General features: G+C 32.8%; 4 protein-coding genes and 4 long non-coding RNA genes across 8 annotated transcripts; 5 read left to right on the plus strand and 3 right to left on the minus strand.

The window, feature by feature from the left end:
* The first annotated feature begins 11,238 nt into the window (after window positions 1-11,238).
* Window positions 11,239-12,342, plus strand: LOC140184231 (protein MAIN-LIKE 1-like). Its single transcript, XM_072234540.1, has 4 exons — window positions 11,239-11,366; window positions 11,457-11,513; window positions 11,627-11,714; window positions 11,809-12,342. The coding sequence occupies exons 1-4, from the start codon at window positions 11,239-11,241 to the stop codon at window positions 12,340-12,342; spliced, it is 807 nt and encodes a 268-aa protein (XP_072090641.1).
* A 1,085-nt stretch (window positions 12,343-13,427) lies between these two features.
* LOC112795243 (uncharacterized) lies at window positions 13,428-14,749 on the minus strand. Its single transcript, XM_025837183.1, has 2 exons — window positions 14,645-14,749; window positions 13,428-14,546 (listed from the first exon to the last, which is right to left on the minus strand). The coding sequence occupies exons 1-2, from the start codon at window positions 14,747-14,749 to the stop codon at window positions 13,428-13,430; spliced, it is 1,224 nt and encodes a 407-aa protein (XP_025692968.1).
* A 6,143-nt stretch (window positions 14,750-20,892) lies between these two features.
* LOC112795244 (uncharacterized) lies at window positions 20,893-24,078 on the plus strand. The gene is made up of 2 exons (XM_025837184.1): window positions 20,893-23,216; window positions 23,310-24,078. Exons 1-2 carry the CDS (start codon window positions 20,893-20,895, stop codon window positions 24,076-24,078), a joined length of 3,093 nt encoding a protein of 1,030 aa, XP_025692969.1.
* Window positions 24,079-26,248: 2,170 nt separating this feature from the next.
* Window positions 26,249-27,848, plus strand: LOC112794414 (uncharacterized). Its single transcript, XM_025836450.2, has 4 exons — window positions 26,249-26,323; window positions 26,415-26,522; window positions 27,135-27,524; window positions 27,622-27,848. Exons 1-3 carry the CDS (start codon window positions 26,276-26,278, stop codon window positions 27,354-27,356), a joined length of 378 nt encoding a protein of 125 aa, XP_025692235.2. The 5' UTR covers window positions 26,249-26,275; the 3' UTR covers window positions 27,357-27,524; window positions 27,622-27,848.
* Window positions 27,849-35,331: 7,483 nt separating this feature from the next.
* On the minus strand, window positions 35,332-36,276 carry LOC112794416 (uncharacterized). Its single transcript, XR_003198855.3, has 2 exons — window positions 36,143-36,276; window positions 35,332-35,650 (listed from the first exon to the last, which is right to left on the minus strand). It is a non-coding gene; the product is annotated as an uncharacterized lncRNA (long non-coding RNA).
* Window positions 36,277-38,053: 1,777 nt separating this feature from the next.
* Window positions 38,054-43,860, plus strand: LOC112797417 (uncharacterized). The gene is made up of 5 exons (XR_003818296.2): window positions 38,054-38,983; window positions 39,095-39,208; window positions 42,741-43,068; window positions 43,172-43,301; window positions 43,442-43,860. It is a non-coding gene; the product is annotated as an uncharacterized lncRNA (long non-coding RNA).
* Window positions 43,861-45,805: 1,945 nt separating this feature from the next.
* LOC112794417 (uncharacterized) lies at window positions 45,806-47,424 on the minus strand. Its single transcript, XR_003198856.3, has 2 exons — window positions 46,839-47,424; window positions 45,806-46,167 (listed from the first exon to the last, which is right to left on the minus strand). It is a non-coding gene; the product is annotated as an uncharacterized lncRNA (long non-coding RNA).
* A 20,322-nt stretch (window positions 47,425-67,746) lies between these two features.
* LOC112794418 (uncharacterized) lies at window positions 67,747-69,188 on the plus strand. Its single transcript, XR_003198857.3, has 2 exons — window positions 67,747-67,868; window positions 68,904-69,188. It is a non-coding gene; the product is annotated as an uncharacterized lncRNA (long non-coding RNA).
* The last annotated feature ends 2,901 nt before the right edge of the window (window positions 69,189-72,089 follow it).

Raw genomic sequence — 72,089 nt, forward strand, 5'->3', positions numbered from 1 at the left:
TGATCCGCAGATGTGTACCCAGAGAAGAAGCACAAAGGATCCTATGGCACTGCCATGGATCACAGTATGGAGGACATTTTGGAAGTGAGCGAACAGCCACTAAAGTCCTCCAGTGTGGCTTCTACTGGCCTACTCTCTACAAAGATTCCCGAGAGTTTGTGCGTAACTGTGACAGTTGCCAAAGAGCTGGTAACTTGCCTCACGGATATGCCATGCCTCAACAAGGGATATTAGAGATAGAATTGTTTGATGTATGGGGAATTGACTTCATGGGGCCATTTCCACCATCATACTCAAACACTTACATTCTGGTGGCAGTGGACTATGTATCTAAGTGGGTAGAAGCAATTGCTACACCCACTAATGATACCAAGACTGTACTGAAATTCCTCCAGAAATATATCTTCAGCAGATTTGGTGTCCCCAGAGTATTAATCAGTGACGGAGGCACTCATTTCTGCAATAGACAGCTACACTCTGCTATGGTTAGATATGGAATTAGCCACAAAGTGGCAACTCCGTATCATCCACAGACAAATGGGCAAGCTGAAGTCTCTAACAGAGAACTAAAGAGAATCCTGGAACGGACTGTGATAGCCCGAAGAAAGGATTGGGCAAAGAGCTTGGATGATGCTCTGTGGGCATACAGAACAGCATTCAAGACTCCTATAGGAACCTCTCCATACCAACTGGTGTATGGGAAGGCCTGTCATCTGCCCGTGGAACTGGAACATAAAGCCTACTGGGCAACCAGATTCCTAAACATGGATGCACAGTTAGCTGGTGAAAAAAGACTGCTCCAGCTAAATGAGTTAGAGGAGTTCAGACTCAATGCCTTTGAAAATGCAAAAATTTATAAGGAAAAGGCAAAGAAATGGCATGACAAGAAGTTGTCAACCAGAGTCTTTGAGCCAGGACAAAAAGTTCTACTCTTCAACTCTAGGCTCAGACTGTTCCCAGGAAAACTCAAATCCCGGTGGAGGGGTCCGTATGTGATTACAGGAGTTTCACCATATGGATATGTTGAGCTTCAGGATATTGATTCTGACAAAAAGTTCATTGTTAATGGACAGAGAATCAAGCATTATCTTGAAGGCAATTTTGAGCAGGAATGCTCAAAACTGAGACTTGAGTGATTCTCAGTGAAGGTCCAGCTAAAGACAGTAAAGAAGCGCTTGCTGGGAGGCAACCCAGTCATTAGGAGGGTATATGATTTGTTCTTACAGAGGCAAGTATCAAAAATGAAGGAAATCACAGAGTTACAGAAGGATTCAGCTCAAAAAGCAGAGAAAATGAGCTTACTGGCGAAAAAACGCCAGTAAAGGGCATTTTGGGCGTTAAACGCCCAAAAGGGGCATCAAATGGGCGTTAAACGCCAGAATGGGTGCCATTCTGGGCGTTTAACGCCAGAAAGGTGGGGGGACCACAATTTTGTTTTCAAATCAAATTTTTTCAAACTTTCCTTTTCTTACCCATATTTTTCTACAAAAACACATTTCAATCTCTCATCATTCACCTTCAAATTTTCAAAAATCTAAAATCATTCTTCAAATCTCTCAAATCATTCCCAAATTTTGTTCAAAAAACTCACCCTTTTTTCAATTTCTTTCCATATCTTCTCAAATCTCCTGTCAAATTTTTTTTTTTTGAAATCTTCCCTCCCCACCTTATAAATACAAGTTTGTCCCCCCTCATTCCACCACACCATTCGAATTTCCTCTTCCTCTCTCTCTCTTCTCTCCTTTCTTTTGCTTGAGGACAAGCAAACCTCTAAGTTTGGTGTGCTTTTCCGTGATCACTAAGCCAAGATTCATCAAGATCATGGCTCCTAAGGGAAAACAAACCAATTTAAGAGGAAAGAAAGAGAATAATCCAAAGAATCTTTGGAATCAAGAGAAGTTCTTAACTAAAGAACATGAAGACCATTATCATAAAATAATGGGTCTGAGGTCAGTGATCCCGGAAGTTAAATTTGATCTGAAAGAAGATGAATATCCAGGGATCCAAGAGCAAATTCGAAACAGAGGATGGGAAGTTCTAACCAATCCTGAAATAAAGGTTGGAAGGAACATGGTTCAGGAATTCTACTCAAATCTGTGGCTAACAGATAAGCAGAGAATGACTGGAACTACTTACCATACCTACAGAACCATGGTCAGAGGGAAAGTTATGTACTTCCATCTGGACAAAATAAGAGAAATCTTCAAATTACCTCAACTGCAAGATGATCCTGAATCCTTTAATAGGAGGATGGTGAGAGCAGATAAAGGGTTGGATCAAGTTCTAGAGGACATATGCTTCCCTGGAACTAAGTGGATAACCAATTCAAAGGGTGTCCCAAACCAACTCAAGAGAGGAGATCTCAAACCAATTGCAAGAGGTTGGCTAGACTTTATTGGGCGTTCCATACTACCCACTAGCAACCGTTCTGAGGTCACCATCAAGAGAGCAGTGATGATTCATTGCATTATTCTTGGAAAAGAAGTGGAAGTTCATCATGTGATTGCTTGTGAGATCTACACAATTGCAAATAAGAATTCCACTGAAGCCAAATTGGCTTACCCAAGTCTAATCTCCTTGCTCTGTAAAGAGGCTGGGGTGAAGATGGGAGTAGATGAGTTCATACCCATTGAGCATCCAATCACCAAGAAGTCAATGGAAGGACAAATGCAAGACAACTCTATCAAGAAGAGGGCGCAGGAATTCCTCCCTGAATTCCCAAGAATTGACTACTGGACCAGCCTAGAAGCATCTATCACCAAGTTGCAAGAAACTATGGAGCAACTGAAGGAAGAACAGCAGAATCAGAACTGCATGCTCTGCAAATTGCTGAAGGAACAAGAGAAGCAGGGGCGTGAACTCCAAGAGATGAAACGCCAAAAGCTCTCCTCTCAAGCTGAGGGAGCATCCACTTCTCAAAATCAAGGTTGTTGAGTCCTAACTCTGTGAAAACCTCTATCATTAGGAGCCTATTTTTGCATTTTTCTTGTTTTCTATTCTTGTTTTTATTTTTTTTTTAGTCTCATCTTATCTCTATCTTTGAGTCTTGTTCTTAATTCATAATTAATATAATTTAAAATTCATGTCTTAAAGCTATGAATGTCCTATGAATCCATCACCACTCTTAAATGAAAAATGCTTTAATCACAAAAGAACAAGAAGTACAGGATTTCGAAATTCATCATTGAAACTAGTTGAATTAGTTTGATGTGGTGACAATACTTTTTGCTTTCTGAATGAATGATTGAACAGTGCATATGTCTCTCGAATTTGTTGTTTTGAGAATGTTAAAAAAATTGTTGGCTCTTGAAAGAATTAGGAAAAAGAGAACTGTTATTGAGGATCTAAAAAATCATCAGATTGATTCTTGAAGCAAGAAAAAGCAGTGGATACAAAAAAAAATTTCGAAAAAAAAAGGAAAAAGAAAGAAATAAAGTTGTGATCCAAAGCAATAAGAGTGTGCTTAAGAACCCTGGACACCTCTAATTGGGGACTTTAGCAAAGCTGAGTCACAATCTGAAAAGGTTCGCCCAATTATGTGTCTGTGGCATGTATGTATCCGGTGGTAATACTGGAAGACAGAGTGCTTTGAGCCACAGCCAAGACTCATACACTAGCTATGTTCAAGAATCATTATACTCAACTAAGAGAATCAATAACACTATCTGAGTTCTGAGTTCTTATAGATGCCAATCATTCTGAACTTCAAGGGATAGAGTGAGATGCCAAAACTGTTCGGAGGCAAAAAGCTACTAGTCCCGCTCATCTAATTGGGGCTATGTTTCCTTGATATTTTGGAGTCTATAGTATATTCTCTTCTTTTTATCCTATTTTGATTTTCAGTTGCTTGGGGACAAGCAACAATTTAAGTTTGGTGTTGTGATGAGCGGATAATTTGTACGCTTTTTGGCATTGTTTTTAGTATGTTTTTAGTATGATCTAGTTAGTTTTTAGTATATTTTTATTAGTTTTTAGCTAAAATTCACTTTTCTGGACTTTACTATGAGTTTGTGTGTTTTTCTGTGATTTCAGGTATTTTCTGGCTGAAATTGAGGGTCCTGAGCAAAAATCTGATTCAGAGACTGAAAAGGACTGCAGATGCTGTTGGATTCTGACCTCCCTGCACTCGAAGTGGATTTTCTGGAGCTACAGAAGCCCAATTGGCGCGCTCTCAACGGCATTGGAAAGTAGACATCCTGGGCTTTCCAGCAATATATGATAGTCCATACTTTGCCCAAGATTTGATGGCCCAAACCGGCGTGGCAAATCAGCCTCAGAAATTCCAGCGTTTAACGCTGGAACTGGCATAAAACTTGGAGTTAAACGCCCAAACTGGCATAAAAGCTGGCGTTTAACTCCAGAAAAGGTCTCTACACGAAAATGCTTCATTTCTCAGCCCAAACACACACCAAGTGGACCCAGAAGTGGATTTTTACGTCATTTACTCATTTCTGTATACCCTAGGCTACTAGTTTACTATTAATAGGATCTTTTGACATTGTATCAGTACCTCATGACACTTTACACGTTTCTTTGTGTATCTTCCACGGCATGAGTCTCTAAACCCCATGGTTGGGGGTGAGGAGCTCTGCTGTGTCTTGATGGATTAATGCAATTACTACTGTTTTTCATTCAATCATGCTTGCTTCTATTCTAAGATACTACTTGTTCTTAACCCGGATGAATGTGATGATCCGTGACAATCATCATCATTCTCAACTATGAATGCGTGCCTGACAACCACCTCCGTTCTACCTTAGATTAAGTAGATATCTCTTGGATTCTTTAATCGGAATCTTCGTGGTATAAGCTAGAACTGATGGCGGCATTCAAGAGAATCCGGAAGGTCTAAACCTTGTCTGTGGTATTCTGAGTAGGATTCAATGATTGAATGACTGTGATGAGCTTCAAACTCCTGAAGGCGGGGCGTTAGTGACAGACGCAAAAGAATCACTGGATTCTATTCCGGCCTGATCGAGAACCGACAGATGATTAGCCATGCTGTGACAGAGCATAGGAACATTTTCACTGAGAGGATGGGAGGTAGCCATTGACAACGGTGAAACCCTACATACAGCTTGCCATGGAAGGAGTCTTGCGTGCTTGAAGAAGAAGACAGTAGGAAAGCAGAGATTCAGAAGACGGAGCATCTCCAAAACCTCAACCTATTCCCCATTACTGCAAAACAAGTAACCATTTCATGTTCTTTTGCTTTCTACAATCAATCCTGATAATTTCTGATATCCTGACTAAGATTTACAAGATAACCATAGCTTGCTTCAAGCCAACAATCTCTGTGGGATCGACCCTTGCTCACGCAAGGTATTACTTGGACGACCCAGTGCACTTGCTGGTTAGTTGTGCGGAGTTGCAAAAGTGTGATTGCAATTTTGTGCACCAGTCGGCTTTAAGAGAAACGGTGGCAGCAGACACCCGCAAAAGCACTCCGACACTCAAGTTAGTAAGAGTAAGAGTGAATATAATGTTACTCAGAGTGAGTAGCGTATCTTTTATATTGTTATAATTTTGTAGAGTATTTGGTAACCACCTTAGTTTGTTTTTGAGTGAGTTGTTATCAGCGAGATTCTCTCTAACTGAAGATAAGCTACATTTGCTGTTGTATTTGAATTCTGATTTATAAATATAGTTGGACTGAGTTATAACCATCAGATCACAAATTATTTTATTAATACTAGATAAATTTCTTTTTAAAATAATAAAAATAATTTAATATTGATTGGTATAACTATATAAGTAATAGAATAAGTATTTTTATTAGAAACTATATTATTTGGTTGACATTAGTAACATGTGAGTAGGGCTGGAAATAAATGAGGTCTAGTCGAGCCATTACTAGAAAACTAGTTATTACAGACAGATATTTCTGACGGATTTTATCCCACGGAAATACAGACGAAATTTCAGAGGAATTTTTTGTCGAAAAACAAAAAAATGAATTAGCATAAATTATAGACGGAAAAGAGAATCCGTAGATAATTCTGTCGGAAAAATCAATTTTTTTCGTGGGAAATGGTTACAGACAGAAAATCTATCTGTAATTAAATGGACAAAAACGTTGCGTTTTATAAATTATTACAGACGAAAAATTCGTCTGTAATTTAAAATTTTCTGTCGAAAATATTGAATTAAACCTAAATGAAGCACGGGCTTCTTCCAAATGAAACATGAGCTTCTTCTTCTCTCCATAGCACAAGCTACTTTTCTCTCCGTGGCTGCTACTTCTGCTTCTTCTGCCGCTGTCGCTGCCACTTTTGCGTCGCCCAATCTCTCTCTGTCATCCTTTGCGTCGCACGAGATCTCTCCACCACCGCTCTCGTCGCATCTACTCCCATCGTTGCAGAGCTCTCTCTGCCACCGATCTCATCGCATCAGCTCCCTCTGCCGCCTCTTCTCTCTAATCTCAACTCGCTCTCTCAGTTCTTCTCGTAACCATCTCAAATTTCAGGTATATATATCCTGATTTTGTGATTCTATTCTTCAAGATAAATCTTAGGGCTCAATTTTTCTGTGCCAATTTTAGGTTTATCATACTTTGGTTTTGTGCTTCGTTTGAATCTGTGGGTTTACTCTAATTTTGATGAATTATTTTCTGCAGTCAAAGCGTTTTTGACCTAAAATTCATGGTAGGCCATTACTTTCTATAGTTTTTAACTTTCATAGTTTGATATGGATTTTGATGAATTTTGCAAGTTTTCTCTGAAGAAAGGTGGAAGGGATGGAGATGATGGTACTGAAGAATTGACTATTTTAACGTTGGTAGAGCAGTCCACGCTGTCCACGCTTCAAAGGACTTCGTTGGTAGAGAAGTCCAGGCAAAAGCCACCGGAGAGGATGATGGTTTTATCTGATGTATATTGTTATTCTAAATTTTAAATGATGTGGTTACACTGCTTATGCCTTGGTTAAGGAAGCTTATTAAATATTGTTTTGTTAAGCAAGTGTAACCAAGGCATAACAAAACAATATTTAGTGCTTAACAAAACAACATTTAATAAGCTTCCTTAACCAAGGCATAAGCAGTGTAACCACATCACTTAAAATTTAGAATAACAACGTACATCAGATAAAACCCTCATCCTCTCTGATGGCTTCTGCCTGGACTTCTCTACCAATGAAGCCCTTTGAAGAGTGGACAGCGTGGACTTCTCTACCAACGTTAAAACAATCACTTCTTCAGTACCATCATCTCCATCCCTTCCACCTTTCTTCAGAGAAAACCTGCAAAATTCATCAAAATCAATATCAAACTATGAAAGTTAAAAACTATAGAAAGCAATGGCCTACCATGAATTTTAGGTCAAAAAAGCTTTGATTGCAGAAAATAATTCATCAAAATCAGAATAAACCTGCAGATTCAAACGAAACACAAAAGCAGAGTATGAAAAACGTAAAATTGGCACAGAAAAATTGAGCCAAAGATTTATCACGAAAAACAGAATCACAAAATCAGGATATACATACCTGAAATTTGAGATGGTTACGAGAAGAACTGAGAGAGCGAGTTGAGATTAGATGGAAGAGGCGCCAGAGGGAGCAGATGCGATGAGATCGGCGGCTGAGAAAGCTCTGCAACGATGGGAGTAAATGCGACGAGAGCGGCGGCAGAGAGATCTCGTGCGACGCAAGGGATGACAAAGAGAGATTGGGCGACGCAAAGGCGGCAGCGGTAGCGGCAGAAGAAGCAGAAGTAGCAGCCACGTAGAGAAAAGTAGCTCGTGCTACGGAGAGAAGAAGAAGCTCGTGTTTCATTTAGGTTTAATTCAATATTTTCGACGGAAAAAATTTTAAATTACAGACGAATTTTTTATCTGTAATAATTTAATAAAACGCAACGTTTTTGTCCATTTAATTATAGACAGATTTTCCGTCTGTAACCATTTCTCACGAAAAAAATTGATTTTTCTGACAGAATTATCGACAGATTCTCTTTTTCGTTTGTAATTTATGCTAATTCATTTTTTTGTTTTTCAACAAAAAAAAACCCTCTAAAATTCCGTCTGTATTTATGTGGGATAAAATCCGTCGAAAATATCTGTCTGTAATAACTAGTTTTCTAATAGTGTGTTATATATTTATTCTAGTAAATAACTAATGAATGCATATAAAAGTTAAAAAATAATCTGTCTATTTTTTTATTTTTAATCATTTTTGTTAAATTAAATTATGAAAAAAGAATATATAGGTCCTTTACTTTTTGTTTTGTGGACAATTAAGTTCTCAACAATTTGAAAATATATTTAAGTCTATGACTTTTTTAAAATTTAGACATATATATGGATCCTTCATGTTTACTTGGGTCTATCAGATCTAACGAAAAAATCAAACATGACTCCCATTGTACTAACCTCGTTGATCTAGATGCACATATGCAAAAATGTTTAAAATAGGATAAATTAGACTTAAAAATCGATATGTCCAAATTTTAAAGAGATCAATAACTTAAATGTATTTTAAATTTTGAGAGACTTAAATATTCACAGACTAAAAAATCAAAAATCAATTTATTTTTCTTTTAAATGATTGAAGTATGAACCGAAATTCTTATGAGTCTTAAGGTTGATTTATTTCAACTTACTTCTACTCAGCTTTCTAAGTGACAAAATTACCTGAGATCAGGGACGGATATAAAGGGGGTAAGTGGAGGCCTCGGCCTCCAACTTGTTTTAAAAAAATTAATAGTAATAAGTTATTATGTTTAATTTAATTTAAAAAAATTATTTTATATTTAGTCTAGTATAAATAAAAGTTCACTCCAATTTAAATATTAATGATTTCTAATATCTAAAAAGTAAGTAATAATATTAAAAAAATTTAAAAAAGATATTATTATAAATATTTTTTAATTAAATAAAATTTTTCAAATTTCATAAAGTAAATTTTTTTTTCTTCTTGTGTCCGTCTTTTTTTATTTATTTGGTATTAATTCTCTCTGTTTCAATTGTTACAACTAAGAGATTTTTTCAACTATGAATATTGTGAAAAATAACTCAAAAACAAAATGAAATATGAATTTATTGCTAATTGTCTTTTAATTATATTGAAAAGAAAATTGTTGAAAATTTTGACACAAATTCTATTATCGATGACTTTTATGATAGGAAGAATAACCACTTCGTTAGTAAAAAGTATAAACATATTTTTTTTACATTAAAATATATTCTTTATCGATATATTTTTGTAATATATTTTATATTATATAATTTTTTACATAATTTTTAATATTATATATGTTATTGGCCCCATGACAACATTTCTAGATCCGTCTCTGCCTGAGATTATAGATTAGATGAATTTCACAGAAAAAAATTATTGATTTTAAAAAAATTTAAAAATAAAAATAATTTTATGTTTAAATATTTGATATAAAAATATTTTTTATTTATTATGTTAAAAATATTTTTTAAATAAAAAATTTAAAAAAATATAAATTCTAACTTCTAAAAATTATTTTTGAATTTTTTTAATATTTTTACTTTTATTACTAAAATATTGTCAAACATATTAAATGAAAAAATTTTATTTTAATAACTTAATGACAACTAAACAAATTCTATAAATCATACAAGAAATTAAGAGAAAGGGTAAAAAACCCAAATGACCCAAGGGGAGCTGAGTTTAATGCAAATCAGCCAAATCAAAGTTCGTTACCTCAATCCACCAGAACTAATTTTTATATAATTCGAATCAATAAGTTTCGAATTAAATTTAAACGTAATTCGAATTGACTCAATTCGAACTAGTTAGAAAAACTTCTCATGGTAATTCGAATCAATTGGAAACGAATTATGCATGCAATGTACCTAGTAATTCAAAACGAATAAATTTGAATTACACAAGGGTAGTTCGAAACGTATAAATTCGAATTAGTAGGAGAAGGGCAGAAGAGGGGGTTCGATTCAAATTGATTCGAATTAGGCTCATTTGGATTTACGAAGTAAATCGTATCAACTTGATTTAAATTACAAGGGATTCGGCTATATAAGGAGTTTGAACCAAGTTCATTTGAATCACTGTGTCATTCTCCAACCCCACCAAATCCCAGAGAAAACGATCAACATTCGGGTCGAGTAAGACCATAGCGGCTTTTTTAGGCAATGGGCGAGGATCCGGGGCGGCATTATCGTTTGGATGGAGTTGCTCATATCGCCGGGGTGATCAACGACGAGGTTAGTGGTTTATGATGTTGCGCTTTTGATGGTGGTTTTTGTTAGTGGTTAATGGTAGTGGTTTAGGATAGTGGTTTTTGTTAATGGTATTTGTTAATGGTTTTTGATAATGGTATTTGTTAATGGTTTTTGATAATGGTTTATGTTACTGTTAGTGGTTTAGGATAGTGGTTTAGGCTAGTGGTTTTTGTTAATGGTTTTCTATAGCGGTTTATGTTAGTGTTAGCGGTTTAAGCAAGTGGTTTAGGCCAGTGATTTTTGTTAGTGGTTTTTGTAATTTACTTTTGTAAGCAGTTTTTGTTAATGGTTTTATATAGTGGTTTTAGTGATGGTTAGCGGTTTAGGGTAGTGGTTTATGATAGAGGTATATGCTAGCGGTTTTTGTTAACGGTTTTACTTGTTAGTGATTGTTGTATTTGTTAATGGTTTTTGGACGTGGTTTGAGTTAGCGGTTTGTGTATACAATGTTGGTCGCTTGTTTCATATATGTAGCATGATTTATTTTTTGGTTCCTTATTAAATATATTGTACATGTTAGTGGTTTGTGCATCTGTTCTAATTATGCGGTTTATGTGCTGGCCAGCCTCGTCGTTGCATATCCAGCGTTAGGCGGCAGCAGGGGATGCGTCTTAATGAGAGGTACGTTCCGTACTTGCAGATGGCCGGATTGTACCATCTCACGAGACTGAACGACAGATGGTTCCGACTAGACAAGCCCCTAGTCAGCGCATTCGTCGAGAGGTGGCGGCCTGAGACGCACACCTTTCACATGTCGTTCGGAGAGTGCACCATCACGCTTCAGGACGTCGCATACCATCTGGGGTTGCCAGTGGACGGAGATTACGTCAGTGGTTGCCTGACAGACTTCCACCTTTACATTGAGGGTGGGAGGCCAGCTTGGCAGTGGTTCCGTGAGTTGCTTGGTGTTTTACCTCCCGAGAACCAGGTGCAGAAATTCGCAGTCAACTGCACGTGGTTCCAGGAGACATTTGGAGAGTGTCCAGACGGGGCTGATTAGGAGACAGTTAGGCGCTTTGCCCGTGCCTATATCATGATGTTATTGGGCACGCAGCTATTTGCCGACAAGTCTGGCAACCGTATACACATCAGATGGTTACCCTATGTTGCTCGGCTTGAGGAGATGGGTCGCTACAGTTGGGGATCGGCGGCACTAGCATGGTTGTACCGGTGCATGTGCCGGGTCGCCAACAGACATGTCGTGAAGTTAGCTGGCCCTTTACAGTTACTGCAGTCTTGGATCTTCTGAAGGTTTCCTTCTTTTAGGCCGACTGGGTATGATGAGCTTAGCTGGCCCCTTGCGTCGAGGTACCGTTATTGTTTTGTATTATGTATTCTTATTGTATTTATTTTCGATTATGAAAGCAATTTCATTGTAGAGTGAGTCATGAACACATTAGAATGTTTCACCTCTTACGCAGATGGTCTGGTTACAATCCTGGGATTAGCAACAAGAGACCTCAGGTACAGATGGCTCGCCTGAAGATCGACTTGTTACAGGCTCGGGATGTAAGTACGCTGGGCACGTATCTATATGCAGACGTTCTTTCAGTTTATATTGTCTAACAGAACTCACAATATGGTTTTATCTGGTTTTTTTCAGTTCGTTTGGATGCCCTATAGCGCACTCGACGTCATCCAGGTTGTCCATTCGGAGGTATTGGAGCATCGGCATACGATGTTATGGCGGTGTAGGACGTCCCTGATTTATTTTGCGGTGGTCGAGTGGCATCAGGTTGATAGAGTTTTACCGCAGTTTGGGGGAGTCCAGCCACTACCGCGTCCCGCCCTGAACATCGACTTTTTGATGTCGAAAGACGGGAGAGGAGGTGACCGTTGGTTCCCGGCGCACTTAGCTGAGTGGCATCTTCACTGGCAGGAGCGTGCGGAGCACATTTTACAGTTCGACATCGTGCCCGACCCCGGTCCCTCGCATGATTTCTTGACATGGTGGTATCAGCACGGAAAGAGATTCCTGTCGCCGGAGATGTTATTGGGGGATCCTAGAGGTATTCCTATTCCGGATGAGGCGATGCAGAGGGGTGCAGGTCGAGTACCAGATATGGACCGAGTCGACGTTGTTCCTGACAGACGTCGTATTGAGAGGAGAGCACGAGTCGGGACACGTCGTAGCTAGCGTGAGTGGAATTGGGTAGATCATGCTATGGATGACGTCCAGGACGCAGTTAGGGGTGGCGTGAGACGGCGTGGTCGTGGAGACAGGAGGAGGGTGCCTGCTGCTAGAGAGGGTGCCCATCAGGCTGGGGGGGTGCAGCTGGAGGAGGTGATGTTGCGGGGGTTGATAGGGCCCATCAGGGCGGGCATGATGGTGAGTGGCATGGATCTGGTATGGGAGATCCCACGACTGACACTGACGCTGGGCTTGGGGGTGGACCTCTTGGAGATTATTTCGTAGGTGTTCCCGGTGACGATCAGACCCTTCAGGAGAGTACTCCATGGGTGAGTCCGGGCTCGATGTTTCCAGACTTCATGACTAGTGAGGGCATTGTGGCCGAGTTCGGTGGACCGCATTTCCTTGAGGATATCCGGACCATCATGCAGGAGGATGAGGCTGCACCAGGACGGGTTCACATGACAGGGACACAGGCACCGCTAGATGTAGATCTGAACGAGCCTGCCACGGTGCCTCCTACGCATACTTTTGCCATGGGTGGGACGCCAGCATCGGCCCATACTTTGGGGTCACATTCAGTTGCTGGCCCGTCATCATCCAGACCGGTGCATGTTCCGCCCAGGACCCCTACACACCCAGTTCCGGAGGACAGCGACGACTCGATTGAGGATCAGGAGCCACTTATATGTAGGGATTACAGGACACGGGTGCCACGCCGTTGTGGCACGGGGTCGCACCTATTTAGATGATTTATGGATTGTGGTGTATGTCGTGTTGTTATGTTTCTATTATGTACCTTCATTGTTGGTTATCAGTGTTATCTATGGTTTCCTTAATATTTTTGTTCATCAAGCAGTTACTTTGATGTTATGTTATGTATTATCAGTCATCCCATCAGATAGTGTAGTTTGTTTTGGTAACTAAATTCCATAATTATAAAGACATTCAACATACATATGTGGTACGAATTACAAGTTTCATCACTTATAGAATACAACTTAGTTTCACATATAACAATAGTTGCTAACTGAAATAAAATACATGTGCTGATGGTAAAAGAAATAAAAACAAACAAACCAACTCTCCCATTAATTCCCAGCAGTCACGCTGGGTCCTCCGGCGTGTGGACAACTACGACGAGTGTGCCCTGGCTGCCTGCAGATGCCACACCTCTTTGGCCGGTTCGGATCTACATCATCCATGTTGGTGCGAATGCGTGTGGATCTTGGACGACCCTCCCTCGCACGCCTCATGTTCGGATCCGGTATAACGGTTGGCCCGGCATAAGGTGGCCAGAAACCCTCCGGAATGGGTGGTGTAAATCCCATCTGATAGACACCGAAAATGGAACTAAGGCGATAGACCTGGTGGACGTAAGGCTGCCATGTAAGACGTGAATAAGCACAGCAGGCCAGTGCGTGAGGACACGGGAAATGAAGTGCTTGGAAGTATCCACAATCACAAGTCTTAGACCCTAGTGAAACCCTGTACGTACCAAGTGAGAATGAACCTGTCGGAGTCGTCTCAGCCACGGTGTACTCCGAGTTATCCCTGTCATAAACAGTCACCGTGAAGCACCTGGCTGTCTTCAGGTTGGCCTCGATACACTTTACTAAGTATTGACTGAATTGTTGTCCAGTACCCATCTGAGCCTCGGCCTCCCTACCTTTACGGACAAATAGCTCAGCCAGCCTTCCGTATGTGGCCTTCACCAGTGAGCAAACAGGGAGGTTTCTTACCCCCTTCAGGATTGAATTGACACACTCCGAGATATTCGTCGTCATGTGGCCGAATCTCCGACCCTCGTCACAGTACTGTGTCCACAACAAATACTCAATTCGGTTCGCCCAGTCACACATTGCCGGATTCTCAGAGCGCAGAATGTCAAACCAGTAGTCGAACTCCACTTCAGTCTTTGCATACGCGGCGTTAACGAGAAGCCTCCGGGCGTCTTTTCCCTTGAAGGTCAGGGCAAAATTCGCTGCCACGTGTCGAATGCAGAAAGCCCTGTATGCAGCCAGAGGTAGCCATCCCCCATCGGGAGCCTCGAGGGCTGCCTTGATGCCGTTATGCCTATCTGAAATAACTAACAAACCCGGTTGAGGTGTCACGTGCTCACGGAGGTGAGAAAGAAAGAAAGACCATGACTCAGCATTCTCACCTTCAACTAGTGCAAATGCCACGGGGAGTATATTGGAGTTTCCGTCCTGTGAAATTGCGACTGGCAACGTTCCCCCATACTTGCCATATAGATGGGTGCCGTCAATACTCACCAACGGCTTGCAATGACGGAATGCCTCGATACAAGGGGGAAAGTCCAGAACAGCCTATGAAAATAAGCCTGAGACTCGTCATGCTGTCCCCCAACTCGAACAGGGCAAGTCCGTAGGACGGCTACAGTGCCAGGCATCGTCAGCTGAACTCCTAACACCCACCGAGGGAGCTCGTTGTACGACTCATCCTAGTCCCCATATATCACGGCAACGGCCTTCTGCTTCGCCATCCATACCCTCCTGTACATTGGCCTGAACCCAAAGTGTGCGGCCGTGGCATTTTGAAGCACCTTGATGTTGACGGCGGCATCAGCCCGAACCATCGGCATAATGAAGGTCACTATCACATGGTAGTCCAGACTCCTATGGTCGCTGGAGATGGAGGTGGCGAGACAGGTATGCGGTCCGTTGTACCGCTTCACTTCCCAGATACCCTTCCGCTGTCGGAGGCTCAACCGAATCAACCATGTGCACCCATTCCCAAACTCAGAACACTTTCCCACATACCTGCGGTAGTCAGACTCAACGACCTTGTACTGGACCCCTCGACGGATTCTATAAGTCTTCACACTCAATAGCGCCTCATCTTTATCCTGAAATTGTTGGCCAACCTGGAACTCCGTCATACCGGCAGACCCTTCCGTATCTCTGGCGCCAAATCCAGAGGCCTGCAAAGGATTTTCGACCTGCCTCATGGCATCCATGTCCAACGATGAAAAATGGGGTGGGTACTGCTGTGTGCCAGAACTAGATCCACCTGTAGCCCTTCCCGGATCAGTAGTTCCAAGATCATCGCCGCTGTCATCAGCGATCATATCCGGCTCGACGTCATCGTCATCTGCGTCATCAAACAAACCCTCACCAACACCAGCCGGTGTAGGACAATGCACTTCGGTGGGAACATGTTCCACATATCGAGCCTCGTCTCCAACAGTGCCGCTCAAATCAACGGCAAACAAAGGGGAGGCAACAGGCTGCATCGGTGGCTCAGACACAGGAACGAAGGATGAAGCAACCGCAGGTCTCGAGCTCGAGCCCGCAACCGCGGCTATAGTATTGGCATTCTGGTTCGAACCACCCGAGCTAGATACCACATCAACCAACTTTGCCAACAACTCTGGTGTCCTTACCTCGGGAAACTGCCTACGACAGAGAAACATAACCTGCAAGTCCTCATCACTCCCGATCGTGAAACAATCATACTTCACAGTATCATGAAGCACCGCCGTTGGAATGCGATAGAAAAACTTCTTAACCCTTTTAACTCCTTTGAGACCGAGCTTCTCCAGCACAGAGCTAACAAGAGCATCGTAGGTGGTTGTCGGCGTCACGATAATACATAGGGGATCATTATCAGTGAACTTCATACCGGACCGAGTTTTCCTCTTAATCGACCCTCTGTGATGTACCAGCACTAGGAAACTATCCTCACTACCCATCTCACCTCTTTGTTGAGAGCAACGTGAGTTCACAGCATATATATACAGCTCCGGTTCATTGTAATTCGAATCAACTAATTTCGCACTATATATATATAATTCGAATCAATTGGATTCGAATTACAATACCTACATAATTCGAAGCAATATGTTTCGAATTACTTCCTTGTTCGGCCTAACCTAGTAATTCGAATTAAGTTAATTCGAATTACTCTACTATAATTTGAAACAATATACACTACAACATTTTTGGCCTAAGGTAACCCTTATTCGAAGTAACATTTAACAAAAGTTGCCTTAAATAGGCAAAGACAACATTTTTGACGTGTTACCTTTGAATAAGGCTAAGATAACTAAATTTTTGGCCACCCACAAAAATTGTTGTCTTTGATATCTAAAACAACACTCAATAAATGTTACAATATAAAATATTTAAGACAACATTTTTAAATAAAAATACAACATTTTATAAAAGTTATAAAAAAAATTAAATAAATAACATTTATAAAAAGTTGCCTAAAATTATTTACAGTTACAAATTTTAGAGGGAAACTTTTCATATTCCCACCAATTATTTTCCAATCAAATAACTTAAAAAAAAGGAAAGAAAAGACACAATGCTCTTCATCAGTTCATCACTTCATTCGTTCATCACTTAGCTTCCTCATTTCATCAGAGATACTCTAACCCTAACATTATAACGCAGACGGCCACACCACCGATCGCCGCTCTCCTCCTCATCGACCGCAACTCTCAATCGCTTTCACTCCAAACGGCGACGGCGCGGTTCTCCCTTTCACGGTCATCGGAACGTTGCTCTCATCCACGGGCTCCTGCGCGGTGCTCTCCTCCACGGGTGTCGGCGCGGTGCTCTCCTCCACGGGCATCAGCGCGGTGCTGTCCTCCACGCACGCTGCTCCACGGCTCCCCCTCTTTCTATCTCGGCTCCAAGTACAGGGTCATGTTCGAGAAACCCCTCTCCTTCTCCCGTTTCCACTTCTTCCCCTGTCTCGCCTTCTCCTCTTTGCAAGGGCTGTAACCCCCCTCCTCCTCCTCTGTTTATTGGTAAGAAAGCTTCTTAATTTTACTATGGAATGAATATTATGAATGTATTGATTGTGAATGAAGAATTGGGACTGTTCTGAAATTTAGTATGTAAATTGAATTTTTGAATGCATGTCTTTTTGGGGCTTCTCAATAATTCTGAATTTAGGGGTTTGCTTTCAATTTTTCTGAAGTTTTCATGTGGATCAACATCTTCCTGGTGCTTTTTCAGTTCCATCTTTTGCTTCTTACTTAGATTTTTTTCAACATCAGGTTGGTAAGAAAGCTTCTTAATTTTACTATGGAATGAATATTCTGAATGCATTGATTGTGAATGAAGAATTGGGACTGTTCTGAATTTTAGTATGTAAATTGAATTTCTGAATGCATGTCTTTTTGGGGCTTCTCAATAATTCTGAATTTAGGGGTTTGCTTTCAATTTTTCTGAAGTTTTCATGTGGATCAACATCTTCCTGGTGCTTTTTCAGTTCCATCTTTTTGACCCTGGTTAAACAAATTCCCACTATTATATTTTTATTGCAGCTTCTATTCTTAAAGCTGTGTTAAGGTACGAAAAGAAGCAGTTTGCGGTTGATGAGACCAGGCGTGATATTTAGAATTGTCCAGTGCCTTCATGCAATGAACCACCAGTATTGACCACTTGGTATGAACTTTTCTTATTGCTTTTTCTCTTTTTCTTATCTTCGTGAACTTAGATAAAACAAAATTGGAAGCATATATCAAGTATATAGTCATCTTTTGCTTCTTACTTAGATTTTTTTCAACATCAGGTTGGTAAGAAAGCTTCTTAATTTTACTATGGAATGAATATTCTGAATGCATTGATTGAGAATGAAGAATTGGGACTGTTCTGAATTTTAGTATGTAAATCGAATTTTTGAATGCATGTCTTTTTGGGGCTTCTCAATAATTCTGAATTTAGGGGTTTGCTTTCAATTTTTTTGAAGTTTTCATGTGGATCAACATCTTCCTGGTGCTTTTTCAATTCCATCTTTTTGACCCTGGTTAAACAAATTTCCACTATTATATTTTTATTGCAGCTTCTATTCTTAAAGCTGTGTTAAGGTACGGAAAGAAGCAATTTGCGGTTGATGAGACCAGGCGTGATACTTAGAATTGTCCAGTGCCTTCATGCAATGAACCACCAGTATTGAGTACTCGGTATGAACTTTTCCTATTGCTTTTTCTCTTTTTCTTATCTTCGTGAACTTAGATAAAACAATATTGGAAGCATATATCAAGTATAGAGTCATCTTTTGCTTCTTACTTAGATTTTTTTCAACTTCAGGTTGGTAAGAAAGCTTCTTAATTTTACTATGGAATGAATATTCTGAATGCATTGATTGTGAATGAAGAATTGGGACTGTTCTGAATTTTAGTATGTAAATTGAATTTCTGAATGCATGTCTTTTTGGGGCTTCTCAATAATTCTGAATTTAGGGGTTTGCTTTCAATTTTTCTGAAGTTTTCATGTGGATCAACATCTTCCTGGTGCTTTTTCAGTTCCATCTTTTTGACCCTGGTTAAACAAATTCCCACTATTATATTTTTATTGCAGCTTCTAGTCTAAAAGCTGTGTTAAGGTACGGAAAGAAGCAGTTTGCGGTTGATGAGACCAGGCGTGATACTAGAGAATTGTCCAGTGCCTTCATGCAATGAACCACCAGTATTGACTACTTGGTATGAACTTTTCTTATTGCTTTTTCTCTTTTTCTTATCTTCGTGAACTAGATAAAACAAAATTGGAAGCATATATCAAGTATAGAGTCCTCTTTTGCTTCTTACTTAGATTTTTTTCAACATCAGGTTGGTAAGAAACATTCTAAATTTTACTATGGAATGAAATTTCTGAATGCATTGATTGTGAATGATGATTGGAAATGTTCTGAATTTTATTTTGATTATGAATTCTGAATGCATTGAATCTTAATTTTTGGGGATTCTTTATAATTCTGATTTTAGGAGTTTTATTTCAATTGTTCTGAAATTTTCATGGCTCTGATTGTTGCTGCTTAGGGTTTTCTGAATTTTTGTGCATCTTAATTCTGATTTCTGAAGCTGTTTTCTGGGGAAAAATACGACGATATGAAAAAACTGTTAAGGTACATCCTCTATATGATTTCACAATTTCTTTTCATTTTGTCAAAATTCTCTAAATTGATGCGGTGAATGCTATGGCTGTAGTTTCATACTTTTGGGTTATTGTAGCCAGCTAATATCATCAATCATCATCCTGATTTAGAATATATCACAATTCAGACCTTATTTATTCTTCTGAATCATATTGCTGTGCCCGTACTTATGTTCTTGATTGTATATATGGTTTTGAATACAAGTATGTGCAATTCCTATTCTCTTTTTTACATAAATTCTTAGATATCACCAAGCATCTAACCTACATCAAGCAGTTAGAAAAATTAAAATCTTAACCCATATAATTCAATGTTACTCTTTATATATATATATATATATATATATATATATATATATATATATATATATATATATATATATATATATATATATATATATAATTTAATCAAAGTTCAATTAGCACAACACAAATTGGGCATGCAAATCATACATTTAATTTATATCAATCAATAGAAATATATAAATCAATATAGAGAGATAAAGGGATAATTAAAAAAATAACCATATAAATTAAATTAAAATACTTGGATCTCAAGACAAACCCTACCTTGAACCTTTTAAATCTTTCAGTTACTCTTAAAGTCTAGTATTATGTTCCATGAATTACAAGACTTTATGTAGTAAAAGTTGTAACTAAAGAGTTATGGAAGCTTGGGTTTTCACTGTATTTTTTTTCAGCCGCTCAAAAACAGAATTAAGTTCATGACATTCCTCTTGGGTTTTATTCATAAATTCTAGGAAACATTTTTTGTGCAGAGAAAGGAACAAGGAATATCTATTTTTGAACTAGAGGATGATATTTGATAATGACATTAATCTATTTTTGTGTTTATCCTCAATCATGCGACATTATATTTTGTGTGTTTGTGCTTAGAAGGCAAGCAGCATGTTTTATTTGATTATTTAAATTGCATAAGCTTTTGTGCTTGTGTTTGTGTTTGTGTGTACTTGGTGCAGGACAGTGACTTGGACTTTTGTTCGATTATTATTTTTTGTTTGATTTTTCTATTTTTCACATGGAGTAATGTAAATTTGATACTTTCTTCTGTTATACAGAAAGATTACTTCAGAGGAGTTTGAAGAACATTAGTGGACATTCTAGGACTTGAAGATTGCAATTTGTTTAGCCATGACTCGGTAAGTTTTTTTTTATCTTACTTATACCTGTATGTTTTCATATGTATATTATGACCTTTGTGCAGTTTTTTTTTTCATGTTGAATGTCTTTATGTGTCTTTTTCATTGTTTCCTAATTTTAATAATAATATTTTTATGTGCCTTTTTTATGAATTTATATACTTACTGTGCATAAACATTATTATTTACATGGTTATTAGTTAAATAGTAGTAATAATATATGAATAATTAGGTTTTCCCAAGACCTAGAGAAAGATTGGATGAGTTTACCGAGAGATAAAGCCGAGTTTAGTAACGGTGTCAATGACTTCTTAGACTTTGCTTACTCCATCGGATACCCACAAGGAGAGGAAATCTTATGCCCTTGTGCAAAGTGTTGTAATTTCTTGTGGCACAAAAGACAAACAATTTATATTCATTTGATTGCCTTTGGATTCATTAATGGTTATACGAGATGGATTCATCATGGGGAAAGCGTAGTCGGCATGGATGTTGATAGCGATAGCGATAATGAGATTGACAGTGAGAGTGAGACTAACTCGTACGACGACATGGACGCCTTGTTGAACGATAGATTTCGGGATGTGGCACAAGCGGAAGGGATAAAAGAAGGTATGAATGAAGATGCAAAGAAATTCTATAACTTGGTTGAAAAGGCTAGCAAAGAACTGTATCCCGGTTGCGACGGGTTTTCTACGTTGTCTTTCACCATCCGATTATACTTGTTAAAGTGTCAACATGGGTGGAGTAATGCCTCTTTTACTTCTCTCTTGGAGTTGCTAAAAGAGGCTATTCCTAACTTAAATATTCCTACTTCTTTCAATAAAGCCAAGACTATGGTGAGAGATTTAGGTCTTGACTATAAAAAGATTGACGCATGCCCGAACGATTGCATGCTATATTGGAAAGAGTACGAGAAGGACACATCTTGTCATGAATGTGGCGCTTCGCGTTGGATTGTGCATCCTATAGTTGAAGCTGATGTTTTGCCTTCAAAAAAATATCACAATATTCCTGTGAAGACGTTGCGACACTTTCCCCTAATTCCCAGGCTTCAAAGACTATTCATGTGCTCAGCAACAGCTAAAAGCATGAGATGGCATGACGAAGAACGCAGAAAAGATGAGAAGTTAAGGCATCCCGCTGATGGACAGTCATGGAAGGACTTTGACAATCGTCATACAAATTTTGCTCTCGATCCCCGTAATGTGAGATTTGGCTTGTCAAGTGACGGATTCAATCCATATCGAACTATGAGCATATCTCATAGCACATGGCCTGTTGTTTTAATGGCTTATAATTTGCCGCCATGGATGTCTATGAAACAGGAATACTTTATGTTGTCGTTGCTAATCCCTGGACCAAAGTCACCAGGAAATGATATAGACATTTACTTGCAACCTTTGATCGAGGAGTTGAAGGAGTTGTGGGAGGTTGGGGTGGAAACATATGATGCATCAAAAAATGAAACCTTCCAAATGTATGCAGCTCTTATGTGGACAATTAGTGATTTTTCGGCTTACGCAATGCTATCTGGTTGGAGTACAAAAGGGAAGCTAGCTTGCCCTTGTTGTAACCATGAGACTTGTTCTAACTATCTTAAATATAGTCGCAAGACATGCTATATGGGTCATCGTGCCTTTCTGCCTGAGGATCATCCATGGAGAGCTAATAAGAGATCTTTCAATGGAAAAGTAGAATATAGGCAAGCTCCACCATTATTGTCGGGTACTGAAGCTTTAAGTCAGTTGGAGTATGTGGATAATTCATTTGGGAAGCTAAAACCAAAGAAAGATGGTCCATGGAAGAAGAGGTCAATATTCTTTGATTTACCTTATTGGCAGTATAACACATCACGACACAATTTAGATGTGATGCACATAGAAAAGAACATAGTTGATAGTATTCTTGGAACTCTCTTGGATATTTCTGGCAAGACAAAAGATCACACAAATGCTCGATATGACTTGCAAGAAATGGGCATTCGAAAGAACCTTCACCCCAAGAAAACAAATGGTAGGAAAAAGGTGAAGCTGGCAAAGGCATGCTACTCAATGACCAATGCTGAAAAGTCAATTTTTTGTGACGTCTTGAAGACAGCAAAGTTGCCAGATGGCTCTGCTTCAAATATTTCTCGGTGTGTGAACCTTTTGGAGAGAAGAATATCTGGTTACAAGACTCATGATGCTCATTTCATGCTTCACTATTTGTTACAAATTCCTATCAAAGGAATACTTCCAGATCAAGTTGCAATTCCTTTGATTCGACTTAGCTCATTTTTTCGTCAATTGTGTCAAAAGTCTATCACATTACAAGAGATAGATCAATTACAAGAGGATATTGTCACAACATTATGCCAATTAGAGAGGATCTTTCCTCCTTCTTTCTTCGACATAATGATTCATTTGCCTATTCATTTGGCTAATGAAGTGAGATTGGGAGGTCCAGTTCAATTTCGGTGGATGTATCCTCCCGAAAGATACATGTGTACTTTGAAGTCCTATGTTCGAAACAGAAGTCGTCCTGAAGGATCTATTGCAGAGGCATATTTGGTTGAAGAATGTTTGACATTTTGCTCGCGTTACTTACATTCTGGTGTCCAAACAAAATTGAATAGACAACCCAGAAATAATGATGAACCTAATAATTCTATGATGGAAACTACAGATGCATTTTCGAATCTATTTCCAAAAAGAGGTGTTTCTTTGGGTGCAAAGAAAGGTGAACCTTTTCTCCTTGACGACAAGTCTCGAGAGCAAGTTCATAGCTACATATTATTGAATTGTCACAAAATAGACGACTATGTTAGGTAAATCATACTAATTCTACTATATTTTGGTATTTTAATTAGAAATTGATAGGTCTGTTTTATACTTACAAATATTATACTTTTGAGTTTTAGTGAGCATGAGACTTATCAACAAGGAACACGATGGATGAGAGCTAAAAACCATAGCAAAAACTTTCCTACATGGTTTAAAACACGTGCTTTGCGGCATGATGTTCCAAATTGGATAAAAGAGCTCTCTAGAGGACCAAGCCAATGTGCAAAAAAATATTCTGGTTATTTTATCAACGGATATAGATTTCACACTAGGCAACGTGAGGTAAGACGCAAGACACAAAATAGTGGTGTTACTTTAGTAGCATTAACGACAAGCTTTGCAAGCACAAAAGATGCAAATCCAATTCATGAAAACGTTTCTTATTATGGTAGAGTGAATGATATCATTGAGTTGGACTACTATGGAAATTTTAAGGTTACATTGTTCAAATGTGATTGGTATGAGGCTAGGGAGGATGCTTATGGCTCGACATATGTGCATTTTAACAAAAAGTGCTATCATGAAGAGCCTTTTGTATTGGCATGTCAAGTGCACCAATGCTTCTATGTGCAAGATGCATTTGATAAAAATAAACATTATGTAATGAAGACTGTTCCAAGGGACATATTTAGCATAAGTGATGAAGTTGCCATTGATGCTGAAGATACTTATGAAAATGAGCCATTTGATAATTCGACGGTTCCTTCTATACCTAATGATGATGGTGAAGTAGACTTGGTAAGGAATGATTTGAATGAAGTTCTAGTCGATGTCGCAAAAGAAGTCTATTTTTCCCAAGAGTATAACACAGGATCGGATGAAGAATATGATTCTGAAGACTTTTGAGTGACTTGTTTCCCTCTTTTATGGTATATAAGTCAAATTTATCGCTTTATGTTAGCAGTATTCAACTTGTTTTTCCTCTTTTATGTTCTGATTGTTGCTTCTTAGAATTTTCTGAATTTTTTTGCATCTTGATTATGAGTTTGTGGGACATATTTTTCTGCATTTTGAATTTTTTTGCATTTTTCTGCCTTTTGAGTGAAGAATATGATTCTAAAGACTTTTTGAGTGACTTATTTCCTTCTTTTATGGTATATAAGTCAGATTTATCGCTTTATGTTAGCAGTTTTCAACTTGTTTTCCCTCTTTTATGTTCTGATTGTTGCTTATTAGAATTTTCTGAATTTTTCTGCATCTTGATTATGAGTATGTGTGGGACATATTTTTCTGCATTTTGAATTTTTCTGCATTTTGAATTTTTCTGCATTTTTCTGCCTTTTGAGTGAAGAATATGATTCTGAAGACTTTTTGAGTGACTTGTTTCCCTCTTTTATGGTATATAAGTCAGATTTAATGCTTTATGTTAGCAGTTTTGAACATGATTTGTTGAATATTGTGATATAGAATTTGGTAATTGTTTGTTACGGTTTACCTCTTCCCCTTATTAGATGCATATGCAATTGTATTTACATGGCTGTTTTAATATTTTTATACAGCAACCTAATGGAAAACGGAGCAACTTCAAAGAGGAAAAGACTGGTAAAAAAGTATCAAGCTCATGCAAAAGTTAAGGAATTTGAAATGAAGGAAGTATCTTCTGCTGCGAAACTAGTTCGGAATTTTATAACCAAAGATGATAAAGGAAGTAATCAAGCCAAAATAGCACAACAGCCTAGGAGAAAAATTTCAGAAATTGGAGACAAATATAGTAGGGAGAATTCAATGGAAGGGAGAAATAAAACACTTGTAGACAATGTTATGAACCGGTCTTTGAGGTCTTCCCAAAACCAAGTGAGGAGTAATGTTCAACTAGAAGAACAACCAACTCCTAAGAAGATGAAGAGTAAGGCAAAGTGTCCAGCAATGGCTCTTGATGTCTTTTTGCATACAGAAGGAGTAGAAGTGGAGAGAGAAAAGGAAGATGACTTTGAGTCAATTGGTGAGGATGCTGGAGCTACTGAAAAAGAACCAGCTAACTTGATAAACTTAAAAAATAACTTAAAGCGTCCAGCAATGACTCTTGATGCTTTTTTGGGTGATCAAGGAATTCATGTGGAAAGAGAAGAGGAACAAAATGAAGTTCTAACTACTGAGGATGCTAGATCTAGGCCATCTCCGAATAATGGAGAAAATGTTCATATCCCCTCTGAGGAAGATTATATTGGTGAACATGAAAGTGACAATTTTGATGTAGAAAGAGATCAAGTTATGGAAGAGGCTCATGTAGAAGGTGATGTAATTTAGTTTGTTGCTATTTGTTTTACATTTTCTTTTTATCTATGAGCATGGGGCTGCCCTTTCCATACCTTTCACGGCTGTCTTTGGTTTTAATTTGTACTATTTCTCAACTTTTAATTTAGATACTTCAAAGGTTAAAAAGACTCGTGGAAAAACAAGATGCCTAAAGATTTATGCAAGAACTTGGGAAGAAAGGGAGGAAGTGACTTTTGATCAGGGAGCAGCCGTGGGGCCAACAGCTCAGAGAGCGAAGGATTTAACTAATTTTATTGGAACAATGGGAAGGAATAGTGATTTTATTACCTTGATGTACACTAATTGGAAAGCTGTGCCTAAGCAAATCAAAAAGCGCATTTGGAAGTATATTAATGTAAGCTCCATTTATTTTTATGTTTATGCCATCTGTTAATAATTATTTTATGCATATGATATGATGAAATTGATGTGTTTGTAGTCAAAGTTCATTCTTCCAAAATCTTCAAAGTTATGGGTGATGACTGGTGTTCAAGGAGCATGGAAGCGTTACAAAACAAGAATAAAAAAGAAGCATTTTGAACCATATTCTGGAAATATTGAGGATATGTTGGTGAATCGTCCTTTGGAAATTCCAGAAATACAATTTCGGAAGCTAATTGCATATTGGAGTATTCCAACTGTCAAAGTGAGCTAGAGGATTTCAATTATTATTATTTGATATGATCAAGTATAATTCTTTCAATTTTTATATTTTTTTCATCATTGTTTATTTTAAACACAGGCCATGTGTGTTATAAATTCTGAAAATCGCAAGAAACAACAATGGATGCATAAAATGGGCCCAATCAATTTTGCAAGAGTGCGTGTTGATTTGGTAAGGTCACATTTGAGTTAAAATTCTCTACTTGTTACTTCTCCCTAATTTTAGTATGTTATAACTTTGTAATTGTTATCTTGATCTGTAGCGTGAGAAAAAAGAGAACAAAGAGGAACCAAATCAAGCTGAAATGTTTGTTGCAACTCGGAATGGACTAAAAGGGAAAACACTTGATGTAGAAACACAAGCTGTTATTGTAAGTTCCTCTATAATTTTCTTGTTTTAGTAGTTGTTTTATGACTGTCATGGATGCTATTTTTTTTGCTGTTTTATGGCTATCGTGATTATTGTTATGATATCTATTTTGCGGCTGTTTCATGGTTGTTTCATGGGCGGTTTCATGGCTGATTTAGTTGCTGTTTTATGGCTATCATGGTTGTTGTTTTAGTATCTACTTTATGACTATTTTGTGGTTGTCATGGTTGCTGACTTGCTGCTTTCTATGTTTTGTGGTATCTATTTTGTGTCTGTTTCATGGCTGTTTCATGGCTGATTTAGTTGCTGTTCTATGACTATTTTATGTCTGTCTCATGGCTGATTTAGTTGCTATTCTATGGCTATTTTATCCATGTTTTATGGCTATCATGGACTGCTATTTTATGGTTATTTCATGGCTGTTTTATGGTTGATTTAATTGCTATTCTATGACAATGTACAACCATGTTATATGGCTATCATGGACTGCTGTTTTATGGCTCTTTTATAGCTATTTTGGATTGCTGTCCCTATTAGTTATCAATAGGTTTTTGGATTCTTTCATTGAATTTTTATCACTAAAAATAGACATATCATATATTTATGTGTATAGGATAAACTTGATGATCTCCAAGAAGCTGGAGAAACTCCTACTAATGCATTTCAAAAAGTTTTTGGTAAAGAGAATCCAGGAAGAGTTCGATGTTATGGAAGAACTGTTACAAAAACTTCTCTTAAGAAAAATAAAGAAATAGATGAAATCAAAAAACAAAGTGAAGAGAAGGTAACAGCTTTAAAAACTGAATTAGACGACCATAAGCAACGACTGCAATGATTGGAAGATATTGTCAAACTTATGTTGCAACAAACTTCTCCTGGTATGAATGTTGATGAAGCACTTTCTCTCTTGCGATCTAAGCAATCGTCTGCAAATAGTGCACAAGATCCAAATTTAGTTCCTCGGCATTCTCCTCCATCGACTCATATACCAAATCATGAATAGGTATATGTATGCTAATTGTTGTACCACTTGAGTATACATATTATTGTATAGCTGATGTTTTGACTATAATTTTTTGTTCATTTAAATTTGACTACAGCTTTCTTATTGTTGGAGGAAGTTTTTTGAAGACATAAAGACAATTCTTGCCACAATGGTGAAGCACAAAGTCTTCTTGGTTTTTAGTGGACAACTTAGTTTCTTTTTTGTTTAAGTTCATTAGCAGAAAAACATGTATTTTGCTTACTTAGGTTTATTATTTATTTGACTTGGTAACTTATTAGCAAGTATATATGTTAATTGGTACTTGGAAGACCTTTCTATATATATATTCAATATATATTATTATCTTATTCAAATGCGGGTGTTATATATTCTTCAAATATCATATAAATATAACAAAGATAAAAAAAATATTATTTTAGATATTAAAAAAGAGAATCTAAGAAAAATTCAATAAGGTGTTGCTTTAGGTATTAAAAAAAGACAACTATAAATAAACCTACATAAGTGTTGCATTAGGTCTATAAAAAAGGCAACTTAAAAAAATTTGGACAAGTGTTGCTTTAGGTATATGAAAATGCAACTTAAAAAAACCTGAACAAGTGTTGCTTTAGGTGGAGGAAAAGGCAACTTAAAAAAATTTGTACAAGTGTTGCTTTAGGTATATGAAAAAGCAACTTAAAAAACTCTAGACAAGTGTTGCTTTATATATTACAAAATACAACTCGTAAAAAGTGTTGCCATAGCGTTTCATATAAAGCGTTGTGTTTGGGTGCTCTAAGGCAACCCTTTCACGGAGTTGCTTTATTTTCAGAAAAGGCAACGTTTTTTGAAAGTTGCCAAAAAAAGGGTTCCCTTTAATATACAAAAGCGTTGCCTTAGACCAAAGGTAACGGCCGTATAGCCAACCCCCCAAAAAGCGTTGCCTTTTGTCGGATCAAAGGCAACACTTTCTCTTATTATAAGCAACGTTTTTAAAGGGTTGCCTCAGCCTGAATTTGTTGTAGTATGTTTCGAATTACATTATTCTGTTGCATGCATGTAATTCGAGTTGATTCATTTCAAACTACATGAGAGTTTAATTCGAAACGATTAGATTCGAATTATATAGTAATTTGGTTCTGGTTGATTGCTGTCTAGCAATTCTGTTTGGCTGATTTCCGTTAATATTTCACTCCCATGGCTTAAACACGTTTTTTGCCCTAAGAGAAATGTATGAACAGAATTTAAATTTGATTTGAACTCATATAGAAAATAATATATAATTAATAATTTTTTATAATTTAAAATTTATATCAATTATACTGTGTTTTGAGTCCGTTCATGAGTTTGAGCGAATCATATTTTAAGTTTTGATGAGTTAAACTAGCTATGTTAATAAATTAAATTGTTATTAATTGAGGTGAAAACCAAAATTTTTGCGAGTCTTAAGCTTGATTTGTTTCAACTTAATTCTATCCTCTTTGTAGATGTCAAAATTACGTGAGATACAAGTCATACGAGAAAATAATACGTGTGCTCTATATATCCTTTTTGACTTTTGAGAGCAATATCCTCCTTCTATTATGTTCAAATGGAATCAATTTCAGTCAGTTACATTAAAATATGCCATCAAATAGGCTTATGACTCATTATATATAAACTTGACTGATGAGACTCGTCCCTGTACGAAGGAGTGAATTAATTATACTCTATAATATATTTTAATATTATTTAAAAATTGATTAAATAATATATAAATAAATATTAAATTTAAAATATTTTTTATTAAAAATATTACATGTAATTTAACTAAAATATAATACAAGTTGAATTATATTTATTATTTTTAAAATTTAAATTTATTTTTTATAGAAAAAGATATAAAATTTTTTATATTAAAATTTTACAAATTTACATTTTTATTTATTGTTTTTATTATTTACAAATAATTAAAGAAAAAAATTAGAAAAAAATAAATTAAAATAAAAACAACAAAAATATAATATAAAATTATGAATTAACTTTATAATTATGATATATTTAAATGTATTTAATAAAAAGATGTTTTGCTAAATTTAAATTATTTTAGAGGAGTTTTAAGCAATTAGTTTGGAGATTAAGAAATAAATAATAACAATAAGAGTTGTATTCAATATGTTTTATAAATAGATCAAATAGAATAATAATAAATTTATTATGTATGTCAAATAGTGTAAAATTTAAATATTTGTAACAAAATTTTTTTATAATTATGATTATAATAACACTTTTAATATATATATTTATTACATTATTTAGTTAGTAATTTATGTTTCAATTGAATACTAATAATAGGTAAGAGCTTTTACTTTTAAATTTTCTTATTTTTTTAAAAAGATGATTGGTTAATTTCATATGTTGTTATGTATTTAAAAGTGCTGATGTGGTATTATTAGAAAAAATAAGATGATTAAATTTGATTGTATAGATGATTGGTATCAATTTTTATAGATTATAAATAGATAGATAGACATGGCTAAATATAATTAATTTTACTCGATAATATTAAAGGGTTATACTATGTGTACAATAAAATTAGTCACCAAAGTTAGTTACCAGTATAAAATATATGTTGAAATATAAATATATTATGAAAATAAATTAAACTACACATGTATTTATATACAAATATATTGATGGCTGATTTTAGTGACTAATTTCGGCATACAAATAGTATTTTTCAATATTAAATGAGTAATGTTAATAAGATAATAATAATAATAAATTATTTTAAATAACTTTTTTATTTTTTTAAGGATAATTGGTTGATTCTCATATGTTATGTGTTTAAAAGTGCTGATGAGGCATCATTAAAAAGTAAGATGACTAAAATTCATTGTATAGATAATTGATATCAATTTTTATAGATTATAAATAGATAAATAAATAGATAGATATGGCCAAATGTAATTAATTTTATTCGGTAATATTAAATGAATAATACTAAGAAGACAATAATATAAATTATTTTATTTAATTTAATATTTATAATTTTTTATATATAATATTTATAATTATATATTTATTACATCTAAAATTATTTATTTATTTTAATAATAATTAAAGAATACAAAATAAGAAATGAATTATATTAAAAAAATAAATAAATTATGATTTTTTTTGGTGTTTATGGTATTTCTCAATCTGACAGGTAATGACTAATCCGTCGTAGATTTGAGTTTCAGTTAAGAATCTATCGCTGGTTAATGGGTTACTATATGTATAAGGGCGAATTCAAACCCTTCATCACTTGATTAAGCAAACGAGTGAACTAATCACTCAATCCACCTAAGTTGGTTAAATTATATATGACTCTCTTTAATTTTCAAATTATGACTCTCAAAAATTTAATTAGTATTAAATATGCCATTAAAGCCATATGAGTATATCAGTTATTATCAAATGAATGAAAATGGCCAATTTCACTAAACTGAATATTATTGATGTTTTAAATAAAATGTGATAAATATGTAATTAACAAGAAAAGTATTTTCTGCATGCAAAAGAACTCAACTAAACACATTAACAATCAAGTGAATCAAAATGACTAATTCTACTGAACTGAATGTAAATAAGAACACATTTCTATTCTTATGCCCTAGTTACGCCAAAAAAAAAAAATAGAATAGATCGATCTACTAAACGAAACAACTCAATCCAGTAAACCTAAAATGCAACTAAGAGAAACGCGAGATTGTGAGATTTTAAATGAATAGTAATTTTTTTCATATCTTTCGCAGTCTCTGTTATTGTTTTTGTTTGTTTTTCTTCTTCCTTTTGATAAATCTTCTCGCGATTCCTTAGTAAAAGCAGTTTCCTTTCGAAGTTTTCCAATAATGGTTTCAAGGTTGAAGAAGGAACGGTTTTTTTATAATGAAGCGCGAATGAATGTTAACATTTCGGGAGTTTAGGGAGCGTGTAATACACGCTCATTTAATAGTATTGAATTTTTCTGGTATTGGACCAATTTGAATGGACTTGGATACAAAATTATATGGATGTGTAGTATGACTATTTTACATATATAACATTTATAATTACATATTTATTACATCTAAAATTATTTATTTATTTCAATAATAATTAAAGAATATAAAATAAGAAATGAATTATATTAAAAAATAAATAAATTATGACTTTTTTGTTGTTTAAGGTATTTTCTAATCTGACAGACAATGACTAATCCGTTGTGGATCTGAACTCCAGTTAAGCGTCTATTGCTAGTCAATAGATTACTGCATACACAAAACAAAATTTAAACACTCCATTATTTATTTAAGCGAACAAATGAATTAATCATTCAATCAATCTAAATCAGTTAAATTATATATGACTCTCTTTAATTTTCAAATGATGACTCTCAAACATTTAATTAGTGTTAAATATGCCATTAAAGGCATATGAGTATGACTTACTTTATATATATATATATATATATATATAAAAGATGTTTCATGTACCTAATTGATTGAATACCGATAAGATGAAGGCTTTTACTTTTGTTCTTATCATTCTTTTTATTTTCTCCATTGGTATCGGTATATTTTAGTTATTCATTAACAAGATTTCATTATTTGTATCTTCTTATTTCTTATGTGCATGTTTGTTTTCTTTTTTGAAAACAATGTTATTTTACGTTTAATTAATTTTTCTATATTTATTAAAATTGCTAAAAATGAATTTATGTAAAAGATTCTATTTTATATAAATTTTTTTAACAGAAAAATTAATAATGATTATCTTTTATCTATAAATTTATATGCACATGCAAAAAGTTTTTCTTTTCAAAAAAAATAACAAATAGATACTACTCAAGGTCGGTTTGATTTGGTTTATATTTATATTTTCAATTTCTAGCATTTCACAGAAAAAAAGGTAAGAAATAAAATTTTAACTTCTTATTTTATCTTAAATAAAATCATAATAAACTAAAAATTATTATAAATAAAAAAGAAAATTATTTCTCAAACCAAATAAACTCTAAAGATATTTTTGATTTGTATTTTTGTTTTTTGTTCTGAAGATTTTATGAAAGAAAAAAAATAAAAACAACAAAATCTTAATTTTTATTTTTATATTTTGTTTTCTTTTTTTTTTCTATAGAATTTTGAAACAGAAAATATTAAAAATAAAAACGCAAATTATATACATTCTTCAAGCATAGTTGAAATTTTACATCACAAGTACTAATGGTTTTATATGTTTGATGTGTAAATGTATAGGCAATGAAAGATTATTAAAAGTATCAGAGGCAAGATTGTGTTATGCCGAGACTGAAGGACAGTGTAATCCAACAACACATGACGAATGCAACAGGGACTGTAAGAGAATATATGGAGAGCATGCAACTGGTCATTGCGATATTACAAGAGATTGTGTTTGCCGCTTCCCATGTTAAATTTGTAGTCCTAAATTTACAGCATTGTCCCTTTTGAATAAATAATTAAATAATGAGACTACAACATATTTATATACAATCTTATTCCGTCCATAATAGAGATAAAACTGTGAGGGTGTTAGTAGGGTCAAATTCATCATGTCAATCTATTTATCTGGCTTAAATAAGCGAATTTTTAATTTGTCATATATTAGACCACAAAACCTTTTTTTAAAAATACTAAAATATAAAGGAACATTATTAAAATTCTCCAATAAAAAAGATAAAAAAATAATAAGAATAAAGATAATAAAAATTTATTTAATATTCAAGTGCATTATTTTTAAATTCTTTTAAAATATTAATTTTTATTTAATTTTTTAATTCATTTCTTTATCTTAGTTCAAAGTATTATTTATTATAATAAACATATAAGTTTGTCTATTTTTTAACTAAGAAGGGTTATACCTTTTTAAAAGTCTTTTGTTAAAATGTTTGAGTCCAACAAAAATCAAAGATAATATTCAACTAAAAAAATTAATATATTAGATTAAATAAAATAATTATCGGATAATTATAACTTTTTTTTTAATTCTACAGTTATCTACAACGATGATAAGTTTATTGGTCAAAAGTAATAATTTACAATATTTTTTTATTTTATGATAGATAATAAAAATTTTACTAAGAAAAAATATGATATATTTTATACTTATTCTTTTATGTATAAGTTTCATTAAATATATTTACTCATGATCCCTCCAAAAAGGAAGGTATAAAGTATTTTTTATTTTAATATTTTGATCATGTTGCATAATATATAATATATTTATGAAAAATGTTAAAGGATTAGCAAAATATATTATTTTTTAATTTGGTCATTAATTTTAATTATTAACTTAATTTTTTTAGTCTAATAATCTTATAATATATTTTTAGTTCACACTTTTAAACATTAATAATTAACTATTGACAAAAAAATAAATTATGTTAGTCCTCTAGTATTTTTCTATGTTTATTATTAATACTAATATTTTGTCGAACACTTTGTATTTCTCAAATAATATTTTTATTGATTATTTTTATATAATACAAAAAAATTATAACTCAATAATCAAAGAATCTATAAGGAGTAAGTTATAATTGGGATGGACTAACTTTGATTCTTCATTATAATTGTGTAAGAAATACAAAAAATATAAAAAAGATAAAAATTCAAATGAGACGATGGTAATTAAATTCATAATTCCCTTTATTTATAGGCGTATATTTTATCTTTTTATCTATTAAATAATTATTCAATAATTTTTTAGTATTTTTAACTGTAAGGTTAATTAACACTCTATAATATTTATGGTAGAATTTTTTCGACAAAGACAATAATTATATATAAGGTCACAATTAAATTAAATAAAACAGTAAAATAAAGATAAATAAATGACATATATATATATATATATGATTTCATTTAATTTTTGAAAAAAAATTATTAAATACTAATAGTCTCATTTATATTTAAAAAACTAAGCTTAATTTTGGATAAATAACTAATTAGATTATTATTATTATTATTATTATTATTATTATTATTATTATTATTATTATTATTATTATTATTATTATTATTATTATTATTGTTGTTGTTGTTATTGTTATACATTGTTGTTATTATTATTGTTATTAACTACCAATTTGGTACTAAAATAATTAATCGCTGTCAAAAAAGTTCTTGAAAAATATTATCGACAAAACAATCCATAATTTAAAAATGCGAAAAAAAAAACAACTAATAATGATTATATTTTTGTAAGTGACAAAAAATCTTTTGTATTTAGCAAATAGTTTATCTATTTTATTTAAATTTTTGTGCTAATATTTAAATAAATATTTAGAAGGTAAATAAATAGATTCGAAATAAAATTTGATCTCTAGATTTTTTTTAATTATAAAAAAATAATAATTCACAATAATTTTTTTTAAATCCCGTGACATTAAATTACCACATTTTAAGGATTAAAAAGTTTTATTTTTTAATAATGAATACAAAAATTTGCATCAAAATTTGATTTATAAATTTTTTTTTAGAATATATATTTAATATCTAATTCTTTTTATTGTATTTTTTAATATTCTGGAGGCTCATTTGTCGTTGGTATTTTTATTTGGAGTTTTTTTTATTAGGAATGTAAATTTTTGGGTATTATTTTAATAGTTTATTATTATTATTATTATTATTATTATTATTATTATTATTATATGCTTTTTTATTTTTAATTGAGTAAAGTTATTTTTTTCTCTATGAATTGATTAGATCTATATAACACGATAATTTTTTATCTTTCTATTGTTAATAAATAATATAAGTTTTTCACACATAATTTTTTCTTTTTAAATGTTGAGACAAACACATTATCATAATAGAAGCATTATGTAAATTCATATATATATTTATTGGTTTAATGGGGTCCACACCTCTACATGTAGATCCATCCCTACATTATCCATTATTTAAATATTTATTGGAAAGGGGACAATGTTGTAAAAGTAAGAGTACAAATTTAACATGGATAATAACAAATACAATCTTCTATGGCATTGCAATGACCAGATGCTCGCCCTCCATGTACTCTCCTGCAGTCGTTGTTGCATGTGTTTTCTATACAGCCTCCTTCACTCAGTGTTTGTTGACACTCTCTTGCCTCTGATACTTTCAACAACCTTTCATTGTCTATGCATATTTACACATCAACCATATAAAACCATTAGTACTTTGATGTAAAAATTTAACTATGCTTAAAGAATATGTTTGATTTGAGTTTTTATTTTCTATTTTTAAAATTTTGATTAAAAAAAATATAAAAATAAGATTTTATTATTTTGGTTATTTTCTCTTATTCCATCATAAAATCTTTAAGAGAGAATATTAAATTAAAAATAAAAATACAAATAAAAAACATCCTTAGTATTTAACTATTTGGTTTGAGAAAATATTTTTTGTTTTTATTTTTAATATTTTTAGTTTTAGGATTTTATTGAAGAAAAATTGAAAATAATAAAATTTTATAAGTAAATAAACCTAAATCAGTTTCTAATTATTTTTAACAATATAAAAAACCATTTTTCTTTTTAATAATAAAATAAATTATAAGGCAAATAGTCTCATTTTCGTGCAACAGAATAAGAAAAATTAAACTTTATTTATTAGATAATTAAAACATACCGATGCCAATGGAGAAAATAAAGAGAACGATGAGAACATAAGTAAAGGCTTTCATCTTAATTCTTATTAGGCTGAGCAACCTTCACTCTTCAAGGTTGCCTTGTTAGGTACATGAAACAACTCATACATGTCTATCCATATATATAAGCCTTTGATGGCATGGAAGAATGCTAGAGTGCGTTATTAGAATAAAATAAATAAAGAAATTGAGATGATGGTTAAATGATGACAAAAAATAATAAATTTTGATGATCTTTTAATATTTTATTTATTTATTATAATATATTAAAATTAATTACATTTTACTAGAATAAGAGGAGGGTACTTCTTGTTATGGTACCTAATTAATTTTGTAATTATTTCATTATTAAAGTCAAACCACATAATTACTATTTTTAATAACGATAATATTAAAGAGTTAAAAAAAGTCTAAATTTATTTTATTTATTATTTATTAATTATTTTATTAATTGTCATAATAATTAATAAATGATAAATAAGATAAATTTTAATTATTTTTAGTTAGTTTTTTTGTTGTCAAATATTTTAGTTCTAATAACAATTAAAACTTTAAGAGGTTAATAAGTAGAATTTAATTTTAATAAATTGATAATATAAATAAAATTTACATGTATATTTAATTACTTATCATTATATTAGCAACAATAATTACTTTCAACAATTAATATCTGAATGGTCATTTAAAATAACGGATATATAATTGAACGACAATATAAAATAGTTTATACTCTCAGCATATCAAAATTAAATTCTTAATAAGTATCCTAAGGACATTAATTAAGATGAGAAAAAGATCCACTAATATAAAAAAATTATAAAACAATAAAATAATGAATTAATTACTATTCAATTTGTAATATTAATTGCGTGTACATTATGGACTTCACCACCTTAATTTAAGGTGATTAGATTTGTTTGGTAGTTAATGAAAATTATAAAAAAAAAATGAAAATTTCAATTTACTTGTAATATAATTATTAAAAAATAAAAAAATCTAATAATAATTTTAAACAAAGTCTTAAGAGTAGCACTTGTTGGTGAAAAATTATATTATAAATTGTGTATATTTTTTAATAAACTAACTAATTAAAATAAAAAATTAAATTCTTAGTAAAACTTTTGCATTTTCCATTTTAAAAGTAGATATTGCATTATAAGAAAGACGTTAAATACCGTCGAATTTAGCGACAAACATTAGCAGTGATTTTACTGGCGGATTTCTATTTTTGACAGTAAATTTGTCAGTAATAATTGAAGGAAAGATGAGAAAGATAGGCGCAAAATTTAGCGTCGGATTTACCGTCAAATTTTTTCGACGATAAACACGTTTAGTGGAATGCTGTGTTTTGACGACCCACAATGCATTACCATCAACTTTATCCACCAGTAAATTTGATAGTAATGGTGTCTTAAATTTGAATTGCGAACTCTTTTCTCCTTCATCTCTCTCTCTCTCTCTCTCTCATCTCTTCTCTCTGTGAACACCTCTGTAAGACCCAAAACCTTTGAAAAGTCTTATTATGATCAAGTCTCAAATCATATAGTTATTTATAGTCTTAATTTCAAAAATTATTTTATTAAAGATAATTAAGGCAAGTTTTGATTTATTGAATTTGAGATAAGTTATGATTATTATCCAATTATATAATTATTGGATTATTTTATGTATTTAAATTATAAATTTAGCAGTTGTGAAATAATAAGAATTTTATATGATTTGGACTAAATAATTAATATTTTAAAATAGTAATACTGCTGTTTTGGGAAAATAAAGGATTTAAGTATATTATTTCTAATTTTTGGATTTGGACATTTTATTAAAAATAATTTATAAAATTGAGGGGACAAATAGTATTTTATATATATAATTAGTATTGGATTTAGTTTGAGTTTCAATTACTATATTGTTCCTATTTTTAATTGAAATTACAAAACTACTCCTAGCTTAACCCTAACCCTAATTTTGATATACCATCCCCAAAAACCCTTCTCTTCATGTTGCGTAGCCAACAATCTCTCTTTCATCCTCTTTGCTGCGCAGCCTTGTGATGAACACACACACACGCACTGCTCTTGAGAAGAAACGAAGAAAGCAAACGAAGGGATCCAAGAAGAGGGAGATCAGAATCAGAAAGGAATGGGGACGCATTTCACGCCGTGCAGTCACGTCACCCTCACCGCGTCGTGCCGCTGCGCCACCGTGTCCTCGCCGTCGAGCTCATTCCGTCAGTGTCACACCGCCGGGCCTCCTCGTCGATCTGCCTGTCGCCGTTGGGGTGCGAGCCATGGACGACTCTGAGGGAGAAGACGCGAGGTTGGTGGAGCCACACCCAGTCCCAGTCGCGCCGCCGCCTCTACACCGCTGCAGAATAGATCGGAGACGAGGGAGCGGACTGCGATGGGGGGAAAGAGTCGCGCCACCCAGTCGCCGGTCTACACGCCGCCAACGTCGCCGGTGTTGTCGCGATGAGAGAGAGAGAGAGCCCGCCGGACCGTCGCGGAGCTGTCCTTGCCGCTGCGCCCAGCTGCTGTTGGGAGCCCTGCCGTCGCTCATGGGGTTACGCCAGTTAGCTTCTGCCGCCGGAAAAAGCCCCTGCTGCCGTCGCTGGAGAATTCTGCCGATAAGGATTTTAATTGAGATTTCTGTTCTTTTGAAATCCCAGGAAGATTGTTGATACTGCGTGGTTGTACAGCTGCTATTATCAGAAATTCAGGCCGCCACCATCATTCGAGAATTATTGGCGGAGCTGGTACCGGGCTGCCACCGAACCGGTTCGGAGATCGCCGCTGTTTCAGTTCAGCCGTTCCTTCTTCGGTTCGGTAAGCGTTTCGATTTGATAGCCCTTTTGTTACTATTCTGTTATCTCACGCTAAGGTTTGTGGCGTTAATTGCTATAAGTTTGAGTTTCGGTTGTTGTATGTTGCGATTAGAGTTGTTGAGACTGTTGCGAAAGTGACCTGGAGCTGAGGTTTTGGTTGCCGGTGATTTCGAGTTGAGGCGAAAAGAACTTATGAGGCGTTTGGGTTATGGATTTGCATTTTGAGGTATGGGCGCTTTCCAAAAACTATGTTTTATGTATTGGAATTATTACATATGGATACTGATGTGAGACATAGTGTATTTGGTGATTGTATCAGTCTTATGTATTATTCGATTGTCTCAATTGATTATGGATAATTGTTTGGCTGAATTGTTGTGCGGCTTTGCGAAATATAATATTTTGAAGTTGATTCTTTAAAGATTTAAAATCTGAGTTTAATCTGTTGAGGATTGATTTGAATTGAGTTAATTATTTTGATGGTGTGAAAAGTCAAATGCACTTTTGAATTCAGCCTGGTTTACTTTAATTGACTTGGTTTTGACAAATCATTTGTTACTGAGCCGTTTCTTTACAGTTTTGGAAATGATTTAAATCAGTTGATATTGATTTAATTTTGAAACGGTTTCTTGAGATATGGGAATGAGATGACTGTTGGATTTAGCCTGATTTTGAATTGATTCTGGATTTTGGACTGTTGAAAAGGATTGCAGAACGATTTAGTTGGGACCCGAACCGGGTGGCAAAGTCCAAGTTTTAGGGGAGATGCTGCCAAAATTTCTATAAAATCCGAGTCTTTATTAAAATGTCTGAAAAAATGATGAGTTAAAGATTTCTACTATTTTATTTGAATTATCAAGAAAATGATGATTCATGCTTTTGAAATGAGTTATTAAAGAGAAAATTGTGATTTATTCTTGCTTCTTAAGAAAGGCATTATATCTCTTTCAGGAGAAAGTTATTTAGATGAAACTTATGTTTTAAAGCTGTTTTAAACGTGACAAGGGCAATGCCTTTAAATTTGACTTGAGAGTTTCAATTAGAGGAGTTTCAATGACTTTGAAAGAACCTGAAAGTCTATTGACAAGTTTCATTTTGAAATGTTTTGAGAAAGGTTTTAAGTACTCTTTGAATTCTGGATTCTTGCAAGACTAAAACAATTTTGAACAGTTGAAACGCTTTAAAATTTATCATGGGGGTTGAAGTTAGTTTTTCTTAAGTAAAGAAAACGGCTTTGAAAGAAGTAAATGATTACGTGACTCGGTTTGGCTTAGATCCTATTTTATTACTCAAATTGGAAAGCCAAGGTTTTAATGATTTTAAATGAATTTGGCGAAATAAGTTATGTTATTCTCCCCTAAAGACTTGAGACTCTGCCGAGAAACTTTTGTTATAAAATTCCATTGATGGATGGATGATTTTGAATATTTCGAAATAAATCTTTAACTTGCCATGATTATGGAAGTTTTGGAAAGAGGATGCCGATAGTGGCATTATTTTCAAAGGGGAATTTACCTTGAGTAAAAGTGGCTTATGAGCCTGAGATGATTTGAGAAATGAGATCTTTAAAGCCAAGGATAAAAAGAGTTGAAACTTGATTTCAAAGCGAAATGATTTGAGAAAAAGTGATTTATGGCTTAAATGCCAATTTTATGAATTTGATGATATTGAATGGTGGAAGTGTTGTTTTGTTGTGAGCCAGAATGGCTGTATATGATTATGAATATTGGCTGGTTCTGGATTGAACCGTGAGCTGGAATGGCTGTGTATGATATGAATATTGGCTGGTTTTGGATTGAACCGTGAGCCGGATGGCTGAGATGGATGTTGATCCATGGCTGAGAATGAAAGCATATGTGCTGAGATATTGATAATTTGTGATATTGCACTTCCACTATCGGAGATACGAGTTTCCCTGGGTGAAAGCAGTGGCTAGCCACCACGTGCTCCAGGTGGAGAATCGAAGCTATTTTGACCTTATGTCGTCAGGGTGGCCGGGCACTGTGAAATTCTCGGACGAGCTCACTCCCGTGAATATTCACCAGTGAAGGTGATGGATATGGATCATGATTATGATCATGATTATGTTGAGTATAACTCGAGTTGGGGAGACACGACAGAGGGACAGTCCAATGGTTAGCTACCAGGACTTGTCGGGTTGGCTATATAACCGACAGATGATATCATCAGCCACTAGGACAGGCATGCATCATACGCATCTATGTGATATTGTTCGGGTGTGTATATTGTACTTAGTTTGCCTTCGTGATTAACTGCTAATTGTTCAACTTGCTGTAATTGTTTGTTTGTGCTTAAACTTCCTATCTGTGTTTGCAACTGGGACTTTGTTGGATTGTGGTGATTGGTTGTTGGTTGGATTGCTTGGGCCTAGGGCCGTGGTTGAATTGAGATGGACCGATGGTTGGTTTCGGTTTTGTGTTTCTGGTTTGGAAAAATATGAAAGGCTATTTTGGTTCAGCATAGATAAACCTTTTTTGAAAGGCTTTTGAATATTGTTTTAAATGAACAATTTCCTCTTTTAGAAAAGGATTTCAGATTTTTCTTTTATTGTAAACCGTTGTTTTTGAAAAGAGGCATAAGTCAGTTATTAATCACTAGTACGGTTTATCTTCACGTATCCTATTACAGTAATTTCTAAAAACCCTCTATTGAGAACCCTTTCGAGGATGATGTTCTCACCCCCCTACATTTTTCCCCTTTCAGGATATGGGCGCAGAAGTCACGAAGAGTTTATTTAGTTGTTGTTGAAATGCTCTGTATCACTTTAGATTGTTATTTATTGTGCCCTCGCCTTTATCTTGATATATTCTGTAAGAGGGATAGGAATTGTATTGGATAATGCTTGTAATATTATATATATATATATATATATATATATATATATATATATATATGTGTGTGTGTATATGTGGATGTACTCTTTATGAGTTCTTGTAAGTTGTATGGTATCTATGGATGTACTTTGTCGAACGAAAGTATTTTTTGGGGGCGGTTTTGCGGTTTATAGTTTTAAACAGGCTCATATTTTAGTAATAAATAGTATAAGTGTCGTCGTAATGTTATTATAAAATAGAATTTGTGTTGATTATTCAGGTTGCTTTCTAAAGTTTCCATTATATATATTATTATTGATTTAATTTGTTCTTAATCTTTAACTTGAAAATTATTTTTAGTGCTTTAATTTTCTTTTCAAGTTATTTGCTGCTTTAATTAGGTGATAATTTAGAATCAGTTAGAAAATTTATAAAAATCAGTTTAACATGCTGTTATGTTTTTTGAGTTTGAGTTTGAATTTATTTGGACTGGATTAATTGATTTTCTACTGAATTTTTGCAATGCGTTGCTGATGGTTGTGGCATGCATTAATGCTGACTTGTGTAAATTGATATTTAAGAAATACTTGGTTGCGCTATTTTTTGTTGTTTGATGCTTTTCACGCCAAGTCTCGATTATATGCCTTTATGTCAAATTTTTGTTTTAGTTGATAATTAGTATTATCTTTGAAATGTATACAATAGTATAAACAAGTTAATATATTCTACTGGAAATATTGTGAATTCAATTGATGAGCTTTGACTGATGTTGTGGATTGAGATTGTTGGATTTGTGAAAACCGTAAATGTAGATATATGTCCAACTTTAGGGGAGGTTATGTCAATTTTTTTCAAATAATATAAATGTTGAAAGATTTGTGTTGTACATATGCTTATTAATGTTAATTGATATTCTGTTTGAAGACATGACAACAGGTAGCAGATGTGTCACAAATCGGTCTCGTGGTCATGGTAGAAGGAAGGTTTCCACTATTGGTACCCCAGAGACTTCTTAGTCATCGCCCTTACCTTGACTACCCTATCGACCCCTGTGACATCACAGACGGATCTACTGGACCAGCAATTCATCATGGTCCTCGACTACGTGGCTCCTTCTGCTACGCCTTCCTTCACCCTCTATAACTCTAGCGACAGAGATCGCGGTGGGTGATTCCTCTAATGTGTCCCAGCCAAATATCCCTCCACCACCGTCCATCATACAGATGAGGATTTGGCCTGATGGCATGTAGGCGTGAGTACTATTTTAATGTCGTATATCCACAATAATCTATTTTGAATTTGTTAAGTTTTATGTGTTTTTATGCATTTTCTAATTTTAAATTTTTCATTGATAGGTTTGCACCAAACAACAGTGCATATACACAAGAGATCTCTAATGTGATTAAGTCCGTGTACGATAACTCATGGTCGATCTACATGAAAATTTCTACCGAGACCAGAGAGCGATGATTTCAGAAGTGGGAGGTAAGAACCCAATGTTGTTGAAATTAAAATGTTGAAATTAACCGTATTTTAATTGTATTTTATTTCAACTAACTAATGTTATTAACTTACTTTGTGCATAAGAATTTTATATGGGATATGGAACATGTTATCTTGATCAGGAAGATCTACGACCACCGGATAGTTAGGCGACTTTAGCAGATGATGCAGGACGTTAGTTAGGGGCGCGACCACCTCACAATTTGGCTCCATTCAGATATTAAGAAGGAACTGAACGTCCATTTTAGTACTGATGAGGAGTTCAGCATTATCGTCTGACGAACAGAACTAATAGGGCTTCGCCGAGGTCGTCAAAGTATACCGATGAGTCGGCGACTTTCATTAAGACGAAGAGCAGGTTGGTATGTATTTTGCTAATCTTTGTTAATTATTACTTGAATTAATCGTTACTTGATTTAGGGATTCGCAGAGTTTAAGAATTTAATTTATTTTATGTCTATTTTATTGTATTTTACTTCTTTGACTTTTTATTATACTCAGACCCTTGATATTTAATAAAATTATTAGTTAATTTTTGGTATTTAGAATCTGTGCACTAATCTTATAAAAAATTTTAATTTGACTACTAATTGTGCAAAAGAAATTGCATACAGTCGAATTTACCGATGAAACAATCCAACGATAAATGGGTGCCACAAAACATAACATGGCGTCAAAAGTACCGTCGGATTTACCAACTGCATATTTTCGTCATATTAATTGCAAAATCTATCCGAGCAAAAGCAAATGCAAAATATTAGCGTCGGACGAAATAATTTGACAGTAAATATAATATTTTTTGACGTTGTTTATATCGTCAAATTCATTCCAACGATAAATCTGACAGTAAACAAATTATCAACAAATTTATTTGATAAATCTACCAATAAATCTTACACTACTCAGACCTTTTTTATACTATTAACTAAATCCTTTAGATATTTTACTATATTATATTTTTTATAAAATTTCTCTTCTTTATACTTTTTTTTCCATACAAATATTATCTTCCTTGTAAATTTGTTATGCCTTTTGTGTTACGTGTTATGATTTTATTTCCTAGTTTTCATTTAGCTTTAATTTATCTGGTTATAATTTTATAATTTTGATAAGTTGGTTGCTAATTTGCCGTCTTATCAATTGTAATTTGGCAATTTAGTTTTAATTTTGTACTTTTGTTTATTGATTGGTGGTATTTGAAGAAACTGTTTCAGACGATATGACTGTCGAAAGAACTCAATATCAAATAAGAGAGTTTTATATATCTATGTCTGATTATGATTAATAAATTGTTATTTTTTTTTTTAAAATAATGAGTAAAGAAAAATAAGGCATGCTAGCCATCCTACCGGCCGTTAGATGGAGTGGCCATGAAATTCAAAATCGTTGGAAATTTAGAATAAAAAGGGAATGAGTTACTCCGTTTACCACCCTTATTTCGCCACAGACAGATTATTTTCTTTGGAAGAATATAGTTAGTTCCTATAATATTATTAAACTAACTATACCTCCACATCCTATCTACGAATTATGGTCTCATCCTTATTAAAGATTGATTCAAAAAAAATTTAATAGTAAAAATAAAAATAATAATAAAAAAATTAACATAAATATATTTAAATATTTAAAATTTTAAAAAAATTAATAAAATTTTTATTTATTTAATTAACACATTAAAATGTAAGTTATTTTAATTTTTTTATTTTAATATTTTAATAATCTTATATAATATATTTATTATTAAGATTAACATCTTGCCAGATACTTTATATCTGTTAAATAATATTTTTATTAATTTTTTATATAATAAAAAATATTTATAGTTCAGTAATAAAAAAATTTAAAAAAATAAACTATAATTCGAATGGAGTAACTTTGATTCTTTATTATAATTATGTAAAAAATACAAAAAAATAAAAAAATATTTTCAAACGAGACAATTGTAATTTTTTTATTTCTAGGTATAAATTATGTCATTTTTTTTTTTAAAGATAGGAGTGAAATTTAAATTCGTAATTTTAAGTAAGTATATAAAAATTATGTTATTTGAATTATAACTCGTTAATATGTAGATTATGTCTCTCTGTCTATTAAATAATTATTCAATAATTTTTCGGCATTTAATTGAAAGGTTAACACACCATAATATTTGCGATAGAGTTTTTTTCGATAAAGACAATTATTATATGTAAGAGTGTAAAATAAAACAATAAAATACTAAGCTAATAGTCTTGTTTATATTTGAAAAACTGAGCGCAACTTTGGATAATTAACTGATTGGATTATTATTATTATTATTATTATTATTATTATTATTATTATTATTATTATTATTATTATTATTATTATTATTATTATTATTATTCGAGTAGAGTTATTTTTCTATCTGAATTGATAATACAATACTTTTTATCTTTCTTTTGGTATTAAATAATATAATTTTTTCACACCTAAATAATTTTTTTAAAATGAGACAAACACATTAATTATGATAATAAAAGCATTATATATATATATATATATATAAATTTGCACACACACATATTATAAGTTTTGTAATGGGCCCACACCTCTACGTGTAGATCCATTCCTGCACTGAGTGCACTCTATATTATAAGTTTTTCATAGTCCCATTATTTAAATATTTATTGAAAAGGGACAATGTTGTAAAAGTAAGATTAACATGGGAAAAAACAAATACAATCTTCTATTGCGTTGCAATGACCAGATGCTCGCCCTCCATGTACTCTCCTGCAGTCGCTGTTGCATGTGTTTTCTATACAGCCTCCTTCCCTCAGTGTTTGTTGACACTCTTTTGCCTCTGATACTTTCAACAACCTTTCATTGTCTATGCATATTTACACATCAACCATATAAAACCATTAGTACTTTGATGTAAAAATTTAACTATGCTTAAAGAATATGTTTGATTTGAGTTTTTTTATTTTCTATTTTTAAAATTTTATAAAAAAAATACAAAAATAAAATTTTATTATTTTGGTTATTTTCTCTTATTTCATCATAAAATCTTTAAAAGAGAGAATATTAAAAACAAAAATACAAATCAAAAGTATCCTTAGTGTTTAATTATTTGATTTGAAAAAATATTTTCTATTTTTTATAATATTGTTAGTTTCAGGATTTTATTTAAGAAAAATTGAAAATAATAAAATTTTGTTTTTAATCGTTAGCTTTTATTTCTTATATTTTTTCTCTATGAAATACTAAAACCAAAACCACCTTTAGGTTGTATCTCTTTGTTATTTTTTTGAAAAAAAAAACTTTTTATATGTGTGTATGGTATGAATTCATAAAATAAAAACTAATGATTATTAATTTTTTCTTTTAAAAAAAATCTAAATGAAATATAAGTATCTTTCAAATAAATTCATTTTTAGCATTTTTATCAATATAAAAAGATTAAACGTAAAATTACATTTTTTAAAACAAAAAATGAAAACAAACATGCACATAAGAAGATATAAATAATTAAATCTTGTAATGAATAACTAAACATACCGATTCCAACGGAGAAAATAAGGACAATGATCAGAACATAAGGAAAAGCCTTCATCTTATCAGTAGTCAATCTTCAGATTTGGCCACTTTAATTTGGTGCATGAAACATCTTATCTATGTCGATGTATATATAGCAAAATTTTAAAAACCGAACCGACTATCGAACCGGTCTAATTTTTAATTTGCTGAGTTATTGATTTAACCAGTTCATTTGTGGTTCAACCAAAAAATTATTTTATAATAAAATAATAAATAATATTATCTCTAAATATTTTTTGGTTGATGCTCTCGTCCATACCTAAAAATTATCAGCAATTCAATAACAATATTACAGCAACTAATTAATTTTAACATAGATATAATGATACAAAAAAATTAATAACAGAACCAAACCAAAAAAAAGAAATTAAAGACAATAGAACCACGGCATATCAGAATCAAGGTTTAAGAACATCAATGACAATACTAAACCACAGTAATAACTAATGACAACAATAATTGAAAAAGAAAAATGAAAAATTACATATTAACAGTTCTAAAACCAATTAAAACAATAATTACAATAAAAAATATCTTCTAAAACATAAAGGACAAGGAGCACAACAGAAGGTTGGACGCGACTAAATTGGAGAAGAGGTGGTTCAGATTGCCGCAAAACTAGAGCCAAGGGGAAGAGGGTGGTGCACGGCAGAACTAGATCAGAAGAGGATGGAGCGTGACAGAACTGGAATAGAAAAAGATTAGAGCACGGTGGAACAGAGCCAATGCGGTGAGACAGTGGTTGCGCGATGGAGGAAGGATTCGAGACGAGTTGTAGTGGGACAGCGGCTTCGAGCAATGGCGGAAACAACGGTAGTGAAAAACACGGCTTCGACCAGTTGCGACGTCTGCGGTGACACAGAAGTGACTGGACGGAACAAGTGATAGAGTGAGGGAGGAGTTCAATACCGAGAGTCAAAGGAAGAAAAAGGAGTACTAAGTGACTGCTAAGCGTAGATTAGGGTTACTCGTTTTTTTAATTAATAAACAAAACGGCATCGTTTTTTTCAAAATGTAAAATTCAATTGGATTCTGATTCAGTTCGATTAGCTGGCTAATTTTTTATCAATTCAATAGTCCAATTACGATTTTTAAAATAAACAGTTATATTTTTTAAATGAATAACTTTTCTTGTTGGTTCATAATTTTGACCAACTGATTCGAACCAATTTTTAAAACCTTGATATATAGTAAGTCATACTCATATATTTTTGATGGCATATCTATAATATCTATTATATATTAATAAAATAATATTTCTTCAATTAATAGCAGACGTGGCATGTTCTTAAAGATAATTTTTATTTATTTTATTTGATTTACTTAAATACGTTAATTAATTAATCATTCATTTAATTTAATTGAGATAACTATCAAATTATTTAATATTTTATTCAATTACATTAATTATATGATTTGACTAAAATAAATAAATTAATTTTGAATTAATTTGGATTAATTTTTTATCTTATGTATTTTACTTAATAATTTTTAAAAATATTATAATTAATTATTTATATGATTTGATTATGATAAATATCAAATTATTTAATATTTTTATCACATTAATTATAACTAATTAATTATACTAACAAAAAATATTAAAGAACCAACAAAATTTATTTTTTTGGCCAGTAGTTAGTTATTAATATTTAAAAATATAAACTAAAAGTATGTTGTTGAATTACTAAAAATATTTTTTTCACACAAAAAAATCTATTAAATTCAAATTTTACCTTTTTATTTTTAAATTAAGATGTCTAATTTTTCGAACCAATTCCAGGCAGTTAAAATTATTATTTTATTAAAGCAGTTTTACGTGAAAACTCTAGTTCTTAAATTCTCCCCTCTCAATTAGAAATTTTGTCTCCAAAATTCGAATCGCGTGACATATCCTTCCCTCACACCTTCCGCTGCATTACTCTGATTAGTTGCCATTAAGAATCCGAATTTTTCTTTAAACCAAATACCGCTTTTGTAACATTTTGTAAAGCTTTCAAAACAAGTTCAATCTAAAATTTTTCAATGTCAAAACTTTTTCAAAAGGCTCAAAATTATTTATTCTTAAATCAATCAAGATTATTCTCGATAAATTAAATTATAAACCAATTTCACAACTTAACAAAATTATTGGACTCACTTTTTCTTTAAAACATATCATTCAAACCAAGAGTTTCGACCTAGTTTCAAAACCAAATTATTTAAACCAAAAGTTCCAAACTAAACTTCAAAATTAAATCATCCTAAACTTTAAAACTTTTTCAACAAGGTTCAAGGCCATACTGGTTAGAAATTGAAAATCTTAATTAAAAACTGCAAAAACATCAATCGGTCCTTCTGATGATACATCCTCATTCTGTAGCTACATCAGTTGACACTTTCTCTGCCACCAGTGTTGTGACTCACCCATTAATTGATATGCCGCAAACTCTACAAACTGGTTTTCTAGAACATGTTGAGCTTGAAACGCATTGGCTAGGCTAGTCATCCTCACTATCTCTCCATGAATGTGATTGACCTCGTCCACGAGTTGCCATTCGGGTTGTTTTTCCACACCAAACAATCGATATCAAGGTGATCAGTCTCAATATCTCAGACCCATTGCTTCAATTATCCCCAAAGGCACTCACAAACAAACATGTTATGCATATCAAGAAGATAACCTAAATAGCATGAAAGAAAAATGACCCAGAGAGTGCGACGAAGCACAATCGATCCATCCCTCAAGCTCACGAGGACGAACCGTTCTGATACCATAAATGTAACACCCCGTTAGTCTAAGCCTTACCTCTAGCCGTAAAGCATAGGATAGCAAAGTGCTACGACAATTCTAAAGTTTATAATATATAATATATATCTAAGAATTTATATAACTAGAAGTCCGATGAAGGAATAAAAGCTCAAAATCGCATAAGGCGGAATTACGAAATGCGAAGTATTCACACACGGTAACTAAATGCGTGAGTACGAACAGAACAAGATATAATACATATAAAATGTAGATAGCTCCAGGATACACAAGGTAACAATTAAATTAACAAGATATGTATATATAAGTATGATGTACCAAAAAGAAGGCTTGTGAGAGCTTGCGAAGTTTAGGCCGGCTAGTCAAACTAAAATACAAAAGAGTTTTGGAAGTTTAAAATAGCTTATACAACTTATCTCTCAAATTAAGTCTCTAAGGCCATAAAATCTAAAATAGAAAGATGAGAGAATACTACAACATAAGTAAAGTAAAATAAAGCATAAAAAAGACCATCCTCCGCCCTGTCACCATATTCGCAAACTCACCGAAGTGGGTTGCGACTTGCATATGAAAAGCAACAACAATATATGGTATGAGAACATGAGGTTCTCAGTATGGTAACAGTGCCTAATATATAAGATGTAAGGTTCCGGGACGCCAAAGGCAATCCTAGAACTTTACACCGATACAGATATTCAAGCTTAACGAAAATAAATAAATCAAACCATAAACCATAAAAAGAGTTGGGTTTATCTAAACTTAGGGAATTTCTAACTAAAACTAGTCACACCACTGTATCCCACAGCCTTCACCAATCTAACCTCCGTGCGATCCCATCGCCACCGCCTCCCGATCTTCCTTAACGCCAGTAAAACACATTTAATGCAACCAAGTAAAACACAAGTAATATACATATACAGCAGGTAATTCAACTAGCATTTAGGCATGTTATTCAAATAGGCATAACTCAAGTAATCAAAGCAAGCAAACATATAGAAGATGCATATGATGAATGTCTATCCTATTTGGCTCGTGATATCACTTGTCATTTCAAAATGCCAACCCGACATATTCCCGAGATGTTGCCTTTCTGCCACGACCAGGGTTATAGTGCCCTGCTCACTCTTTCTAGTACCCAACACTTTATCTTACGCCCCGTGAGTTATAGTGCCCGACACACTCTTTCAGGTTATAATGCCCGAGTTCTCTCTGGCGGCATAAAGGTTATGTGAGCAGGAGACTGCTACAGTCCTCACATCTCAATGTAGGCGAGAGACTATCTTGACTCCTACGCCGGCACCGCTACCTCGACAAGCGGAAGACTACCATAGTCCTTACCCAAGGCGCACAGCGACTTACCAATCATTACAGTTCAGTATTACAGCACAGCTCATATATAGCACAATTCTTTTATATTCATTCCAATCTCATCATCCAATGTCAATATCTCAAGTTCATCACCAACATCTCAAATTCATCGTCAACATCTCAAATTCATCATCAACCCGGCTCCCCATTAGTTCACAAGACGAACCACCCAACTGACATACCAAGTCTAAGTCACTGGCTTCTAAAACCCGTATATAAGTCCATTAAATATCAAACATAAATCCATCTATACTAGTCTTAGGCCTAATTATTAACCACAAGTATTAAAGAGGAGTTACGGAAGTTTGAAAAACTAAAGAACCCTTAAAAGTGAAGAAAAATCATTGTTCAGCAAAATAGGGTGTATGCATACGCATGCCCAATGTATGCGTACGCATACGTAAAATTTGCCCATCTCGCATACACATACAAGAGTTTGCATACGCATAGGTGCCAAACAAAATGGTATGCTCGCGTATGGGGGGTTCGTGTACGCATACCCCTCCAAACTTACAGAATTTTGTAAAGTTGCAGAAATCAATTTTAAACACCAAACTTTAAATGTTCATAACTTCCTCTACAGAAATACATTTTCATCAACTTTATATCAATTTAAAGATCTTTAGATGAACTTTAATTTAAGACAAATTTCAATCAAATTCAAAAACTGAGGCTCAAGTTATGATCCGTCAAAATTTACCAAAATCTGGTTTTTACCAAAAATTTACTAGGTTCTCAAAACTTTCGAAATTCACAACCAAACCAAACCAAAACCTACCAAATCCATCAAAAAATACTACCACACACTACACTTTACTGTCCATTGTACTTTCATCACTTTCACACTTAATTCACTCAACCCTTCCTCCATAATTCAACACAAATCTATAATTCTAATTCAATACTTCCATACCAATAATTCACGCAATCTAATTCCCCATATACACCCTTCATCAATTTACAACATCATCACATCACAATAATTATATCACAAGTATCATCCACACAATCAATACTCATTTCATCATCTACATTCATTACCCAGCATCAATAATTCCATTACAATTCATCAAAATCATCATACATCATCAATCCAATAAATTTTAACAACCAATTCAATCCTATCCTAAGGTCCACTAGCCTAAGTTTCCAAAACTATTACATATTACATAAAGAGAACCGAAACTATACCTTGACCGATTCCCAAAATGTACCAAACACCAAAACGAAGCCACCAAACTCGATCCAAATCCTCAAACCAACTTCAAGAAACACCAAAACTCAATCTAACATCACATAACATACAAATATCAAACCTAGGATTCACAAAAATAATGAAACACAAAGGTTTAGTAAAATCTTACCTTACCCAACGGCATTAAGGGTAAAACCCAACAATATATCAATGCTAGATCACTCCTAAACAACAAAAATACAAAAAAACTCAAAAATCCAAAACAATTTTTGAGTTTTGAGCTAGGACAAAAAACTGGAGTTAGAGAAAGAGTTTCTTACCAACAAAACTTAGTTAGAAATAACAAATTCGGTGAGAGCTTTGCGTGGTCGCAAACGGCTCGTCAATCAAAGCTGCGTAGCTCAAGATATGGCCAAATGAAGAAGAAGGTGAATAATACCCTCTCTTCTTCTCTCATGCTCGAACCCTCACTCTTTCTTGGGGGAGAAATGAGCTTAATGCTCGTTAAATAGCCTTATATATGTTGGACGTTCGGTCAAGTTTGAATTCGGTTCAATCCGTTAGCATTTTTAGCTAGTGGGCCAAAACTTTTTAAGATTTACGCTCGGTTTTTGGATTCTAAATTATTTGTCATTTTAAAACAATAAATTCAATTTTTAAGATCTTATTTTTAACATCTTATTTGGACAGACTAGAGGCAGTACTGTCGGTCTTAAGTGTCGGTATGCATTTTTACAAAAATTTTTGAAAAATATACATTTTTCACTCAAAAAATCTATTAAATTCAAATTTTACTATTTTATTTTCAAATTAAGATGTCTAATTTTTTAAACCGATTTCAAACAATTAAAATTATCATTTTATTAAAGCGATTTTACGTAAAAATTCTGGTTCTTACAAAAAATACGGACCAAAAATAACAAATACAGTTTACCCTTAAGCAATTCTCTATATTAATTATTTGATTTTACTAGAATAAATAAATTAATTTTATTTTAATTTTCATTAATTTTTTCATCTTGTGTATTTAATCAATGGTTTTTATAAATATTTTAATTTTTATATGATATATTTATAAAGTATTTTTTATTTATTTAACTTATTTTGTTGAACTAAATAACTATAATTAATTTATTATATCAATTATTTAATTTAATTAATTCAAATATATATTACTTGATTCAATTTATTGTTATATTAATATTGATTCTTAATTTACCTAAAGTTGCTTTTTATTTCTTTATAAATCTTAAATATTTTTATTTTAAATTATAAGTATTTATTCACTGTTTATATTTATTTTTATTTTAATATCAAATCTAATATTTTTGTTAATATTTTTTGTAATTATTTTCTGACTAATATGTCCACTATTAATTTTATGGTTGTGATTTTTTTAGTTTATTAGAAAAAGATAATTTTATTTTTTTTATTTTACTTATTTTTTTATTTCATAATTTATTCACCGTAAAAGGTCATATATGTTAGAAGAGAATCTCATTTTTTAATTCATTACTTTTTCATTCGATAATAATTTTTTTTATTTTATGATCCATTATTTCTACTTTTTGATTTTTTTATAAACTATAAATATTATTATTTATTATTGTACTCTATTTATGTGTTCTATTTTTGTGTTTTGTTTTTATTTTATTAATTTTTGTTATAAATTTTATCATTTTTATCCCGTACAAGTTAATTTATCATAACTATTCACATGTTAAGTCTTCTCAATGTTTAAATTGTACTCTTTATATGCTTAATTTCATTTCTAATTTGAGGAATTGAGTAATGAAACAACATCAATAGAGGTTATTATGTGTTTTATTCTTCGTCTTTTTGGCCCACCTTCCTTTTTGGAGGGATCATGAGTAAATATATTTAATGAAACTTATACATAAAAGAATAAGTATAAAATATATCATATTTTTTCTTAGTAAAATTTTTATTATCTATCATAAAATAAAAAAAATATTGTAAATTATTACTTTTGACCAATAAACTTATCATCGTTGTAGATAACTGTAGAATTTCCCAACTGGTTCATGCATAAGGTAATCCAAAATATCTCAAGATCCTAATACTTTTTCATGATTTCTTGGCTCTAATGGTTCAATGCCAGGTCCCATTTGGAAGCACCAATCATTCGAACGAGTTGCAGTGGCTTGCCTGCGGTCCTCTTGCTCAGGCCAGGCGCTATCAAGCTTACAACGTCAATGGATTTAAATTTAGAACCATGTCAAAGGAGAAAGGAATGAAAACACAGAATAGTGGAGTTTATGTCACTTCAGATACTAGAAGTTATGCAAGTAAACGGGATGCCAATGTTGCTATTGGCGGTGTCTCGTACTATGGAAGATTAGTGGACATCATCGAGCTGAATTACAGCGGTCAATTCACTGTTGTGTTATTCAAGTGTCTTTGGGCAGACACCACTTCGGGCAGAGGTATCCGACACGACGTGTTGGGCCAAACCTGTGTCAATTTTGTCAATCAGATTCACACCGGTGATCGAGAAGACGATGAGCCGTACATCCTCGCATCTGAGGCACGTCTTGTGTTCTATGTGGAGGATGAGGTGGACAACAGATGGAGTGTGGTATTCCATGTGAAGCCACGAGATTTGTTTGACATGGGCGAGAATTTTGAATATTGTGAGGTCGACCTTCACCCCGTGCTTGTATGACTACCTTGCCTGAATTTGATGTCGAAAGCCTGCGGCTGACAAGAGACGGCGAATTAGAGGAATCCACTAATGACGGGGTGGAAGATTGTGATGAGGCCGCCGATTCCTAAAATACTAGATGTCCATCAATAATGTAGCTCTTAGATTTAACTGGATCTTCACAATGCTATAACTTCTCCTTCAACTCTTCTTACACTCACATTTTTTAATTTTCCTTGTTCTAATGGTTCTATGTCTTTGGCCTATCAGGGAAATTGGAGTGCCGAGACTTCTATCTCATTTGCAGCAGCCGTTGTTTCGTGGAGAAGATGATAGATGCGTCCCCATTCTATTCGTTGGATGACGCAATAACATTTGCAAGGCAGTCGTGGTTCAATGAGTCCAGTATACAATCATGGCTGGATGCCCTGGTCACCGACTCCTCAATCTGGCCATTCGTTATGTGTCGGGTTCAATGATGAAGGTTTGATTGTTGCTGCCTACTTTATAACCAATTTCTTTTTCATGTTCGTGGATGAAATCGAATTCAGTTGATTCATCTTAAATTTTAGGAATTAAATCAATGGGATCGTATGTACCGGGCTAAATTTGGGTTTCAGTTTATAACAAGTACGAATACGTGGTGCTCACAGGAAATACTTGACGAGGTGAAGGTAAATGTTCATGATTTACTTCTGTGTTTAACTAGCGTACATGAAGGTTCACGAACTACATAGTTAAATTCTGATTTCAATTTTGTTACTGTGATAAATTAGAATCACTTGTGTATATTTGCAGTCACGCCATGAAAACTCCCTTGTTGTTGAACTGGATATTGCGGCACGAGAGGAATTCAACCTCATAGAACATGGCCTTGATCGACTATGGGACAGTAAGAAAGACTCGGCTTTTTATAATATTTTACGGTCTTCTTGTTAGTAATAATTTGTAATCATTCTGCCTAGTTAGGTTGCATAGGGAGAAAATCCCAATCTGTAGCAGATCTGTACGCCTTCGGCCTATTTAAGTTGCATGCCTAATTAAGTCACACGTTAGTCTTATTTGAAATAAATAACTTCCTAAGTGTTCCTCTGAGAGCTAGGATGTTGGAAGGGAAGGGAAGGGAGTCAATGAATGGAATAATGAACAAAATCTGCTGAATTTCACTCTCCTAGCCCCCTCACTGTCTTCCCTTCATTTTCATGATTATCTCCAATAGATACACCCTAAGGAACTCACATAAGATAATAGTGGCAGTGACCCTTGTCCTAAACCCAACATTGCAAATTGATCATAGCAGTACATTAGCTGTTACTCTTATTACGGTGTTTCACCTCAGTTCCAACCCGTGCAGAACACCCTGTTCTAATTTGTCTTATTTGAATTTTTTTGGGATCACTTTGATAATTGGTTAACACTTTCTGTTTTCTTATTAGTTGGCTTTTATTTTTTGCCTATCTTTAATCATGTGTCTTCACTAATAGTAATTCCATTGTTGGCTGACTAAAGAAGCAATTGACTTAGATGTTGAGATTTTTGATTACGTACATCACACACTTAATCCTTCTAATCCGGGCTTGTTTGGCTACCTTGCAACTATCAGGAATGTCTCGGGAGAATATTCAGAAGGAGTCTGAAGAACTGGGGGAGGTAGTTCCAGATTCATTGGATGGAGAGGATGTTGTCCCTTCCGATAGCTCTAATGGCGAAGGTGCTGATGGTACCAAGGCTTCCACGCTGTCATATGACCTGAATTTGACGCCAGAAGAGAATGAATATCCTTATACTGGAATGTCTCCTAAGGAGAGGAATGCGTGGCACTTGGCTGTGTGGGCTACTAGATACTTGAAACCTTGAAGATATGTAGTTTAGATGAAGAATTGCGGTCTAGGTTGTACAGGGTAGCCAGGACGTGTTGGTTGAAATTTATCTTGACTTTATAACTATTTTCTACATTACCTTGGATTGTTATTATGCTAGGTAGAAGGCCACTGGTCTCCTAGTATGTTATTTCTCAACGTTGGTGAAACCCACTGGATATTACATGCATATTGTGAGACACGATTATTATTATTAATGCCAATTATATTATTATTAGTATGTTTTAATTTATTGTGTTTTTTTCTTTTCTTAGGTAGAAGTTTAGTGGATAATTCATTCCTAGGTTAGGCCACATCCAATATGCTGAGTACAGGGTTATTATCATATTATAGTGATGGTCCATCATCCAGCGTTTGTTATGAGTTTTATATCTTCAAAGTTTAATAAAAAAATTTTCTTTATTCTACAACAAAACACATGTTTATCTTGATCAAATTCATACATGCTTTCGGTTTTACAATTTTCAATCAGCTAAAATGAGTCAATGATGCATCTGGTTTTTATATTTAGGCCTTCTTCAGGGTCATTTGTCATTTTGACCTTATCTTTTTCCCCAAAAGAGATTGCAAAGTCTTTTGAAGGGCTTATATATATAAATATAATAAACCTCTGATCACATAGCAAAACTAGAACAGCTTTATTCATAACCATGGTTCAAATTAAAGAATATAAGCTAAGATGCCATCCTCAATTACTGTTAAAAAAATAACCTATGCTATGCCAAATTTATTGGCTATCTAAGTACAATGAAAACCAATAAGATAGACCCATATCAATTGAAAAAGACGCTAATCCTTATAGTGCAACTGCATATTCAAAGCTAATCAGGTCGATCCTGTAGCCTCAAACACTCACCAACACTAAAAGTGATTGTCTCTTTCTAGAAACACTTCTTCACTATTAGTATGTGATGCCATAGGCATGACCATTCTAACAAGTTCCCCCATCGATTCCAATCATGAACCAACTGGTTATTTTTAAGTTGAAAATCAATTGTTTCCACTAAAACACAGTTAAACGACACATTGACTGATAAGTACGTTGTTGATAACTCTTAAAATGAATGAGAGAATGTGATAATGGTCAACATCCTGCTCCTAAAAAAAATCACTAAGTTAATGCTGCACCCAAATCTTGTTCAGCTAAAATAGTCTTATTTTAAAAATAAACAAAGCTTAAACAAAATAAATGATATAGCAATCTAAACCACTATTGTTACAACTGTTTAGCACGGGGTGTGATATTATATCAATACTTATTATTATTATTATTATTATTATTATTATTATTATTATTATTAAAACTAAAACACTAACGAACCCAATAACAACTATCGACATTATTTATATATATAATAATATATAGCTATACCTATTTTGAAAGAAGCATCAGCGCCCCCCAACCCCAGCGCCTTACAATCCTTATACACTCTCCTCAAACACAAGCTACTTGTCAAGTCGCCGTCTCTGCGCCAGCGGTCATCGTCGATTCCGGCCTGTTGGTCGCCTGTCCACTCTTCACCGGTAAGGCCCGATATTTCGTTATATTCGCAATGATCAAATGTGACTAGGGTTTGTTGAGTTACAGTCAATGAAATTCTTGCATGTATCGATCATGCTCACAATGCTCCCCTGTCTTGTGCATAAAAGCCTTAAAGCCCTTAACATTGAGATAGTTGGGGTTTTTTATCCAATTCCATGTATGATTACCTACGATCTTGAAAAAAATTTGATTTGCCCACTGCCTACCATGGTTATAACCATGCTCTGTGATTGATATGCTTCTTTTTCCTCATCTTATCAGTTTAGTTTTCATTATAAAGTACATGTAGAGCATTTTAGCTTATAACAGTGTCTTGTGCTGATTACTCCTCGCATTGTATACAAGTTAATTTATTTTCTATTATGTGTAAACAAAATTTACTTGCATTATGTGTTGTTGGAGTTAATGTGATCATTTTTTGCCTGCATCATGTTATTATGAATATAAGATGGCTAGAAAAGGTCGGTTTACCAAGAAAGCTAGATCAGGACCAGCATGCTAGCAATCTCAAAAGGCTCCGGCTCCGGCTCCGTTTCCGGCTTCGGATGTCCACCAAGTTGACTCTGAAATTCCCCAAGCAAGCTGTGGTAGTGTCCATACTACCGTACGCCCGTTCCGTCCACCGCGCAGTGAACCAAGGCCTGCTCCACAGACGAGCACTTATAGCAGTCAGAACTTGGAGCCGGGACACGTACACTTGGAAGGCAATGCTCATGAGGTGGATTCTATTGATCAAGAAGTTGACGACATCTCTGTTGCTTCTAGAGCTCAGAGTCGGAAAGGACGGAAGACCACAGAGTATTGGGCGGTTAAGATCATCGGTAACGTATCTATTAGATTTAACCTGCCCAATTTACGATAGAGTATGAGTTATTTATTTTGCTTCGTGCATACGGTCTTCAACAGAGACATTTAAAGGTTTATATGTGGCTTGTAGATTCCAATGGCACAATCAAGCCGGCTAAACTGAGTGTGAGGGAGGCTATGGAGCGGCCCAATGGTAGAAGGATCATGCTTAGGTTCAACAGTGAAAAACAAGCAGTTGGAGACGAAGCTGGACTGTTGAGCGGCGTTCTTGGCATGCTGGGATCTGATTACGGAAAATTTCCTATATGTGAGGAAAGTTGGCGTCATGTTACCACTAAAAAAAAAAGTTTATTACGAATGTGTCAAGGTAATAGTTTTTTAAGATATGCTTATTCTTAATACCCTTTGATTATTTTAGGAATAGTAATTTATTCTTAAGTTAAAAAAAAACTTTACTATAACACAAAGTGTTTGTATATGAAATGTTCATTGAATGTTCTGATTTTATTCACAAACTTGTGTGTACTCTTAAGGGCTGAATTGGCAGTTTCTCTTTTTAATTTGTTGGCTGGTGGATTGCTGTTAATGACATTATATGATTTTCAATCCTTTGTGCGTTTTTTAGTCAGTATTATATTTGAGTCAATAGATATCTTTTACTCCATTTTTTTGGGTTCACGTCGGATGGTGCAGCATCTTCGATTTATTCTTTATTGCTAAAAGATGTTTTTGTAATGGGTGGCTACCTTTGACCAACTCCTTGACCAGGGAGTATTCCAGCAAATTTATTTAACAAATCGTGTCATTTACGCAGCAAATCTTCCAGTTTGATGAAGATAGTGAAGGAATTATAAAAAAAAAATATTTTGAAAAGTATGGGGAAGTCTTGGAAAGATACAAGGCTGAGGTTGTATGATGATTGCTACGAGCCAAAACTGTCAATTGAAGAAAATATCGAGAATCGTCCGCCTGGAATTGATCGAGATCACTGGAGATGGTACCTTGATTATCGCGCCAAACCTGAGACCAAGGTAAAAATAGTATTTATATTGGTATAGTATAGTACAATCACCTTTGCATTGGTCTTTTGTAAAACAGTTTCTAATACCCGTTTATCTCTGATGGACCAATAGGAGAAGTGCAAGAAAAATGCGATAAATCGGTCAAAACAGCTGTATACCCACACTGGCGGTTCGAAAAGCCTGGCTCGGCGGAGGGAAGAAGAGGTAGTGTACTTTTTATTCACTCTTCAATATTGTACTGCTCTGCTGAATTCACTCCTTGGACTATTTATGTTTAAAACATTCTCCCTGATTGCGTGTATTTCGGTGCTGGGTTAAACTTTGTTATTTCAGTCAGAACAAGAAGGAAGGATAATCGGTAGAGGAGAGCTGTGGATCAAGGTTCACAAAAGAAGGGATGGCTCTTATATTAATGATGAGGCAAGAGAAATTGGTGTAAGTACAACTTAATATGTATAGTCATCAAAGTTTTGATATCTAATGCATCAATACATTATTGCTGCCTCTTAGTTGCTCATTCCTTGTGTGCTGAGCTGAAAATAAGTTGTGGGTTTCTTTTCATTCAATGTTTACAAATACATTTTTTGGGTCCAGCTTATACCATGATATAATATTGTATACATGTGAAGGATTCGATTTAATTACAAAATATCTGTATGACCGAAAAGGTTATTTATTTGGGCAGAAATTTTGAAAATTGCTTTATGAATAATGATGTTTTAATAGTCCTAATTATTTGTTTCGATATATATATGTAACACATGATTAGGGGCAATTATCAAAATTACTAGAATACTAGTATTGGTATATTTCTTTGAACGGATTTTATTTAATTATTTATGTATTTATACATTTACTTAAATGAGCATATTCTGATGATGTGTAATATGCATAAGTTTAGTAATAGAGAGAGAACAGTAGAAGGTTGGAATCCAAGTTTAGTAATAGAAGAAGAACAGTATAAGTCTCGGAATCCAGGGAGTTCTGAATGATAAAAACTATAGCGTAATTGGGTGTCTTGTGGTTCCTCAAATTGATTTTGTGACAGAACTAGAATGCAATCCATTCAAAAGTATTCTCTGCTCTCACTTCAGATGTATATCCCTATGCATGCTTATGCTTATCGTGTGCATCAAATATAAACTCAGTTTAAGTTTTAATTAAGTTGAATGTACTTGAATCGGATCCATATTGTTGTCTTATGTCTGTAGGAAAAACTTCTGGAAATTGAGCAACTGGATGAGTCTTCTAGAGTCTTGTCCCAAAATGACTCCCTTGCTCAGGTTTTCGGAAGAGAGAAACCGGGTAGAGTGCGTGGAGTGGATTTCGGACCGACTCCTAGTCAACTCTTTGGTACAAATTTCCAACCGTCAGTAAACAGAGTCCAAGAAGAGGAGACGCAAAGAAAGCTGAATGAACTACAGACAGAACTGGAAGCCGAGAAGTTGAAAAGAAAGGCGATGGAAGATGAAGCAGCAGCAGACAAGAAAAGGATAAAGGTAATGCATAGTGCTTTGATTTATCTTTTTCAACGGCAGGGTGAGGAACTGCCACCAGAGATTGCTGCAGGGATGTGTTCAACGGAATGACACAGTAGAAAATAGTACTTTAGGATTGAAATTATTTTGGATTGATGCATAATTTTTTTAAAGTAGACTTTGTAACTCTTAGCAACAGAGATATTTTGATAAATACATTTTGGTTTGCGGATATTTTTTTGGTTTTGTCACAAGTTTAAATTCTACCCGTCAATACAATAACTCATAAAATAATTACAAATCTAAGGAACAAAATTTATTATAATATTTAATTATAATTTTATGTGATTTTATAAATAAAAACCCAAATTCTGCGTTTTTTTTTTAATTTTTTTGATAACTTAGCGGCGGTTTTTAAACCACCATAATGACTAAAAACGTTTGACACTTGTATGGGGGATTGCGGCGGTTCAGAACCGCCTATAAACATGTAGACAAACAAGACATATACTGCGGCGGTTGTACCTTAGCCGCAAAATACATCCAAACTTGTACAAAGTCACTTGATTCGCGGCGGTTTCTAAACCGCTGATAAACAAGACGACAATCGTAGAACGTTAATTTAGCGGCGGTTTTGTAACAAATGCCGCGAAATAACTATTTAGCGGCGGTTATACCAGCGGTTGCTGAAAACCGCCGCTGAACTCACTCCCAGCGCTCATAACCAGGGCGGTCTCCATAACCGCCGGGGATCTATATTGCGGCGGTTTAAAACCGTCGCTAAAGGGAGAAAAAACCGCCGCTAAACGCCGCCTCTGTTGTAGAATTAAAATAATATACATTTAATTTTGATGTGTTAATTAAATAATTAAAAGCTTTATTAATTAATCTATTTTAAATTTTAAATATCTAAGTATATTTATATTAATTTTTTCATTATCTTTTTTATTATTTTTACTTTCACTATGTTGGATCCATCATTAATAACTAATAAGGATTAGATCGTAATTCATATATAGGGTGTCTGGAGGTATGAGAAACAGTTTAAGAATATTATAGGAACTAATTATTCTTTCAAAGAAAATAATTTGTGTCTTTGGCGTAAAATAAAGGGTGGCAAATGGGTTAACTCCCTCCCTCCCTTCCTATTCTAAGTTTCCAACGATTTTGAATTTCATGCCCACTCCATCTAACGGTAGGATGGCTAGTATGCTTTATTATTTTTTTTTACTTATTATTTTTAAAGAAAAATAATAATTTAGGATAAAGTATTAAATTGGTCTTTATATTTAGGTCTAATTTTGTTTTAGTCCCAAAAATTTAAAATATTAAATAAAAAAAAGTTTATAATAATAATATAATATTCTTACAAAATAATATCTTTGATAAATACTAATTATAGTAATGACTTATTTTAATATAAATGAATAATTTTAAAGAAGAATTTAAAATAATATTTATAATCTCCTTTTAAAGAAATCTCTGCCACAGGAGAATAGAGAGTAAAGATTAAAAGAATTTAAAGAACTTCTGTCACAGGAGAGCAGAGAGAAGGAATAAAAGAAACAAAAGAAAGAACAAAATAAAAAGGAGATAAGTAGAAGTATTCTTTGGCATTGAGAACGAGCTGAGATGATTGTATACCTGCTGAAAATGAGCAGAGATATGGTGGTGAGTCTACCGAAATTTCCTTCTAGAGATACATCAGCCAATTCAAGGGATGGTCGCACCTGTAAGACAGAGGTTGTTTAAAGAGGTTATCGATACACATACATTGGCCAGAGAGAGCCTCACCTGTAAGACTGAGGTTGCTTACAGAAGTTATGTTTGCATACATTGGCTCAAGAGAGTCACACCTGTAAGACAGAGATTGCTTACAGAGGTTATAACACTGGAAATCAAACTCAGAAAAAGGTTGCTGAGTTACGTCGGGAGCGGGTCGAAACCGACAGATAAGCTCATTATCTGCACTAGGGCTAGACATGTATCATACTTGTTTGCGCATATTTGTTTGTGAGTGTGTTTTCTATGACTATGTGTGCTTGTGATTGGATTCTATGTTCTATAATTGTTGAATTGGATACTACTTTGTTGATTGTTACTGCGAACCAAATATATATAAAATGAATATAACTTTATACCCTGACCCTACTAAGAACTTTCCTGTTCTTACCCTCTATTTCCACCCCTTTCAACTAGAAGGCTTAGTGCAGAACTACAAGAATATAGAAGATTATGTTTACAAGTTCAGTTGTTAGAATTTATTTTTTTCTCGTTGTTTATTATTTTGGATTTTAGACGGATAGAATTTATTTTTGAGAATTTTGGAGTAAGTCTATGTATTTAATGCTATGTGAATAAAGATACCTTTGTAGTTAAGTGGTTTAAAATAAAGAATCTTCATTTTCTTAATTAAAAGTTTCGGTTCGTATTCGTAAAAACTCAATATTAAATAAATATAGTATAAAATTTAAGATTTAAAAGTAAATAACGCTTGAGCTTTTAGTGCAATCATGAGGTACTAAAAGTTAGAGTGTTATATTAATTATTTAACATTAATTTTACGATAAGACTATATTAAAATTAAATATTTTTTTTTGAATTTAAATATAATATTTTAAATTTTAGAAACCAAAATAAAATTAGATCCGAAGGTAAACGTTAATTTAATACTTTACCTAACAATTTATTAATCATGATCAGGCACAGACAACTAAGACAACACTCTTATTTGATATATTGAACTCTTCCGAAAGTTATGTCGTCTGAAACAATTTCTTCAAACACCACCAACTGACCAGCAAACTAAAAGTACAAAATTAAAGCTAAATTGCCAAATTACAACTAGCAAGGCAGCAAATTAGCAACCAACTCATCAAAATTATAAAATTATAACCAGATAAATTAAAGCTAAATTAAAACTAGGAAACAAAATCATAACACATAACACAAAAAGCATAACATATTTACAAGGAAGAGAATAATTGTAGGGAAAAAAAGTAATAAAGAAGAGAAATTTTATGAAAAGTGTAATATGGTAAAATATCTAAGGGATTTGGTTAATATCCACTTTTAAAATGGAAAATGGAAAAGTTTATTAAAAATTTATTTTTTTATATTTTAATTAGTAATAAATTAGTTAGTTTATTGAAAAAAAAAATACACAATTTATAATCTAATTTATCACTAACAAGGGCTCTTAAGACTTTGTTTAAATTATTATTAGATTTTTTTAATGTATTTCTTAATAAATATATTACAAGTAATTGAATATTTAATTTTTTTTTGTTTTGCATCATTTTATTATTTTACTACCAAATACGTCAAATCACACTTAAATCAAGGTGGTAAAGTTCATGCATAATAAAAATTATAAATTCAATAATAATTAATCTATTACTTTATTTTTTTACAATTTTTTTATTTTAGAAGATTTTTTTTACCGTAATTAATTTGTTAGGATACTTATTAAAAGTTTAATTTTGATGTACTGATAGTATAAATTATTTTATACCGTCGTTCAATTATATGTCCGTTCTTTTAGATGATCATCACGTGTTGATTCACTATAAAAAAACGTTGAATACTGTCGAATTCAATGTTGAATAGTGATAAATTTACCGTCAAAAGCACTGGTGGATTAGGCGATAAATTCATCTGAAAAAAATGTTACTGTCGAATTTGATTTTCACCGGTAAATGCGCTGGTAACATTTGGAGGGAAGAATGAGAAATTTGGCACATTTTGTAATGATGAATTTATCTGTCGGTAAATCTCACTTAAAAAAACGTTGCTTTTTGTGACACATGATGGGGTTACCGTCGGAATGATTCGTCGAAAAATCCAACAATAAAATTGGCCCTAAATTTGGAATTGCACGTCCTCTCTCTCTCTCTCTCTCTCTCTCTCTCTCTCTCTCTCTCTCTCTCTCTCTCTCTCTCTCTCTCTCTCCCTCCCTTCCGGCCCTCTGTCAGCACCGGCCACCACCACCAACCTCCAAAGACCGCGCGTGAACTGATTGCTGCCACCACCAACTTGCACCGCGTGGAACGCCGTGGTGCCATCTCCTATTTTGTCGCTATTGTCACTGCTTGTCGGAGCTGCCTCCTTCCTCTGTCTAGGAAGGTTGTATTCCTCCCTTTTCATATTGTATCCTATTTTACATTTGTAATTTTTAAACTGAAACCCTAAATGCATAAATGTAGCCATCCAAGTTAGTCACTACCGCTGTCACAGCACCGTACATGCTGTCACCACTACGTCGGAGAAGTTTTTTACGCTATTACTGTTTTTAGGTAACTCACTCACTAAAAAATTTAGAGTAGTTAAATCTTAAATCTTAATTTATGTAATTTTAATTTGTTATGTGTTAAAAAAATATGTAATTAGAATGATGATTACTAAATTATAATAAGTTGTTAATTTTTTTTGTTAATAACATGAATAGAAAAAAAATAACATTGTTTGTTATATTCTATTGTAAAGTAATATAATATTTTTAATTAGTTTTTAGTTTAAAACATAAGATCAACTACAAATTTTTTAAGTTTGATTTTGGTAAAAGTAAATAGACATTTAGGGTTACTAATTTTATATTTCACTTCCTTTATCAATTTTTCAGATTTAAGTTTTGATTATTAGTTTTAGATTTTACTAACTTTATTTTTATTTTTGGATTTTTTTAAAGTTGTATAACTTTAATCATAAGTTGTTCGTGGAATATTCAGGTTGGTTTTATATCTGTAAACGTGCTATGCTCTTTATATTTTATATTGAACTTACTTTTTTTATGATAGAGTTTTAGGACGAAAGTCAAAGAAGTTTGCGTAGTGACGCCTTCTCAAAAACTTTATTTGCCGAAAAGTTGTGGAGTAATAAGGGGTTACGACTAGAACGGCTAGGATTTTATATTTTATTGAATGTTATTTCTTCTAATATATTATCCCTGCAATTGTTTCCTATGTAAAAAGTGATAAATTTATGTGGTGGATTTTTTTGAATTAATGAGAAATTCTACCAAATTTTCGTTTAAATTGTTTAAAACATGTTTGGTTTGTGAAAAAATAAAAATTGGATTTGATGAAAAATTCTAATTATAGAAGAAATTCTACCAAATTTTTTAAAAATTTTAATAAGTTGTATTGTTGGTTAAATTCAAGGGTATTGCGACAAAATAATTCAAAGTCATAGAAATCTATGAATGTATAATGGAGATAACGGTGGGCGGGAGAGGGGGGTTAAAATCTGAGTTCTTTGCGGGGGTTGACGATTTTGTTGCGTATGTCTTCAATATGGAACCGTTTAGGTTTCAAGATGTATCTAGGTGTCTGTGTTATAAGTGTCGGCTGACTAAATGATTAGGACTTTCGAATATAACACTTCATCTCTACCATAATGAGTTCAAGGACGGGTATTGGATGTGAAAAGAACACGGAGATGAGCAGAAAATCAATCGGTCAAAATTATCCAAGGGTAAAAATCAACCAATTTAATTAAAAATAAATCTACTGTCAGAATTATTTGACGATAAAGATCAACCAATTTAATTAAAAATAAAAATGTACAATGAGATTTATTGTCAAATTTTTTCGACGGTAACGTAGAGCAAAATACATAGCGCGCGGCGCCAAATTTATCGTCAGATAAGTTTAACAACATTTGATTTTCATGTCTTGAAATCATAATCTAACGGTAATTACCGATGAAAGAATAAATCCAACAGTAATTAGTTGCCGGTAAAATTTATACCGTCAGATTTATTCTTCCATTAAATCTGATGGAAAAGCATGTTACTGTCAAATTTATTTCGTAAATTTTCTGGTAAATTCAACGATATTTAATATTTTTTTGTCGTGATTATTGAAAGTAGTTATTTTGCTGATATAGTAATGATACGTAATTAGATATACATACATGTAAAACTTCTTTATATTATTCAGGTATTAAAATTAAATTTTACGTATTAATTTCTTAATTAATTATTTTTTATTAGAAATGGTAATTATGTGGTTTGACTTTGATAATAGAATAATTATAAAATTAATTAGGTACCATAACAAGAATGTACCCTCCTCTTATTCTGTTAAAATGAAATTAATTTTAGTATACTAGAGTAAATAAAATATGCCATCAAAGGCATATATATATGGATAGACATGTATAAGTTGTTTCATGTACCTAACAAGGCAAACCTGAAGAGTGAAGGCTGCTCAAGCTAATAAGAATTAAGATGAAAGCCTTTACTTATGTTCTCATCGTTCTCTTTATTTTTTCCAGTGCCATCGGTATGTTTTAGTCATCTAATAAATAAGGTTTAATTTTCTTATCTTGTTGCACGAAAATAAGACTTTTTGTCTGTTAATTTATTTTATTGTTAAAAAGAAGAATAATTTTTTATATTGTTAAAAATAATTGAAAACTGATTTATGTTTATTTACTTATAAAATTGGAAATTCATTTCTTTAAAAATCTAATTATTTTTTGCATATACATGAAAAATATCGTTTTTAAACCCAAAAAAAGTGCCAGAAAATGTCATAAGGAACACATTTTAAGGTTGTGCACTTGTGCTTGTTTATGATCATTAAAAAGGTAATTTTACAATTTGATTTATTTTCACGTTTAAAATAACTTAAAAAAATTATTTAGTTAGAATATATTCTTTTTATTTTTATATAAAAAACTGAAAAACTTTTTTTTGAAGAATTTCTGATTAATTTATAAAAATTTATGTATAAAAAGGGTAAAAATTGATTTATTTTTCTATAAGAAACTGGTTGTATAAAACATGGATGATATGTGACACGATATAATACGAGACATAAAAATATACGAATTTTAAATTTTTTCAAGACATGAGACATGCCATGTATATAAAATATATATAAAATACTTTTTAATAAATTATAATAATATTTTAATATTTTATTAATATTAAAATATAAATGAATTTTTTAACTAATTTAACATTTTTCTTAATTATATAACGTATTTAAAATTCTTTTATTTTAATAAATAATAATATATACTATTTTTAAACTCATTTTAAGAAGGTATATTAAGAATAAGGATGAACACGCTGACACGTGATGATATTTAAATATGTTCAAGCATGTCTAAAAAAATATTTTTATAATTTTTATCAAGTTTCGCTTTGATATAAAAGACATTCATATAAAATGAATATCAAATGAGTGTTGTGTCTGAAATGTGTTCAATCGATACACGAATAATTAGACACAACAACTAAGTAAAATATTCTTGTTTCATACAGGAGTACTAATAATTGTTCTATCTGTTTGATGTGTATGTATGTGTAGGAAATGAAAGACTATCGAAAGTAACAGCAGAGGTTAGCTACTGCAAAACAACATTCCCTCATGTAGTTTGTAAATTAAGTCCGCCGTGCAATGCTTTTTGCAAAGACACATATGGAAGAATAGCAACTGGAGATTGCATTGCCAACAAGTGTATTTGTGAATACCCACCTCCTTGTGACAATTTTTAGTCCTATCTCTGGAACATTAGTTTTCCTTTTCCATAAATGTGTTTCAAACTTTCAATAGGGGACAATGAATAAAAAGCTTAAAAATATTATATCAGAATGATGTTTCCAATTTTATTTACCATCTTTCTCGTTTCTAGTTACTTTTTACTTTATTATAACGTTAAAAAATATGGGAAATCATCTCCCAAAATAAAAATGGCATTATCATCTCTCAAACAAAATGTCATGAGTAGTTAGTAGTTACTAATTTTTTTCGTTAAGATTTTGTTATTATTTGGTAGAAGAATATTGTATGCATAATTTTGTGTATTTTTTTATTAGTATTAAAATTGATTAATAAAAAATAAGAGAAGATAAAACAAAATTTATCTTTCATATAATAAAAAAAGAGTTTAATTTTTATGTATGTATAATATAAAATATTTTATATGATCATCCAATTATATACATTCTTTTATGAATGACCATTTACACGATTAATATAAAAATTTGTTATTTTTACTGATTTAATGTTACATAATTAAATTATATATGTATAATAAAATTGTTTTACACTAATTATTCATCAAAATTAATTAATAAAAAATAAATTTAATATCACACGATCAACCTCATAAAGGTAAACCTATTTATGGATAACGTGACAAATTAAAATATTTTGAAAGTATTTTAGTTGTTAAGAAATTTAGAGAGTCTTCTGTCAATAATTTGACAATTCAGTAGCAATTTATAGTTTAGACTAATATTCAATATTTATTACTTAAAATTAAAGAAAAAAATAATTTATTATGTGAGATAATATTAATAGTAGAAAGAGAAATAAAGTAAAACGAATCGTCTTTATGGCTTATTTAATGTTTTTTATTTTTATTTTATTATAAATTAAATATTATTTTCTCATTTCAAAAAGTATTAATTAATTTTTATCTATTATATACTCTTTATTATTAAATAGAAAGAGAAAGTTAGAAGAATAAAGAATTAATATAGAGAGAAAATAATATTTTCAATAAAATCTAATGATTGTCATAATATTTGTACATACACAACTTAAAAAAGACACTTAATATGATATGAAAGGAGTATATTATAAACTTACCTAACATTATATAACTAAATAAATAAAAGTATGGATAGATTAATTAAAACAAATAACGGAATTCTAATTTCTATCTTAAAAGATAAACTTTGAAAAATATATATTGTCGTACAAAATAGTTAGAAGCTAGAAAAAAAAAATATTATAAAAGACGACATCGACTCTAGAACATGCACTCATTAACTTTAAATAAAATATTTTATATAATACTTGTTTGAGTACCATTAAATTTAATAAAAAAAAATTTATATATTTAATAAATTTTTAATAATAAAAATAAAATATTAATAAAATAAAAAAATAAAAAAATTATTATTTACATCTTTTTAAAAAATATATTTTTTTATAAAATATTCAAATATAAAATTAAATTATTTTTTTAAAATAAAAAAACTTAAAATAAAATATTTTTTTTAAAATTCATCCAAACAAGCTTATAATATCTTTAAAGATATAAAAGAGATTCAACATAACTATTTAAAAGATATGGTATAAAATCTTCTAATTGATGACAAATTTTACCATCATTAATAGAAATCATCATTAATCTATAATATTTTTCATAAATAATATTTAAAAAATATGTATAAAAATTAATATTAAAATGTGTCATGTCAATGCCAAAAAATTAGAATTTTTTATTTAAATAAAATAAAAAATCTAATACTACATGAATTTCCTAAATTATTTTTTGATATATGAATCTCTTTTTTGATATATTTATATAAATCGTCTTAGCTAACTGAACTTTAGATTAATTAGTAAAAGATGATACGCTCGGATAATTTATACTTGAAATTCATTTTCGCAAAGCACGTAAATTGTCTCGGGATATTGAATGTTAAAAGATAGTATAATTTAACAATATTAGTTAGTCGAAATAACATACAATTAAAATACAGTTAATTCAACAATATTAGATTCTTACTGTCCACTTCTAAAACTATTGTTCTCTGATCTTAGCATGGATCTTCGTGTAATTCGGTCATGGGTTATCATACATGAACTTAATCACATTGGAGATCTATGTATATACATTGTTGTTTGGTGCAAACCTATCAATAAAAAATTTACGATTAGCAAACACATAAAAATACATAAATTTTAACAAATTCAAAATAGATTGTGGATAGAAGACATTAAAATAGTAGTCACGCCTGCATGTCATTAGGCAAAATTCTCATCTGTATGACGGACAATGGTAAAGGGACATCTGTCTGGAATACATTGGAGGAATCACCTACCGCGGTCTCTGTTGTTGGAATTGTAGGGGGCGAAGGGAGGCCGTAGCAGAATAAGCAACGTAGTTAAAATTCGAAATCATGATGAACTGCTGGTCTGATGGACCCGCCTATGATGTCATAAGGGTCGATGGGGTAGTCGAGATATCTAGAGGGCGATGACTGAGAAGTCCCTGGGTACCAGTAGTGGAAACCCTCCTTCCACCACAACCATGAGACCGACTCGTGACACTTCTGCTACCCGCCGTCATGTCTTCAAACAGAATACCAATTAACACTAATCAGCATATGTACAACACAAATCCTTCAACATTTATATTATTTCAAAAAAAAATGATATAATATCTCCTAAAATTAGACATATATCCACCTTTATGATGTTCACAAATCTAACAAATCTCAATCTACAACATTTCCAATAGAATATATTAACTTGTTTATACTATTGTATAAATTTTGAGACTAATACTAATTATTAACTAAAACACAAATTAGATATAAAGGTATATAATTGATACTTGACGTACAAAAATATCAAACAACAAGAAATAATACAATCAAGTATTCTTTGAACATCAATTTATACAAATCAGCATCAATGCATGACACAACGATCAACAGCTCATTAATTGCATAAATTCAATAAAAAATCAATCAA

Source organism: Arachis hypogaea, chromosome 4, assembly GCF_003086295.3.
Source record: "Arachis hypogaea cultivar Tifrunner chromosome 4, arahy.Tifrunner.gnm2.J5K5, whole genome shotgun sequence".
NCBI lineage: Eukaryota > Viridiplantae > Streptophyta > Magnoliopsida > Fabales > Fabaceae > Arachis > Arachis hypogaea.

Excerpts from the sequence above, each read along its gene's own strand:
- LOC140184231 (XM_072234540.1), top strand. The coding sequence starts at position 11,239 with ATGATGTTATTGGGCACGCAGCTATTTGCCGACAAGTCTGGCAACCGT. Across the intron at positions 11,367-11,456 it reads GGATCGGCGGCACTAGCATG|GTTTCCTTCTTTTAGGCCGA; the intron begins GTTGTACCGGTG and ends GATCTTCTGAAG. Across the intron at positions 11,715-11,808 it reads ACTTGTTACAGGCTCGGGAT|TTCGTTTGGATGCCCTATAG; the intron begins GTAAGTACGCTG and ends GGTTTTTTTCAG.
- LOC112795243 (XM_025837183.1), bottom strand. The coding sequence starts at position 14,749 with ATGCCTGGCACTGTAGCCGTCCTACGGACTTGCCCTGTTCGAGTTGGG. Across the intron at positions 14,547-14,644 it reads TGTTCTGGACTTTCCCCCTT|GACGGAAACTCCAATATACT; the intron begins GTATCGAGGCAT and ends GCAATTTCACAG.
- LOC112794414 (XM_025836450.2), top strand. The coding sequence starts at position 26,276 with ATGCATAAAATGGGCCCAATCAATTTTGCAAGAGTGCGTGTTGATTTG. Across the intron at positions 26,324-26,414 it reads CAAGAGTGCGTGTTGATTTG|CGTGAGAAAAAAGAGAACAA; the intron begins GTAAGGTCACAT and ends CTTGATCTGTAG. Across the intron at positions 26,523-27,134 it reads TAGAAACACAAGCTGTTATT|GATAAACTTGATGATCTCCA; the intron begins GTAAGTTCCTCT and ends TTATGTGTATAG.
- LOC112795244 (XM_025837184.1), top strand. The coding sequence starts at position 20,893 with ATGGATGTTGATAGCGATAGCGATAATGAGATTGACAGTGAGAGTGAG. Across the intron at positions 23,217-23,309 it reads AAAATAGACGACTATGTTAG|TGAGCATGAGACTTATCAAC; the intron begins GTAAATCATACT and ends TTTGAGTTTTAG.